The sequence below is a fragment of the Calypte anna genome, chromosome 13 (assembly GCF_003957555.1).
Source record: "Calypte anna isolate BGI_N300 chromosome 13, bCalAnn1_v1.p, whole genome shotgun sequence".
Classification (NCBI taxonomy): domain Eukaryota; kingdom Metazoa; phylum Chordata; class Aves; order Apodiformes; family Trochilidae; genus Calypte; species Calypte anna.
The window spans coordinates 13751104-13812711 of record NC_044259.1 but is presented as its reverse complement, the minus strand read 5'-3'; the positions used below and the strand labels follow the sequence as shown (position 1 = coordinate 13812711).

The 61608-nt window shown below is 39.1% G+C and overlaps 2 protein-coding genes across 4 annotated transcripts; one reads left to right on the top strand and one right to left on the bottom strand.

Annotated features, from left to right (window-relative positions):
- Positions 1–1022: 1022 nt before the first annotated feature.
- On the bottom strand, positions 1023–46670 carry FAM13B (family with sequence similarity 13 member B). 3 transcript variants are annotated; one of them, XM_030459470.1, is made up of 25 exons: positions 46362–46637; positions 35595–35761; positions 34432–34622; positions 33765–33977; positions 31294–31471; positions 30558–30702; positions 28261–28418; positions 21793–21834; positions 21094–21249; positions 19051–19186; positions 18796–18819; positions 17530–17594; positions 16686–16740; positions 16156–16303; positions 13563–13628; positions 12270–12480; positions 10389–10518; positions 9796–9877; positions 9332–9561; positions 8890–8973; positions 7643–7738; positions 5348–5431; positions 5086–5252; positions 4567–4668; positions 1023–3354 (listed from the first exon to the last, which is right to left on the bottom strand). In XM_030459470.1, the coding sequence occupies exons 3-25, from the start codon at positions 34586–34588 to the stop codon at positions 3231–3233; spliced, it is 2853 nt and encodes a 950-aa protein (XP_030315330.1). In that variant the 5' UTR covers positions 34589–34622; positions 35595–35761; positions 46362–46637; the 3' UTR covers positions 1023–3230. The 3 variants fall into 3 exon arrangements, with proteins under 3 accessions (XP_030315330.1, XP_030315331.1, XP_030315332.1); XM_030459471.1 differs by lacking the exon at positions 13563–13628 and having other exon boundaries at positions 46362–46670; XM_030459472.1 differs by lacking the exon at positions 7643–7738 and having other exon boundaries at positions 46362–46521.
- On the top strand, positions 46582–59410 carry LOC103539128 (thymosin beta 4 X-linked). The gene is made up of 3 exons (XM_030459473.1): positions 46582–46649; positions 58230–58337; positions 59304–59410. Exons 2-3 carry the CDS (start codon positions 58238–58240, stop codon positions 59339–59341), a joined length of 138 nt encoding a protein of 45 aa, XP_030315333.1. The 5' UTR covers positions 46582–46649; positions 58230–58237; the 3' UTR covers positions 59342–59410.
- The last annotated feature ends 2198 nt before the right edge of the window (positions 59411–61608 follow it).

Sequence of the window (61608 nt, the reverse complement as noted above, 5' to 3'; positions counted from 1 at the left end):
CTGCTCCTCTGGGGTGTGGGAAACCCTCTTTATAGCCTGCCTCACTTCTCCCCACAAGCTCTTTGCCCTGTGGTCACACAATGGCTCAAGCAAATCTGTTTAAAGACGTGAAGCTTGGATTTCTGTTTCCACAGAACTGGTTATGTATCAAGTCTTGTCCTACTATCACTGAGCTTTTACTGGAGGCTGCCTTCTTTCCCCTCTTCATCACTTGCTCCCTCAGCTTCCTAGGTTTTTTTCTTCTTCCCATTTACCTTCACTGCCACACATCCACAAGCAGAGTCTTCACCTTCAGGAGCTCTTCTGTCCCCTGCTGCCAAGCCTTAGGCTGAGGAAAGGTGGATTTACACAAAATACCACAGAAGAGTAAGCTGTAAAGAACTCACTTGAATTTCATGAGATCTTACATCAATACATTATGGACAGAAAACCTACTTGGTCTAGAGAAAGAGCATCCTCTTGTGTTTAAGTGTGTGCAGTAACAGTGCTCTGGCCACAAGCACAGCAGTAACTGCTGCAATGCGGATTTAGAGGCTGAGAGATCATCATGGATACATAGACACAAACATGGCTCAGCAGCTGAGGGTGTGTTCATTGGCAGTGAATTAATTAGCCAGGTAAGGAGCTGTATCAGCTGCCTGCCCCATCTACTCCCCAAGTTGCTCCTGTTGGAGCAGGAATGAGTAGGGCTCAGTCTGCTCCTACAGCATCACCCAGCAGGCTGGCACCCTGGCAGGAACAGATGCCCACCTGGCACCATAAGCCAAGTTGTCACTTTTGGAGCTGATTTGGTCACTTTCCTGCTGTCCCCACTGAGCAGCACAGTTTTAAACAGGTAAAATAAGGCTTAAGTTGCTGCAGCTTCAGCAAGGGCTGTCTCAGCACCTGCTGGCAGGCTGTGGAATTCAGCCCTGCCTCAGCAACACCCTGAAACTACAAATACACCCAGGAATATGGGAAGACTCAGCATTTGCTTTTAAGAGATAGAAGTGGAGGAGAAAGCATGATGAGAAACAAAGATGTATGACAATAAAGGTTAAGGTACTTTTATTATAAAAGTCTATACAATGAGCACCAGACATAGCAATGCATTTATATCTGGCTTAGTTATATATATTTCATATCTATATATCCATACAGATATATAGGTTTTGCTTTTACCAAAGTAAAACTGTTATATCACAAAATGCCTAGATCTACCATTTATTTATTGCTCAACAAAGATGGCACAAAACACACTCAGCATAACTGTTGCCATGCTTATCTACTATACTGAATAAACAGCCAAACACTGCATAACAAACACAAAGCAGCTGTTAATTCTGAATTGGAACCAGTCTGATCACTCACTCACTTATAAAAATATTGGAATCATATAGATTTAAGCATTATAAAGGAGGAATATATTATTTAAAACATTTAAATAGTGCATATTGACATTTTGCATGTGGTATATAAAACACAAACATTCATGTACAACACTATACAGTACACATTAGTTTCAATGTTTGGATACACCCGTGTCTGCAGACTGATAGAAAAGTAACTGAAGTGTACATTGCACAATGAAACTGAATAATTGATAAATGGTCAAGACTAGTTCAACTTTATAATTCTCTAGGGTCCCAGATCATTCTGCAGTAAAATAAAAGGAAAAAAAAAAAAAGAAGGCATACCACCAGTGCTCAATAGTTTTAGTGCTTTTTTTTTTTCTGAATTCCAAAATCACATGCCTATGAGCAAAGTAAAACAAAATAAGAAGTATTCTACAGTACACAGATGTCATCTGAGCACTAAAAATCCTACTTCCAACCTATTTCATATGCTTCATGACAGAACAGCAAGTCTATGAGGTTACGTGCTAGCCGTTTTCTTACGTTGTGAGAAAGTTAATTTTTGGTCTTTCATAAAGCAATGTGAATAATAACTATGTTGACATCAGCCAGTCATCAAAAACATGCAGTGAGAGTAGGTGCATGCAAAACATGGCCACAAGCAAACTGATACACTGAAGGAAAAACAAAACAAAACAAAAGCACCAGTTAAAATTAACAGTTAGATTTTGCCAGATCAAAACCAGCTGCTGATGGCTGTTGCAGAGCATAAAGCTAAATCATCATTCAGCACAGCAGATGTGATACTCAAAATATTATTTAGTTTCAACTCTGAAGCTAAATCATGCAAGGCCCATAAACTGTTTTGCTTACATCATAAAGGTTAGATAACTTTTTTTTTTTTTTATTCTCCAACTGTAAAACAAAATTGTGATAAACAGCAGTAACTTCTCTCCTCACAACTAACAGTTCACCCTGTGGTGCACATTAACTACACTGATTTTAGCCCTTGATACCTTACTTAGCTTGAGTACAGTGCAATTTTAACTGTCCTAAGCCAGCTCTTTTCTGCTGGAGCTACACAAGTCTCAACACCATCAGCAAAGTTCATTATGTTCCTCAAATCTTCCCAAAGTGGAGATGCAGTATCCAATTCAGACAAACCACTGTGTCACCATGAGTTGATAAACAAGAACCAATAAAATAATAAAGTGAACAAAAATAACCCAAGTCCTGTAGGCAGCATGTGATAAAACTTTTCAGTGTTCCAAGTTTTAAAAGACACTAAAGCAAGGTCACTTTCTGGTTTGTCCACTGTCATCTTTATCAAGGAGGAAACGTGACCACTAATGAGCAAAATCCACATATGTTAATTATTACTGTGTAATAGGTGCAATTTAGAATATCAAAAATTAAAGTTGTTCCACAGCAGTCCTCTGAAAGGAATTTCAGTCTGTTTCTAAAATGTTCCAGGAAAAAGAGCTCTATGTTTAATTTGCTGACTTTTTTTCCCATAATAAAAAATAGGCAAGAAGAGTAGTTCAGTGTAGTATTATGGAATTAAGAATTTCTTCAATAATGCAAAAAGTTGGTAGTAACAAAAGTCTCAAAGTTCTTGCATGCTAAAGAAAAACAACTATGGTTTGGACAAGATGGATGCATCTGTAATATAAAACTTTGATGGAAACTGTGTTTGCTAAAGTTGGATAGAGCAGTCTCAAACTTAGAAATTTTACTCTCTCTAGACAGGACCTACTCACCCTTCAGACATGTTATAGTGGCACCACAATAAAGTGCACAAACTGGATTCTTTCAACAGTGCATGACAAATGAGCACAAGCACCCAACCAGTACAGTGGAAACATCACGTTATTCAATGGGTTGGAGGAATATAATTTAAATTGATTTCGAAGAATCTTGTTTGCTGATAAGGACTTCTAACAGCCTAAGTTTGGCTTTAATTTTCTTGTACTCTCTGTACTCATCAAGCATTGGAACTCGATCTTCTTTTTGTACATTCCTGTAAAAAGGACAACAAAGTTTCAAGAAAATTCTCCATACTGCAGCAAGCCAAATTCAAGAGCATCAGTGTGCAGTTATCTTAGGGCCTAATAAAAACATCTTTGGCAGCTGACTCACAAATAACAGACATTTTTATATTTCTGTTCATTGTAGTTAAAATTACCATTGCCTAGAAAACTGAATAGAAAACCCACAAGAATTTATTCAGCACGACTTGGTGCAGCATTGTTATAAACTGTTCTCTTAAGTTCTTCTCAAGATTTTATCAACAGGGTATGAAGACTTCAATTTCAGATCCTGTGTATACATTACAGAAAAACACAAATTTATATTGGTCTACATTCTCACTGTATGTAGACTGACCCACAAATTGATAGAAGAAAATTATTATTCTTTATTTATATAAGAATTATTATTCTTTATTTATTTATTTAAGAAGAACGATCCAATTAATCTAATCCATCTCACTTACTTAAAAATAAGTGACTTGCTATTGAGTCAAAAAGAGTTATGTCCCAAATTCAGCTAAGTTCATGATGAAGCAATGTTACTTAAATTGGTGTGACCAATGGTCCAGAGGTTTATAGTTAAGGAGAAATACAATAAAAAGTACATTTAAGTGAGAACATCTGCCAGTCAAGAAAGTGACCGACCTCTTAAGAGTGTTGTTACTTTCCTTCATGAGGTGATACACTTTGAAGAACCTCCTACACAATGGGTAGCAGTTCAATCACATTAATAGCATATATTCAAATATTAAGTCTAAAGGATCTGAACAATACAGGGAATAACAGAAGTTATCTATCCTATTATTGGTAAAGCAAATATCCACTGTCAGGACCAGCCCACTGGAACAAAGGCTTAAAAGGCAAACTTCCCTGCTCTGTGTAAGAGGGGTAATCTGAAGAGCTTTTTAATATAAAAATTACTTTTTGTATTTAAAAGGAAAATGGAAAATTATGTATTTTATTATACTTCTTCCATTTTCATTACTATGCTTTACAGACTGCAACAGAGGAAACTAAACTTTGGGGCAATCTTCTCCTGCTGTTAAAAATACATAAGAATGTTACCTCCTTCATGAGATTATTCATAGCAGAGATTAGAACAGATCAGATTGCATTTGGCAACATTCATGCAGAAAGTTGAAAAAAAATACTTGGCTACAAAATGAGGTTGCTGACCAGAATCTGGTTTTGTGTAAACAAACCTTCCATTCTGCTGATAAAACTCCTCTTCAAATTCTCGTAATGTTTTACGTAGCTTCTTTTTTTCAGCTCTGGCTTTCCACAATTGCTCCAATAATTCAGGCCTAAAAATTTCAAATGAAAGAAAAACACTGTTAGCCATACAATAAAATTTAAATTCTCCAAAGTATAGTCAAAAACAACTGAGCTAGCTGCACTAATGATGTGTCTTGCTCCTAAGGAACATGCTAGCTGTCTGACAGTGAAATATTGAGAACAAACTAGTAGTTATTAAAAGGGTTTAAATATTCTGCTGTGTGCAGAGCTTAAGGAAGGCTGGATAGGATTCAAAGGATACTAAGTAATCCACTGAATACAGAAAGATCTTAAGACATGTCAGAGGAAAGAACACTCATTCAAGCCAACGACTTCCTGAGAAGTGAACACATCTCCCTTCCACCCCACATCATCTAGTTGGTACCAGAAATATGAGACAACTGCAACTTCTATTAGTGATTTAGTCACTTCTTATTTTTACATACATAGAAGCAGCACGTGTGCTTGACAGCCTAAGGTCCCGGGTCAGTTTCTCTTGACCATCTTCAACATCAGACTCATCAACTGGGCTTAAAACAGACTGCGTTTGGACAGCAGCTTTTAAGATATCATTCAGGTCTGCAGACAAACCATCACTTTCCTCCTCTTCTTCCTGTAAGTCAAAACAGAAATTCAAAACACATGAAATATTTCAGGTCCCTATTACAAGTACTGGGAAGTATTTGTTTTAAAGTGCACTGTACACACCTTAATTTCTTCAAAAAAATGGGCAGTTTCACCTTCAATAATGGGCTGTAACATCTGCCCCCGTCTCTTGGTTGATGGTGACCCCTGCAAAAATGTAAGTTTGCTTCATTACATGCAACATTAAACACTGCTGGAATTTTGTTCAAGTTACTTACTACCTAAAGGTGTTTCTTCTCCTAGAAAAATAAAAGACCACAAGCATTCTCTACAGAGCAAAATAAAACCCCACAAAACCTAAAAAGCTCATGTGCTCAAAGTAAACCTGACACATTACATGTTGTAGCATTTAATTTATGTACAAATACTCTTCTTCAGACTGAAGAGAAGAAGCACTCACTCCCTCCATGTTTTGAATAAAATTCATGAAGTGCAAGGGTATATCTGAATTCAATATTTACTCTTGCTCCTCCCAAACCCAATCACAGGGAAACTATAAAGCTATGCAAGGCCAGATCTGTTTTTTACCTTCTGCCAGACATAAATTGGGAATAATACTGCCAGTTTCTTTTTCTAGGCTGCTCTGAAGCTCAGCAATTAGAAGTGCTAGTTACCTACTGCCACCTCAGTGCCAAGAACCTTTGAACTTCAGCCTAAACAGGTGCCAGGGTGCTGGGCAGGAGCTGCTGCTGGCTGCCTGTGGCACACATGGAATTACACCCTGCTCATCTGTTACCCCTAGAGCACATAAGCAATTGCAACAGATGGACACGTTGAACAGGAACAAGGTGGAACATGAAAGCCACACAGACAACAACCTGTCAAAAATCTTTGGTTTATTCTAAGTAAATAGCTTCCTGCTTCTTTGGACATTTCCATACAGGCTTCACAGTATTTGAAAAGTACACCATGATGCTGTCAGATCTCATGGAAGCAACTGCCACATAAACCAAAAAACAGTTCTTGCAATACCTGGCCCTGAGTATGTCCTACCTTGAAGCTACCACTGAACAATACTTGGTAATTAGAGAGCTCCACTTATCTATCTTACAGGTTTCAAAAGCAAAAGCCTGTGAAAAATATTTTACAGGTGTTGCCTACAGCACAAATTAGAAATTTAATTTAAAATCCTTTTGGATAAGAGAGCAACTACAATATATTCATAAGGCTACTTATTATTCAGAGAATACTTTGGGTTAGAAGTGACATTTAAGGGTCATCAAGTCCAAACCCCCTGCAATGAGCAGTGACATCTTCAACTAGATCAGGTTGCTCAGAGCCCCATCCAACATCTCAGCTGAAGAGTTGTGGTTTTGAGGTAAGAGATGGGATAAATATTAGTTAGGACACCACCAATAACCAGTGACTCACAGTCATGAAGAAATGCTTAGGTGTACAGGAGCAACCTGTGCCCCTGAAGTTCAAAAAGGGATATTGAAGCCTTCAAGCTGCCCTTAGACTGAAATTACTGCAATGTAATTTTTTTTTCCTATAAAAGCAGCTACCCAAAAATAAATGTGCAAGAAAGGAATGAACTTGAACTGGTTCTTTCATCTCAACATACTTCAGCTTAAAGGGGACAGCAGAGGAGAGCCAGAGGCAATGTAGACAGACAATTAAGTTGCTGCTGAATAAGCTACTGCCCAGCTATATAAATCTGGTAGAGAACTCTCTGCACATAAAGAGATTATCTCACATCAGCTATAAAGCCTCTTCTTTAAAAAAGGGTCAAATAGTTACTATCATTCAAACAGTTTTACAGGCATAAACATGTTTACACTCATCTCCTCACACAGTATGAAAACTTTTCTTCCTCATCTCTTACCAGCCCAGAGAAGAAAGAACAGAAAGCACTACATGTTAGAGGGAAAAGAAGTGAAAATACAATGAAAAAGCACAGATGTTGTACAGATGTTGCAGAGACGTGTCACAGTGGGGAAGCATGAAGGAATGGAACAGTTCTTAGGGCCACTCTATCACTCATGCCTCTGGTGACAGTAACCTGCAGCACAGGAGAGGCAAGATTCACTGCAAGAGGTGTTGCTATTCTTGGGAGGACTAAAAGTACAGTATGTACTGTGGATCCATACCTAGCACAGGGACCTGGGAACAGCAAGTCAGAACCTCTTATTTACTTCCACAGGGAACCATTTACTTCCTAAGAGCCTTCAAGGTCACAGACAAGCTTTGAACTCCTTTGTTTTCAGCAGTAAATCAAATGCCTCAAGTCTGATGACAACACCACCTCATACATTGCATAAGAAAGATGTCTTTCCTGGAACACTTTCACTAGCTTTTCTAAAGGCACCCTAGCAGTTCAACAGTGGAAAAAATAGAAATAGCATGTGTTTTACTCACAAGAATAGGAGTAATGCTTGCTCTAGTTAACATTTGTTTTACAAGTCTGTATCTGTCATAAAGTGGCTTCACAATATGTCTTTCTTCTCTAGTAACCTAAAGGCAGAGAAACCACAGAATTAATTATACCAGTCACTCAATAAAATACAAGCACACACAAAGTGGTATGCTTCTCATGCCAGGCCACATACATTCCAATTAGGAACATAAAACTAGTTTAAATTGTGTGTAAGAAGTTTTGCAGACAAAGGAAAATATGAGGGTGCTTTTTGCTCTCTCTTTTCTCACTTTAACTCCCCATATTTTTCAGGAAGTTGTTAGAAGAGCTTCACTAGAAGCAAACTCTCTACCTTTAAAGGCCTATGGAAAAGAGGGGAAAAAAGGGACCAAGAACTGGAGGAAGAAACTGTCTCTAGCAATGATGATGATTCTACAGAAATGATGGGGGGGGGGAAAAAGATGAAACTGTAAAGAGATTTTATCTGATATTTGACTTACACTCAATTCTTGACAACTGTGTGTACTAACATAATGAATCCTAAACTCCACCATGAACAGTTACTGGCATTTTCTCTTGAAGGGGATTGTAGAACCAGTGCCAGTGTTTCCAAGACCTTGGCTTTCAGAATGAAAGGCTTGGTCAGATTTATATGTCAGTGCTGCTTATAAAGTTAGTGTGCCAAGTCCAGAAGGCAAATCAAACAGCAACTGCAAAGATCTCATGACTGGACTAGTGATGCTGATTCACTGTCCAAGAATGAAGAACTTTAGGTGTACTAGTTGCTAGTCTTTTTCTCTAAATTCCCTGTTTCCAATGCCACAGACTTGGGATGGAAAAAAAAATCTTTTCATTTTTGTTTTTGTGAAATCCAGAATAACATTTCAGGCCTTCAAAATTCAAAAGCCAGAGTTTATTTTAAGATTCTCTTTGTTACCTCTCTTTTCATTATGATTGTTATTTTACTTGATTTATTAAACTGTTCTCATTTCAACCCCTGACTTTTCTGACTTTTACCCTTCTGGTTCTCTTCCCCCATTCCCTCTGCAGGTAAAACTGAGTGAGCAGCTTTCTGGTTCTTAGTTGCCAGCTGGGCTTAAACTACAATACCATTGAGATAACTGTTTTGAAGAAGAAAAAAACCAAACAAATACACACCAGCATTAAATTCTGGTGGGTACTACTGCACAACAGTTACTGTTGTCTATGCAAACATTAATTAAGTTTGATGAAGTAAACCAAGCATTACCGGACGTCCATGTTGGCTTTCATAATACAGGAGGCTTTTCTGGAGAGATGTTTTCTCTTCTACCAAATGGTCTTTTGTCATTTTCTGCAAGAAGAATAATTGACATCCAACACAAGTCACTTCAACAGTTTTTCTGTTATCTGCTATACAGATGCCTTAGCCAAACTTAGCTTGGTTAATACCACACATCCCACCTTCAGCTGTTAATAAAGCTGTCCAATATTGTCAGCACATACTTGTAAGCATTTTAATAAAGAGTGAGCAAGGAAAATGTGGTTCATCTTGGTAATTTCCCCACAGAGTCTGAAATATGAGAGCTTAGTAAAGTGCTGCTAGACAGAGGCATCACTTTGTCAATAAAGTGTTATCTGAAATGTCTGACAGTGCTCTATTTCCCTCTATTATTCTCCTAAAACCAACCTATATTTAACCTTATGCTTACTTTTATATCTTCTGGCAAACACCTCTCAACTCGTTTTTCCTTTAATCTTTTCAAAATTAATTCAAGTGTAGCTTCCTTGGTGGGCTTCTTCTCCTTCTGCACAACCCGCATCTCATCTCCATTTTCTTCCTCCTCTTGGTCAAGAGAGGAACCAAAGCTTTTGGGAAGAGTGTTACTACGTGGACGTGTTTGAGGCATGAATTCCCCATCTGAGCTCTTCTGCTTTGCATCTGAAATAAGAAAAATTACTCAATTCAAACATTTAAAATAAATAACACATTCCTTTATTTGCAGCTAAAACCATAACAATCTGCATAAGCAAAGTTTCTCTTCTAATGAACTAAGAAAAAAAAAAAAAAGCTACAAAAATAATTTTGATTTTTGAATAGTTCAGAATCTAGAAACATTTTTACTGTCCTGTGGTAATTTGTGTCTGTAGAGAAACAAACTGTAGCATCCCTTACCTTTGATTTGCTTTCTCAATTTGGTAAGCTCAGTCATCCATTTTAAAACTTTTGGATTGGCTGCAATATCACTATAGGAGGGCTGAAAAGTAATACAAAACAAACTACATTTTACAAAAAGCAACCTAGAGATTGTTTATAAATATTTCTTTCAAGATTTGGTAATATTTATTATAGCAAATGTACTGAGGAACATGAATGCTCCTCTTAGCAGCAGATCAGATCTCACTGCTAATACAATGCACAATGCTTGTGAAAAAAACAAACCTTGAAACAAAGCAGCAGAAGTTGAGCCAGAGAGTGGTTAAGATAATTCTATCTTTCAATGTGCCTCATCTGACATCCCCTGCAGTCTCACTGCATTAATGTCATTGCCCTTCTCTGAGCTCAGGCCTTTAGGTCTGTTTGCTAGTGCTGCTGTTTACTGTTGTAGGCAACAGCGTGCAACAAAACTTTCATCATTTGTGATCCCACAGTGTCACAGTTTAATGCCCAAACCAGGACACACAGTCAGTCATTCAGTGATGCAATACACAAAATAACTTAGCTCTACCATGCATTTATCCTGAGCAAAGGCAGAAGTGGTAACTTACCTTACTGTTTTTCTCTTTTTCAAATTGTTCCTCAAATTGCTTTATTTTTTTCTGTAATTTCTTGACAAGCTGATAAGGTGTCTTGTCTTCCCTTTTGTCATCTTTTGAGCTAAAGGATGCTCTTCGTGTTCTGCATTAAAAACATTTATATGTCATTTAATTGAACAAGTGCAAGCAACTTGTAAATTTGAGTAACAGATCACCAGTTTCAATTTTTTTTTCTCCAGTTCATAATCAATTCTTTTCAGGTTTTCAGTTAGAGCTATTCACTTACTAAATCAAAAGATTTTGATCTGCTGACTTCAAAATGTGATGGTTTTTTCCTCTCTAATTTCAGTAATACTCCTAACTGAAAAAACAGCATTTGAAATGCAAGTGTAATAAACTAATATACTGTTCATTACATTGCTATTAGAACTGCTCAGATTTTTCTGGTGTCCAGGCTACTTATTGAAGTTACTGGATACTCAGTACTTCTTGAAATACTGGGCACACAATAAAGCCCAATTAGAAGCAACCACTGAACAATCTTTGATAATAAGATAGTTCCCCTTACCTGTGTTAGGCAAGTTATTAGATACTGATGTAAAAAACATCTACAATATCTAATCTGAAGGCCTTACTAAGGTATTTCTAGAAGATGAGATTCTGGGTTTGAATAGTATTTTGCAGTTGTTCAGCTCCTTGTTATTTGCTGCTTCTGAAAAGCCTTCTGATTTAATGAGAATTTTCTGGTACACAGGGTGCCTGAACAATCTCCTAGCAGAGTCAGGGACGTCTACATAGTTCAAGTTATTAGAAATACTAATCTAATAATCTACTAGTACAAATCCTTATTAGTTTCAGGATGAGAACATCCTGCAATCAGTACTATTGCAATCAGTACTTCACTGCAGGTCAGTCTTCTGCATCATTTTAATAGTTCTTACCAACTATCTTCTACAGCTAACTAGAGAAAACCTGGGCAAGCATCTTTTTCAATCCACTTTATGGATTCTCAGACAGAGAATTGAAGACTCTAAACTTCATTTTTCCTGTTTGAGATTTTTCTCATTTTTATGGGATTATTTCTACCTAAAAAGCACAGTCATTCTTAAATTCTCTTTCATAATAACAGCAGTACCCTGTACAGGACATGGGTTATTTACAGTTTTAGAGTCACGCTCCCCAGGTGTCACACTTGGAGCTTGTTTATTTACACCTCTCCTTTCATACACAGGTTTGATGGGCTCACTCCTCTGAATCTGCAGTAGCAGAGCTGTATTAGGAGCCCTAATGAAGGCCTTCCACAGTCCAGATGAAGAACTTTGCCAACCTGCACACTTCAGTTGCAATGGTTTGTATAAACTGGCTCTCTGTACTGGAAATGATTAACATGGCACACAAAACAAATGCAAAATCGTGCAACATGAAAAGAGAAATTCATGCTACTGGAGATAAATAAAAGCAAACCAAACCCAAAAAACAAACAACCAAACTTTCATTAAAATCCCAGACCAGCAGTCCAGTAAAAACTGGTAAACACAGGATATAAATACCATCTTCAGCCCAGGAAGTGCCAAGTACAGCAGGTTGTCAGAAGCCCTCATCAAATGCCAGGGAAATCTGTGCAAGCTTGCCCTATTTTTATCCTCTCTCCCTCAACATCTGCCAGTGGTCACTTTGAGAGTCAGTATCACCCCAGGTGAACCTCTGCTCTGACTCACTATGGCAGCTTCTAGATGAACATCCAAATGTCCACATAGTGGTACACTTGACCTTGGTCTTCAATCACTTCATATCATGAAAACCCATAAAGTTGCTGTATTCAACAGCTGTGTTTTCATACTGACAGCTATCACTCCCATCCTAACAGCCACCTAATTGCATTCAGATACATACCTAAGGAAAGAAAGTGCTTTGGATGAAGAATCCAATGTTTCTGGATCATGTAAGAAACGTTGGCTTTGCCCAAAATCCAAACTCCGATGTGACAATATGGGATGACAGTCCTCTTCCAAGGGATGGTTAGTCATCCTTCCAGCCTGTGGGGAAAGCTGAGCTTCTCCAGATTCACTGTCCTCCTGCCAAGATTTGAAAGCAGGAAATGGATCTAGAAGATAAAAAAGGGAAGCAAAATGGTACTTTTCTGTTAACAGAATTCTAAACTGGAGGCAAAAGGCAACAAAAATGGGTACTCAATGCTTAGTCTTGTATGCTATAAAGGATGTGGTGTCGTACACAAAGTGAATAAAAACATTGAAATACATCAGAGCTACAAATTCTGTCATGTAACAATTGAAAGAAAAAGGTACTGAAATGAGGTATGCACACTAGGATCCCTTTTTCAAAGTGTCTCTTGGGAGTATGCATTTCTGAACAGTTCAACAGTGTAAAAGAGCCTATTTACTTATCAGAAATCCAAAGTTGGAAGAATATATTTATTGGCTGTTGCAATATTTTGCTGTGGAAATTAATTTTTATACCTTAAGCATGTACTCTGAAAGACTGTCCTCTTGGTTTTGAAGAAGGTAAGCTTGACAATACCTCTTTAGGTACAATGCCCATTTGCTAAAGTCTTTATAAAGGAGTGTTGTTGGGTTTTTAAATTTAAATCCATCTTGACACCACTGAGAAAAAGAGATTTCTTAATTTGTGGAAGCTGATTTTCTTAAGGCAGGAGATTCCAAAACAATCATTTTTAAAAAATCCTTGTAAAAGCTTAGTTGCTTACATCCCTTAAAATTCTCAGGTATGATTTCCTTGCTGTCTAACAAAAAGCTGATATTGCCTTTAAAGCACTTAAATTTAAAAACCCACCCCCCTTTTCTTTTCAGACAGTTGCCTGGATTTTCCAGTTCAAATCAGAAATTTGAAAACTGGGTTCAAAGTGTGCAGAACAACAATAAAACCCACAAAGTAATCTTCAAAAAAGCAACCCTTGTACCTGCTTTCCATTGTACATTCACTAAGTCTTATTGGGATTTTTCGTTTCGTTTTTAAGCTGTGATCTTGCCTGTTTACACAGGACAAGATACAAGAAGAGGGCCTTTTAGGAAAAAAGCAAACAAAAAAAAAAAACTGCAGATCAGAACACTCCCAAGATATAAGGGACAGCAGGTGAAGGGTTAGTTAGAAAGCAAACCATAAACTATCAAAAGGCAGATAACTGAACGTATGGCGAACCATACTTACCCTCCCCTTCTCTCTGCAGATGCATTGTTTTGAAATCAATGAGGGGAAAAGTGATAGGGCATGGCGCTAATAAAATGAAAAAGAATGGCAAAAATACTAAGGTGAACACACAGCACAGTCAGAACAAACTATACATAACATGTAAAGCAGGAAGATAACAGTATCAGGGAAAAATATCCCATTTTTTGGGCCAGGTCCTGAGCACTCTCAGCTTCCAAAGAATTTCAATGGCAGGTAAGGATGCTCAGTCCTTAGCAAATTGGAACTTTTTACTGAAAAGATTTACAAGGAACTGATATAGGAATAGTAAAGACTTATTTTAGTTTAATAAGAGTCTCATGCATCCTCACGTTAACAAAAGACAGGTACTAAATATGTTTTTGCTCACAGCTTGTAAATAATAGAGATGGTGGTGATTTCCAAAAAGCAGGGGAAATGAAGAAAAAATACTCAGAAATACAGATTAACTGATCTGTATTTTTGCCTTAAGACAGCAAGCATTTGATGTGCCTTTTCAAGAACTCTGCTGGTTACAGGCCTTGAAGTTTTCTATTACATAGGCTTTAATAACCCAAATCTTATAAATTGCTTTGGAAATGTATTTATTTCTTTACAATGCAAATCTCCTTTGGTGGAAAGGTACAAGGCCTTGCAGTGCCTTGAATGGCTAAGATCACAATAACCATTCTAAACAGGACTGGAAAATAGCCAAAATTAAAATACTTCTCAGTGAAACAACACTTCTTGCAACATATCATCATTTCACTACCAAAAAGCTTGTAATATGCATTTACACAAAGATATGCTACTTTTGTTTTACAGTAAGGGTCATAAAATTATTGAGGTAAGTAAAACCAAAGCAACTTTTACAAGCAGATTTAAGGAAATAATGAAAATGGAAGCCACAAACCTCTGAGAATACTTATTAAATCAGAATAACAGAAATAGAGGATGCAACAAAATGCAATGTGCAAGGAAGCAATTAATGTAAATAAAACACTGAGAACATAAGCAGGTTTTTTTATTATTTGCTTGTTTGCTAATCTTTAGACAAAGTTATTAACTTGGGACACAAGAATGAGAACCTGGACTCGGTGTCTTCAGATGCCTGCAAATCAATGTCCTTAGGACATGATTTACTCTGAATGTACAGTTGCTAGGGCTCAAGAATGTCAACCAGCAAATAATTCACAAATCCAAGTAAGCCAATCAAGAGTTTCAAACCTCATCACATGTAAAAGGGTTTAAAAGGGTGGATTAATGCAGGCAACTCATTTGGAAAACAGAGACACTGGTGACAAATTAACAGTAAATTATCACCTTTTGAGCTTCAGAACAATGCTTTATGTGCTAACATGCTACAGCTATAAGCTGCACTGTTAATTCCATACATCCCAGGTACATTTCACTAATTTTAGTATTTACAACACAGCATCCAGAAGTTAAGAGCAATCATTCTTTGTTACCAGCATCTGACAAACATCTAACCATGCCACAAGCATTCCAAAGGGTAGCTGTCACTGAACAGCCTGTTCACCCCTGCCTACTAAAATCTTTACTGCATCTATCAAGTTGTATTTGCAGGATTTTAAAATTGGAAACAAGTGGACTGTGGCCATTGAGTTGTCAGTGACAGTTCACAGTATTCTAGCAAACTGTATCACTTGCATTTTTTAACGTGTGATGATTCAGAATATCAACACTAGGCAGAGGAAAAAGGATATAAGAACACATAAAAAGATAAGTACTTTGAAAAGAAGATACTGATAAGAGGGGTTTCCTCTGGTTACAAAGGGGTTATGCTATTAGAAAACTGAAATAGTCTCACAGTTATTACCAGACAATTTAGCAATAAAAGTCAATCGAGTCACAAGCTTATGGGCTGGCTAAACCTGGAAGGCCATGAAGAATAGGATTACAAATATAACAAACCCTGTCTCAGAGAGAATTGTGTTTTAAACATTTTGCTGTTCCTAAAATCCGAACAATGGAGGGAGAATGGGTACAGAAATAATATCCACCTGCTGCTGTTAACTTTTATTTGAAAATCTAAAGCCATTTCAAGTAGTCTAACAACATGGAAACCAACATGTGACATTCCTGATGTTTAAAACAAGACAACTAATAGGTTTTTCAAAATAATTGAAATATAAATTGTTGTGTTTAGTAGCTTAAATAAAATAAAACAACAAAACAAAACCACATGAATATTAACTATGTCATCATCATATATGTAATCAGAGAAAAGTGCTTTCAAGGCCTCACATGGGAGACTCAAGAGTTGTGGGAATTGTAAGCCACTTAAAAAAGAAGACAAAACACAAGCCTCTGCTATAAAACAGGCTTTTCTGCTTTCTTTAGTTGCTCCTTTGACTATTTTTTTCTTTACAGCTTTTAAAGGCCCTTATTTAAATTGCAGATATTTCTGAAATAAGATGGGACCTACATCATGACTTGGTCAACCTTACCATGTGTGTAGGAACATTTTATTCCTATTGAACTAAAAAAGAAGTTGTTAGCTGCCTCTACTTTGTTCAGTGTTCTACTCATCATTACTAACTAACTATATTGTGAGCTGAAGGGTGAAAATTACCTTCCCATTTGTCTCCATCAGATACATTCTTCAGATCTAGTCGTGGTACTTGGACACTCAGAGCTTCCTCAGTAACATTAACGCTGCCATCTTCTGACACCTCTGAATCAGTATTTGCATTCAGATCACAAGTCTTGCTACTTGAATCCTGTATTTAAATAACATAACAGGCCATGTTTATTATTATTATTTAGCAACTGGAAATCAGGTACCTCATCAGTGCTGGTTACAGCACTTCTGGAAATTTTATGTGGAAAAAAAACAAACAAAAAAACCCCAAAACATTATTCTTTCCTAACTCAATTATTTGCATTACAAAGCATTCCTTACACAAGATGTGTAACTTTGGTCTGCTGCCAAAAGCTCCTCTGAAGCTGAGAGGATGAGCTCTGAGAGGTTTTGCAAACCTTGCAGCAGGCCAACCAACACAGCATTTTAAAAGATAAATGTATTGGTTTTCTTTGTATCTGTACTGCATGTGAATTTCTAAGATGCTGTGTATCTGTATACAAATGAAATTATAACCTTACCAGAAATATCTCTGAAGATATTTTATCATTGCCACCAAGCAATATACTATTTTGCCTAAAAAGAAGAAACAGATGTAATTATTTTAAAGATAAAATCTTAATGGCCAGTAAATACCACACCTTCCCCCCTTTCTTCTTGCATACTCTAGTCCAGTTTTAGCAGATATGTAATGGATTTCTTTAAAGTGATAATTAAAATTCTGGGGAGCAAAAGTTACATTTATGGGGGGCTTTTCCCCTCCTCTTTGTTCTCCATACCAAATTTCAAGCTGAAGCATGTAAACAACTCCACTTAAATCAAGTTAAGCAAAAAACCAGCTCAGATCTTTTATTCTCAAATGACAAGTAAATATTTTAAAACTCAAACTGAAATTTCAATCAATGCTGAACTTGAACTGCAAATTAACTTAGAAGTCTCCTGCTTAGTCATTATTAGCAGCATTAATTCTTCAGTCCTTCAAAGCAATATAATATGTCAAAATATTTTCAAAGAAAATAACTTCTTCTATTTATATTGCCTAGAACATAGGATTGTTCATGAAAAATCAAGCCCAAAACAGTATATATTATATAGGATTATATTGTATTTATTTTGTTACATTGTATTGTATTTGTTTGTATTTATTATATTGTATTTTTTTCCTCTTTCAAGTGCATGCATCTTTATATCATGAGCACAAAAGGTAACTCCATCTTCTGTTTTCACATGTGGAAAGTTTTATGTTTCACCTCCCTTATGCTATACTGCATTTCACAAATCACCAGTTTGATAGTTTTACTTTTCAGAACTCAAGTTACACATTCTGCCATGTAGACTTAAAGAAAGCAAACCAACAATACATACCTTTCACTATTTTCTCCATCAACATCTACATCTTTATCACATGGTTTCAATAATACGTCTGCAGTCTGTTGGTAAAAAATATTTAGGAATATTTAGGAAATATTTAGAAAAATATTTAGGAGTATTTGGGAATAGCATTCTCAGCTGGAAACATTTCTGTAATCATCACTAACCACAAAAACCCCTCAAAACTAAAAGTACAGTTTTTTGTGTGGGGGTGGAATTTGTACTTTTTAACCATGCAGTATTTTTACACTTAAAGTAAAGGCAGTAACCAGGTGTTCTAATAATTGGAAGACAAAATTACTTTCCAACTTCAGGAAAACAATTTTTTTTTTAAATTTCTTTCAACTATTAACACCAACAGTTCTACTGCAAGTTGTTAATCATAGCACAAAGTCTGAAGCAACTAAAATTATGGCAGTAAGTATACCCTAGTCCTGAAAATAACTAGTTGCATGTAGACTTATGCTCAGCATATATGAAATGAAACAAGTCTGACAGACTTGCTAAAAGAAGCTACTAATCCCTGTTACTAAATAAAGCAGCAAGAGAACGGGAAAGGGATGAAGAAATGCTGGCATGTCAATGACACCATCTCACAAAATGAGTTCAGATGAATATACAGCACCATTTTGTTCACTAAAAGTTGGCACAAGACTTGACTACTTTAAGCATTTATGCCACAGCTGAGTACTTGATTCTTAAAAGTTTCTCATTTGGGAGCATATAAGAAATTTGAAATATAAAATATGTTAGAATTAGAGATTACATCTGGTTTCAGACTTAAGGTTCTCCTAAACACCTGTGTATAAAATAAAGGTACCTGGAGAGTTCAAACAATGACTGGTATTACACTGCTGACAGTAGTACCCTTATCAGACAAAACTCCATTATCCTGTTTATATTATTTCAGTCCTCAACTAACAAATTGCAACTCGAGGAAACAATTTTTAATTACAGTGCATTTGTCATGCTCTGAGAGATAATTTCCACCCCGGAGATGAGCTGTGCAAGTTTTGCATAGCCACACTTATTGTAGTTGAGGAAACAGCTGCTCCTGTTTCCATTTCAGACCCAGAGGAGAGCTCACATGCACATATTTCCTCTCCTACAACCCTAAATGCCCTTCTCAAACTCCTTTCACACAGGAGGGCTGTTGTGGGCTATGCTACAATCACAGATTCAAATCTGCTCCACAGGAAGCATTTTACTAACACAGATGCTATTCTAAGTGGTGCTCTGCTTGCTGACACACTGACTTACCTGAGCAGAAGGAAGGGCTGGTACCTGTGAAAGATCAACAGAAAAACATTAGTCAGAGCCCAAACAAGTTGTACCCAACTACACAGATTTTTTTCTGTGCATCTCTACAAACTGCACAGCAGAGAATTAACTGCACAGAGCAACAACAACGTGTAAGGCTGCATCAGAGCTATTTGGAAAACTTGGATCTCTAAACCACGTTGGTATCATCACAGCAATTCATGATTATCATAGGCAGGAGGCTCTTCCTCTCACCTGAACGCTTTCTTCTTCCTCAGTTACAGTATCATGTTTTATAAGTTCACTGTCTAAATCAGTGCAAACCAATACTTCAGAGCAGCCTCCTGTGTTCTCACTGTTACCAGTGTCATTATCTTCAATAACATCATTCCTACAAAGATGAACAGAAAGATATCAGCAACCCAGTTCTACCATTACAAGAAGAAAACAAAACAAAACAAACAAAACCCTACACTTTTTTTCCTTAAAGAGTATCAAACACCAGGCTTTTTTCAAGAAAATTATTCTGACCAAAGATACTGGTAATATCTACAATTTCAACCACCAGTAGACAAATTTAATTGTTTATGTAGTTTATATAGAATTCTGAGGTTTTCCACAACAGTATGTGATTGATATATTAAGATGCATTTACTGGATTCTTTCATTAATGACCAGACATACATCCCCCACTTACTATGATGACCTAAAGAACAGAAGTGCCAAAAGCCAGAATAAAAGCCACTGGAAGTACCACGACTCAGTGAAGTGGCTACATGACTCTCAATATAGAAGCCAGTTAGTTTGGAGCTACTACCACTAATCTGCCTCCTCCAATGACAAAAATCCCATTATTTCTATCATTTAATCTTCTTAGAATGCAACTCAAGGCTTGCAAGAGTACAGCCAGATTAAAGCTTATACCATGTTTATGTCCATATATTCTTTAGATACCAGCATCCCTGTTACCACATAATTCTGTAATTCATTACAAGCTTTTGACTTTCTTGCTTTCCTCCTCTTCACTCACAAAGAATTCCAAACTATTTTTCAAGATACTCCTCCTTCTATCAGATACACAAATACTAAAGAGGATGGATCAGAATTTAACATTTTAACTCTCTTAACTCCAACAACTATTTTAAGTTAGTTGTAAGAAATTCATCCTGGATCACTGCAATTTTTAGTTATTCAATTAATATCTGCCTCATGCACAGTCTGTTGGAGTCACTATTTTAAAAGACCCAGATAACCTCTTTCAAGAACACTATCATGTATCCTCTCTTATGGTTAATCCACAGTGGAATGATGATGAGAAACATCTGAAATAGTCACTGTGCCAGAGTATATCAGTTTCAAACCTACAGTGACAGTACTTCCAGCCTCTGCTTCTGTGAAGTCAGACAGCTTTTACAGCACTGACGCTGTGAGTGAAGGAACTCAGCTACAAGAGCTCTTTCAGGTGACTACCCACTTAGAAATTACTTCAGTCTCTAACATTAAAACTCAGTTTTAATTTATCATTACCAGCAATGATTGCTACTTCTGTGATGAGCTGCTAACTTCTGTGCAATCTCTTGTCACAGATAAAACTCCTTAAAATAGTAAAGATTAAAAAATTTAGAAAACAGCATTCAAGTCTCTGAATACTTCATGTGTTACAGACTGAAGAACAAAGGAATTCAGGTACTCAAGTTCTATTTAACCACACATTTTTGGAGTCTGGGTGTTACTCATGAGCTTCTCAATGCTCCCATCACTGGACTCATAACACAGCAAGATTTATAGTAAAAGAAACCATTGATCCAATGAAGCTGAAACTGTGTAAATAGACCCACAGTGCTCATTTTATCCATTTTTAGCTGTTTTGTTGATACTGGCAGACAGAGCATTAAAATAGCTATACTGATAAGGAAAGATAGGGTAAAGAAAATGAAACAGCACCTACAATATCCTTCATATGGTAAAACTGTGTTGTAACTAACATCAATGAGATAACAATGAAAGCGCTGGGCTAAGTTTAAGTTCTTGTGCTACTTGCACAGAATTCAGCAGTGATGGAGTTATACTTCACAACATTTTCAGCTGTAAGGTAGATTTAAAATATTTCATCCAGGAGCTGTTGATTGCTGACAACTGAAGAAGCCAATTTGGTTTAAAATATGTGATAAGTTAAAATTAGTAACAGAAATCACAACTTTTGCTCTGGGTTGAGGTGAGGGATTGGGATTAGTTTGCTTTGGAAGAGTTAAGATATGAGATCTTATGGAATTCATTACAGATACAACAAAATCTTACTGGTTGTTAGATCCTTCCTCATCCCCACTGGGAGTTTTTTCTTCATTGTTACAGCCCAGTCTGTGTTGCTGTATATGTTTCAGATCATTATCTAAGCTGCTCTGCAGGTCAAAAAGGTGCTGTTCCACAGCTGCTCTTATTGTTCTTTCTAAAATACTAAAAACAAAGACAGAAAATGCACAATAAGAACTCTTCTTTTGCATTGATCAACCATGCAGAAAGACTGGGATAACAAAACTTACACATGACAGAGACCCTAAGCCTACTTGATGGAAGACACAGGAGATACCCGAAGACAAAACAGACACTGTTGAGTGTTTCTTAGGCAGCACATACAAAATAAGAAATTAGACTTATAAATTTTTTCCTGTAAATATCTTAAAATATATTATCCCATTTTTAACTCTGGAGCTCTGGGTTTACTTTTCCTCCACATCATAATTTTAAAGTCAAACACAAAGTGTTCTGGAATTGAGATACTATCATACTGTGTTCTCATGCTCCTGCAGTCAACAACACTGACACACATCAGGTTTTTCCTGCATTACTGTTAAATGCCATAAGTGACAAACTTCACACTAGAATATGTTTGCTTGTAACTGTAATCAATAAATCTCCTGCATTTCTGCTTCCTGAAAGAAGACAGTTTCTACACATGTTCTAGTACCAGCACAATTCAAATATTTTCATTATACTTACTCTGCAGAAGCTGGCAAGATACTTATGGGAGAGATATGAGCACTGCAACAGAGAAGAAATAAGTTACTGTAATGCAAAAACTTAATCACACCAAATAACTCTTGAAGTCAAGGGAAAGCCACTTAGAAAAGACTTTAAAGCTGCATATAAATAGTAAAAGTAGAATAAATTTACAGCAAAAAAAATTACAGCAAAAGTCCATTTGCAGGCCCCTTGCTAGATAGATGAAGAAATCTTATAGGATCCCATCATAAGCCAGAAAGTTACAGATTTCCATCTCTCAGGAGCACTACTCAGTAGATAAGGAAGCCCAAGGTGCTCAGATGTACAGCCTTTCCCATGGGAAATACTTACCACTTGTCTCCAAAGACTTCCTGACACCGTGCTTAAGAATGCAGATTTTACCCTTGCTGCCTAAGGCAAATTCCAAATTACACTGCTTTCTTCCCCAGCTGCAATTCAGAGAGGTTCTTCCCTGCCTGTCAGACTGCTGTGTGATATTACCCTGCAGTGTTCAACAGATCCACAACATTCTCCATGAACAGCTACTTCTCAAGTGCAAGGCAGGTACCCTCAGAGGTTTTGAGACCTGAGCTAACTATTTGCAAAGCAGTTGGAAATCTCCTAGCACAAGCCACTTCCACCCTGGGAGGTAGAAGGGTGGGAATCAGTGTAACTAAAAGAGCCACATTTAAGTAAATTAACTTGTGTGTCCTCTCTGTTTTGCATTATTACCAAAATTCTGTAACTGTAAATGGAATACTTCATTTTTAGACAAAGTACATATGCCTAGAATGAAATAAATGAAGAAAACTATTGTAAGCAGCAGTGAGCTGCAACTTATATCTTATTCAGGAAATAATTATATTAACCTCATTTCAACTAGGAGGGAGGAAGAACTTTTATTCCTATTAGATATAACTAAGCTCAGAAAGCTCAAAAACATTTTGGTCTACTCTTTAACATGCAACAATGCTGCTGAAAGCCCAAGTTGATTTAAATACTATTTTTATGAATTCATGTATCTAGCCCCAAAATACAAGTGGCCTTGCTACTCCACTGGAGAACCAAACAGGTACCACCTCTGCCAGACCTCTGGCCAAAACCAGTATTTCCTGACAGTCTCTCTGCTTACACAAGAGTAGTTATAATGCAGCAAGGAATATCTTGGTTAGACCTGCTCAAGTTTATTAGTAGTTACACCACCAGAGAGATAAGATAATTGGACCACCTCAAGCAGACTTTTTATTTTCTTCCTCTAAGCAGATAAAACACAAGCAATAAAGGACTTCCATTAAACACTAGCTGATAAGGAAAGTGGTTACAGTATTTATTTAAAATAACTATGCCCTTTTGCTTTGGACAGCTGGTACTGGGCAACAGCAAAGTGCAGTGTATTTAAATGCCACCATGTAACAACTGAACAGGTACGTGCCCACAGAAATTTAATTTCTTTATTTTTATTTTGAATCAAGATCATAAAATGATTTGTGGACTTGTCTGCCTATGTGAAAAAACAAAGTAGACCTACTCCAAATGGTTTGACTAACAGATGGCTCTAAACCACTACTTCAAAACAGGCATTGCTACACAGCTTTGGAAAACCAAAACACCTGGTTGTAGAAGCCAGATCTTGTAGCCACTAAATTCTAAGCTGCTGAATCAAACAGCTGTGTGTTAATACACCAGCATTTCAGTTTTTTATTTCAAACAAAGAAATGGTAAGAAAAAGTTCTCACCTTGAAATATTTACATTCCATTGATATTTTTGTGCACAGAAGTTCAAGCAAGTTTTCTGATAAACACATTTTGTTTTGACAATACTTGAAATAAAACAAATGGAGACAAGAAGCTGCAAATAAGTGCAGCTTTGTGGATAAAACAGATGTACAAGAATCTAAGCAAAAAACCCAGCAAGATTTCAAAACACAAAAATGTAGCTTTAAGTATCTGATCTCTGATTTTCAGTCAGCTCTACAAAAGGTGCATTATAATAAGTCTGCTTACACTATAAAATACTAATTCATAACTGTATACATTAAAATTAATTTACTCTTAAAACACAGTCACTCCTAGGACAAACAGGGGGGAAGGGCAATTGAAGCACAGAACACTGCAACACTCAACTGTAAAAGCAAAAATCAGTCAAGGGCACAAGTACAAACACTATCTATAAAAAAGTGTGATGACCTCGAATCTTTTTATTCTACCCCTTGAGACCATGAAGAACTGTGTCAAGAGTGGAGAGAATCAAATTTATCTCCAAAGAATCCAAAAGATTTCAGACAGATCCAAAACAAAATTTTCCATCCTACTGAGTAACCTTCAGCTCCCATAGTATCGTTCACCAGTGCTTTATATTAAACACCTTTAGATGCTTTGGGGTTACTCAGCAAAAACTGTGTATAAATCAGCAGTATTGCAAAGCCTGAAGAATCCTCTTACCATGTAAAGAATACCTTATGTCTTGGACTAATCACTTTAGCAACAAAGTACTTATTGGAAGAAATGTGCCAAATAGCTCTTAGCTGAAAACACTTTACAACTTCCAAACCAATGTACCAGAGCTCAAGGAGACTTTCTAAAAGCTGTAATTTATCCTCCTGCCCAGAGCCTTCACGCAGCATGACACAGCAAGAACACAGAAAGGTAAACATCTTCCATAATGCTCACTCACTCCTGAGAAACCCCTTAGCACTGTCTCCCTATACTCATAAAAAGTCTGAGTAAAAACATAACTTAAATTAGAAAAATACATGAAGGAGCAATAAAACATTTCTAAGTTTTTCTTCATAATTTACTGACTGTACACAGATTCATATTAAACAAAATCACTTCTGACATTTCACCATATCCCCCAAACACATTTCATCTCACACAATTTTCAAGTTAGAGAGTCTTATTTACAATCCTATCAAAGCAATATTTTCCTTTCATATAATTACCTGTGCAGCAAAACTTTGTAGGCCATTCTGATTATTTTTGCTATCCCAAATGAGCACTTCATGTAAAAATGCTTCATTGGAAAAATAACAAAGCGTGCTGCAGGCTGCTGGTTATGCATAGTGCTTGCTGGAATTCAAAGGCTGCTTGTCAGACAGTACTTCTGGAGTGCTGCACTAAACCCTGCAGTCTAAATAGAAATAGACTGCAACATGAGGTCACTCCTGACAATAAGCTGCCCAATCAACACTTGAAAGCTCTCCTAACATGTTGATCACAGATTTTCTAGGACAGATGTAGGGACAAGTATCTGGATGTCAAAGGGAGCACTAAAACAGTAATATATTTCCTAGCAATTCAGGCAGTTGTTGCACTTGATCAGCCTTACCAGAAATGCATTTTGTCTTGCTTGAACATTACTGTCTCTCTCCCAACTAATCAGAGCCAAGGGTTAACAATAATATCAAACAAGCAGCAAGGTGCTTGCCCTTGACATTAACATAGACAAACTGAACTGTTTACAGGACTTAATACTTGTCAAAGCTCATATTTTTCACACATATAATTTTGAAAAGCCCAAAGAACGTATCAAGAGTTGTTTTTTTTTTAATAGGCTTTTAACAGACAATATGTAAGGTGAATTGGAAAAAGTGAAGCAAGAACTGCTTGCCAAAGCACAGTGATGAAAAATTTGGAATAATGACAGAGAAGGATTCCAAAGTGATTATTTCAACAGCATATCTTAAAAGTCAGCTGCAATGCTGAGTCAGTGAAGCTTTCTCAGAAAGTCAGGACACAAAACCTTAAGAGCCCTGATGGAAAGGTTTCTGATGATGGAGAATGTGATGTTTCCTTTACACAGACCATGTCAACTTGTATTCAACAAATGCTCCCTGATTCACTAACAGGCTTAAAGATCACTCAACAGCTTATTTTAGCTACTATTTTCAAGCAGTTACTAAATCAAACTGCATTAATGATTATCTGCATTCTCACCAGATCTCTCCTTAACTCCAAGTCAAATTAATACCATGCAGTGCATCATATGTTTCAAAAAGAACAACCAGAAGCAGCAAAGAAAAAGGTAATCAACAAAATAATAAATAGTCTTTAATGTGCAGAACATTCAACCTCAACATTCTTTTCCTTCTCTTCACAAAGAATTCAAAATATACAAATATTTTGATCCTAAAATCAGACAGCAAGGAGGCAACAAAACCCCAGGTTAAGGAACTGCAAGAATCATGTTTAAGATGTACTTCAAAATGTACTTCTCATCTTTCCTTTATAAGCTGCTGCAGGCCCTGTCTAAAGCCAAACATCTCAATAAACTTGCATTAAAAGACTATTAAATGCATACTATGAAAGCCTTTACATTTGGAAAAATATTTCTAGTATTTATAGTGTTTAAAAGTTTAATAAAGAATACTTTCTAACTCTTTGTAATAATTTTTTCCAAATATTCCCTGCAGTTGTGCTGGTTTTACAGTCCAAATTCCCTTTCTTCTTCTACAGGATTTACAGGCTTCCTTATCCATCCCCACAAATTACGTAAAATGCCAACTGTAATTAAAGCCTATTAATTTTTAATTAACCCTAAACATTGAGTAAAAATGTTTTTCTCTTCAGGCTATCAAATTTAAACTCTGAAACATGTTGAGTTTGTCACTACTGCTGCGATTACACATTCCACAAGGAACTAAATACCTGTGAATATTTAAATTGCTTTAAAACTTGAAGAAGCAACAGTGTTGTAGAAGTTCCAGTTGCAGCAACTTTTTAAATTTAGCACAAAACTAAAATTAAACAGCTCTATTACTGACAAGGCTAATTAACTATTAAAATAATATAAATTAAAACCAATACAGAACAGAATTATGTTTCTCTAATTAGTCTATATTTTACAAATTCTCACAATGAAATAGAAGGAAGAAAGAAGTGGGCAACCAAGCAGCTGAACAGATTTCAACTCAAAAGCCACGTTCTTGACACCACTCAGTCTTAAGCAGTCACTTGTGATTTCCCCTGCATTTCTCTGCTTTTAGTCATGCTTAAAGATTCTTCCTTACCTCTGCCTACAAGTTCTTACATGCAATGCCCATACCTCACACATGCTGCAGAGCTATGTCAACTGTAACACAAGTAAAGCAGCCTTACAGTTATAACTTGTGTACTTACAAGCAAGTAAAACAAACCTGTGTACTACAAGCAAATGACAGTAAACTCTGAAATGGAAACACCATTTTAAGTTAATGCAGATCTTTTATGAGGATTACTCTTTATTAGAAGCTGACTCCCACTTCAATATTACAATTTGCAACTTCTAAATTTGTTCACAGCTCTCTGCCAGCAAAGCCCATCCAAACCGAGTCCAGCTCTTAAGCAGATCAACAACATCCCTCAAGCTTCAGCAGCCATTACACCTCTTCAGACCATGACAGATGTTGGCATTCTAGGCATTTTTCTAGTAAGTTTTTCTAAAAAGCTGTTAACAAATTAAATCGCACCAATGCAGGTAAGGTGTCAGTCATACCACTCCTACATTGATATAACGAAGACACATCAGCTTCTGAGATAAACTTAGTTGGCAGAGTTTAACTAAAGAAGGATCTTCAGGTGTTTTACACATGTATTAAGTCAATCTGCACAGCCACAGGGTACCAGAGCCTTCTCTTCAAGTCAAATCAAGGGGACTTTCTGGACCCTCCAATCAAGTTTATTTTGCAAGGAATCCATTCTACAAAGTCTCACATATAACCTTACAAAATGCCACCTTTGAAGTGCTCCACATTTCTTCCTCCTCCTAGAGGCATTTTTAGAATATCTAAATTTCAACCTAAAAATCATTAATGGTCATTATTACCCTACTTACTCTCCCCACTGCACTTTTGGGCATACACAGTTCCCCTCAGTGGTGCTTTCTCTCTGTAGCATATTTTCAGAAAGTAATCACACCAACAGTCTTCGTAACAATTGTTTATAAAATATATTCTTAAGTACTCAGCTGAGAAAGTACTGTCCTCATTTAACACCAGACCAAACTGAGCATTTAAAGAATAACATAGCAAACAAATTTTCATGGGTTTAGAAACAAATTAGGGTCATGCAAGGACAAGTAGATGCTCATGAGCATGTGACACAAAGGAGTCCTAGGACTTCCCCATGAAAGGGAGTGGTGAAAAGATGGCACAGAATGGGTTTGCATCTACCAATAGTCAGACACTTTTCCTATTTCTGCTGCAAAATTTACTGTTTAAATAACACTTTACAGTTACACTGGAAATGCCCTTATCCCCTTTCTCTCCACAAATCACTATAGTTAATCCAGTCTGAGTTCTACAGGCATTTCTCTTGTGAATTTGGGAACAGTTATTTTATTTTATATTTAACAAGAGCTGCACAGACTTGTAAAGCTTGTTTGTAGATGCCACTACTTGCATAAAAAGTCTGACAGCTTCTTTCTTTCAGACAGAACAGACTATACTCCAAACTTTAAATCCAAACCCCAGGGCAGAAACAAGTTACCTTGTTGATGCTGTAACATTCCTGGGATCTGAGAGACTCCCTGTCATATCTAGATGCACCACAGCTGGCCTTTCAGCAGGTTTCTCTGTTCCATCTTCTGGAAGTTCTTCAGACTGCTCAAGCTTTACATCTTCCTCCTCTTCCAAGAGATCATTTATCTAATAAAAAGATTTATTCACAATTAATGACTTGAAAAGTTCTTTAAAATAGGTGCAAGGAATTAAAAGAGCATGAGAGGCATAAAACCAAAATACTCTCACGTTTTTTATTTTTAAAAAAAACACATTACTCTTCTTTGGAAGACAATATATTCCACAGCATTAAAAAGCAACATAGCCCCTTTGGATTTAAAAAAACAAAAAACAAAAAAGCAGCACTTTGGATGCAATAAAGGAACACAAGCAGAATCCAGAAGTATCAAAATCCTGGCCACACAGACATCACAAGGCACAGAACCAAGGCAAGAAGTGCTTGCTTTGATTTGCAAAGCCCCTCTGTGATTGATTACTGATCTCCCCAGCTTGCAGACCCAAAAAATATAGTGGTAGCAGCTGTCTCAAGAAAACAATACCTGCCACATAAGTATAAAGCAAAACCACTGATCTGAGAAAAACTGAACATTTGGAAGTTTAAAATTACACAGAAGGCAGAGAGGAGGTGTTTATTTTTAAAAGGTATATGATGTGTTATATAGCACTATATGCGGGGTAAGAATGTTTTTATCCCCAATTTTCCCCTCTAATTGCAAGGGAATGGGCCAGTGAACCAAGGACAAGCCCACACACACACACAGCCAGATGCCAGCAGGGCTGCACCCAGAGAAGCCCTTAGGCACTCCAAATGCACCCAACTGGGAGGGAGCAAGACCCAAGAGAAGTGCACTGTTGACATCTGGTGGAGACACCATGAAATTAAAGAAATGTCCCATCAGGCCTTGAACTTAGGGAAAAAACAAAAATAACATCAAAACCACAAACCACATAGACTGTTATGCTTGGGAAACCCTTTTGATAAAATGGCTAGTGTCCCAGAGGCAAGTCAGTCTCAAAGCATGAGAGCACACATCAACTAACAACACTTCCCAACCTCAGATGACAGTCCTCAGCCTCTGGTTGCAGAAGCTACAGCCCAGCTTCACTTAACAACCTCCAGCATACAGCAGGGCTGTATCAGTTCTCAGCACCAGCCAGACTGCAAGCAAGGAGGTGCTAAAAGCTGCAGCACGTTGCTAGAAGAGCCAGCAGAGAAGCTGCTCAATCCAGATCTTGCTGCCCACACTTAGCAGACCAGCACAACAGATAAGGTGCTTACTGCAGGGAAGAGGAAGCAACCACCTGCCCCAGGACTTGCCTGACCTGTCTTGCTAGAGCTGGGACAGCTAGCCTTTAAAAGTTATACATTCCTTGTTACCTCCCTTAGCAATTGCTGGTTATTTACTCTTTTTTCCACTTTAAAGAAAATATAGCATTTCTTAAGACAGCTAAACATAAGAAAACTCAGGCTGTAGCTTTCCTTACTTCTGAGGAAATGAACCTGGCTTTTATACAAAGGTATTCCTTTGCATTACCACTTATATACCACAACTAGTTAGTATTAAAAATAGTTGCCCAAAAAAAAAAAGGTTGTAACATTTTCATTTCCTTAGCAACTCTCCATCTCTACTCATCCCAGTGTGGCAAGGTATTTCCCTTCAACAAGTTCTTGTGAGGAAAGACAGAAGAGTCATAATAGATACTATTACAGGGATAGGTGAATCTAGCAATCACAGAATCCCAGAATAGTTTAGGTTGGAAGGAACATTAAAGATCATTTAGTTTCAACATTCCTGCCATGAGCAGGTTCACCTCTCACTAGACAGGTTGCTCCATGCCCCATCCAACTTGGCCTTGAACACTTCCAGGAAAGGGACAGAATAACTTTGGACAAGCTCTTCCAGTGACTCACTCACCCATAGTAAAGAAATTATTCCTAACATCTAACCTAAGTAACTGTGTGGTTCTGCTTTCACTGCCATTCCTAAAAAGACAATTTAAAAGATACACTATTTATATAATGTAACAGCAGCTGTGTTGGGCTGTTTTTTCAGTTCTTACTTAGGTTCCCACATAGCACAGCTGTACTTACTACAAGGCAACAATTTCACAAGCATGTCTACATTAAGAAAAATGCATTGATTTTGTCAGTTTGAACAAAAAACCCAAAAATACTAAAGAAAACTGTATTTCAACATCTTTCATAAATATAAATGTGCATAACAAATACCGGTGATAATATGCTGCCACTTGGAGTGTTCTTACCTGCTCAGTTATTGAGCTTAAATCATTAGTAGATGAAAAATCTTCCTCTTCATTTTCAAAGAATTCATAGTAGTTCTCTAGAAGTCCAGCCATTATTCTGCTAACTATTTCTTGTTCTTTCAGATCCTCCACATCTGTGTAAATGCTGAAGATTTCAACACAGTTTTAGTTCAAAAATCTAAAAAAAAATAAAATCTTTCCACAAAGAACTCCTGTGAATGACTTCTATGACTAAGGACTACACTTCCCACAATTATCCCTAATGCATTCTGAACACAGAAATTTCAGCATACACTGCATTATAACACTTTACACCAGTTTACATTTTAAAGTGATGAAGTAACAACTATTTAGTCAATTAACATTTCATGAGGCCTATTTGAAATTGAAGTACTTTCCCACAGAAAGGAAACCCAGGTGTGTTTATAATTTAAAAGCTCTCTCACTTTATGCAGTAATCTCACACACTATCTCTAACAAATCTGAACCTCAGCATATGTACAGCACTGCAACATCAAGTGGTTTCTAGTGCCATAGCTCATATACAAGCAGTTGTCTAGACCTAAGCAAAACTCTAAGACAAAATCAAGGTGAGGGACAAGAGAAATAAAGATACTGCCCAAAATACATTGTGTACTTGCTGTTGCTGCTCATGGACTAGGAAAGATTTCAGACTACAGACATACACTGTCAAATTCACATTAAAACACTGTATGAACTATTATAAATAACTTACTGAAAAACATCCGGGCCAAAGACTGCAGCTAAAGAACTTGCTGACCAAATTTCTTCATGATGTGATGCTACATTAGCTAAAAATTTACACAGAAACTTTAACAAACTGTAATTAACAGGTGGAAGCTGCTGCAAGAGGAACCTCAACTTTCTTCCAAATTCATCTTCGTTATTATAATCTGAAAAATGTAATAAAAATATTTTAATCACATAAATAAACCACTTGCTTTTTCACATTTGATATTTATCAACTTTTTGACTCTGACAAGGATTACTTTCTTCTGAAGTATAATAAGTTTAGTCAGACCACAGCCTAAAAATGTCAGAATTTGACTTGAATTTATTTGGTCCAAGATTCTTGTACCAAATTTCTCCATCGAAAAAGGCAAAAAACAACCCCACCCCAAAACCTGCAGTGTGCAACACACATATACGAAGAGCATTTATAGTGGTAGCTCTTCATAACAATATTTCTGTCCTACCATCTCATCCTCTCAGTTTTTCTCTGTTCCATTACTCTTTTTCAATTATTTCAGAGGTTTGGAGGAGTGATCAAGAGGCAGAAGAACATAAAAAAACCTTCCCCAGTCTTCATTCCATAGCACAGTACCATAAGATTACTTTCTTAATGATAAATTGAACTGCAGATTTTATTTCTTCTATGAAGCAGAAATTGATAACCTCAATCAATGGTTTCTACCATATTCTCTTCTGCAATTCCTATCAGTAATTTTCAGCTTGCAGGTCTCTGATTACATAGGGCCAGCTCCTCCATATTCTTTTATCTTACCACTGTTATAAAACAATTGCTTTGCAGAAGAGCTCTACAGACAGCAACAGCTCTAGAGATGGCAAGCTAACATAAAAGCAAGTGAAATTCTCCCCAGCTCAGATGAGTTACCCACTTTGTCACTTTTTCATATAAAACATCCCATTCTCACCACTCTGCTTCCTTTTGTAATACTGAACTCATGAATACAAGCAATCTCAGTGCAATCATCCTAACACACATTTAACCTGAAGCTTGCTGATTCAGTTTCATACATGAAAAAGTGTCACCACAGAACTTACTCATTCTCACACTACAGCTAACTAGATCCTTTATCAAAGTATCTCCCCACAAATCTCATTTGTTACATAATCAACCCTATAGGCAGCACAGTTCAAAGAGTTTACAGTTGTTTGCACCTAACAGAGATTCCCTATAAAGGAAACGTTAGGAAAACAAAACAGGAGAAAAATTAACATCAATAAACCTCCCCTTCTTTTCCAGATATTTCAAAACCCTCCTCACACCAGTTAAAATGGAAAAAGGATGTTTGAAAATTATGAGCAGTCACTCTGCCTCCCTAGATGGAAGAGCTGAGACATCCAGTTTTTAATATCCAGTGAAAGAAGCAAGTAAATTCCCTGTTGTAATTATGCATAGCAACAACAACAACAAACATAGACAGTGCAGGGCTTCACTTGTACAAAGTCTACACCTACAGTAGCTGAATACAGGTGACCAGGCACAGAAAAGTAGCTCTCTCAACACAGTAACACAATAAGGTGAAAATTTAGTTTTTCCTCCAGAAATGTGAACACAACAGCAAGACAAGCTAGAAAAATGCTTTCACAAAGCAGACCTTGAAAAAAAAAAAAAAAACAAAACAATCTGTCTTAAAATTTAGGTTCTAAACAACAGCCAGAGACCTCAAGTAAGAACCTTCTTATCTGCAGCTGAAGTTCTCTGACAGTAAACCATGAATATACAGGGACATATGGCCTAGCACACTGAGGTCAAACTCACACTTCAATTACTAAAATCACTTCCCTTTGAGGAACCATCAGCAGGCCTGCACAGAATGAGCCCCAGAAGTTGTATTATCTGCCACATCTTGCTGTATAAACAACTTGTTTGGAGAACTAAGCTTAACCTAAGGACACTGAAGGTCTGCTCAAGAGTTGATGTTGTTATTCTTGTCACTAACAGAGATCTGTCTATCAGACAGTCAAAATATCAAAAGCCAAAACCTGAGTAGAGGAAACCAACACTCTAATTCTAGCATGAAGAGTTTGTGGTTTTATTTCCTTGATAGAGGTACCCTTAAGACTTTGTGAAATCACTTTACTAGATTTTTAAAGAGTAAAAGAAAGACAATAAACTGCTAGTTCAAGTCAATTTTACAAAAGGGAACGAAGTGTGGACTGCTAAAGAACAGCTCTTTTTCCCAAGACAACCCATATGTAAAGCTTTCCACAACCATCTTCTCAAAGATGGAAAACATCCAATTTTCACATCATATTTTAAAAGTCATAAAAGGGAACTGCATTGGTACACCAAGTGAGTGTACCTAAATCCCATATCCAGTTCTGATAAATAATATTGCAAACCCAGGAAACTTAGTGCCAATATAAATCTCAACATAATGCTAGTTTTACCTCTTAAAATAAGAAAATCAAAACGCAGCACCAAAAAATAATTATTACCTTGAGAAAGTTGCATCAAATGTATGTGCAAACTGCCAGGGATAACTGGCTCTGGAAGTTCTTGAAGAAAAAATCTAAGAAGGCTAATAGCTGAGGGTACATCTGCTTCTTTAACCAGGTCCACATCTTCTCCGTTATCGTATCGCTGCCGAAGCCACTCCACTGTCTCAGCATTCCCATTGACTTGAAAAAGTCCTTCTTGTTCCAGACCTCCTTGGTAAGAAAGAGGTTGCAAAAATAAACTTTTAGACCTAGCATGGATAAATGCATCAGAAAATACTGATAATCAGATATGTTAACTTCATGTGCTGAATTAAAGACTTTCAATGGAAGACAACAGTTTTGTAAGTTCCCCAAAAAACATTCTTATGCCAGCTAACATTAAATAATAGAGTAAATGTCAGCAGCACCTAAAACACACTACTTCCTATGAAGTATTCTACTAAACAGACAGTATCCTACTAAACAGTATCCTACAGCTATTTTTGATAGCTAGAAATAAGTGAAAAACATGAGTAAAGAAATGGGCATCAAGAAAAAAATGAGCCCAAATCACATTCAATTAAAGTAACTTAAAAAAACCCAAATACTATTAAAAACCCACAACCTATTAAGTAAGAATAACAGCTAAATATATTATTTGAAGTTACAGCAAGACAATACATACCATGTTCCTCAATATAGTCCACAACATGGCGGACTATGAATGGAACCTCATTGTCTGGTTGCCCTTCTTGCTGCAGCTCATCAAGTGGAATTCCAAATATTTTGTTAGCAAGAACAGAGTTGCAGTTACTCAAGGAAGGAGAGGAGCTCTTCCTCATATCTTTTTCCAGCCAAAAATCAAAGCTGTCTTTTCTGTCAAATAAGAGGAAATAAAACCAAAAATCACACCAGTATACACCATAGACAGTATCAATCTGTGATATAACATGTTTTAAGTACCTAATCAAATACTCTCTGGTCTCTCTAATCAGTTCACCAATTTAAGAGTTCTGTAATAACTGCAAATGCAGCTAATCAGATAAATTACTATTACTGAGATGTTCTCTTCAATTCTAAATAAAGGACCAACAAGAATATACACAGCAGCAAAGCAATTCCGAAAATTCTAGTTACACTGTTGCTTAAGTTCAAAAGGACTTTGGGAGAGCTAAATTCTTCACTACATTTTCTGACAGAATGTATCAGTCAGGCTTTGGAATTCCAGCACAAAAACTTCTCCAGAACAAATGAAATTAGCAGATCATATAAAGCCAAACCCATACATTTCAGTTACGTTAAATGATCAAGTATTTTGTGATACATGACTGCACTGCAATCAAGTTCCAATGTATTTCTTATTTTCTGGTCTACACAGTAAAGCTTTCAACACCTGCATCAAATTAAACAAAAACAAAACTAGTTTCTAGTTGCTCAGGGATACAATACTTCCGATCATGCAGAAGCTCAAGCTTTACTTGCAAGTCTTTGCTTGACACAGGATCTAGACAGATAACAAAGGTATTACACCAAAGGCAGTGTAAGTGACTCATTAAACTGTTATCCTGTCAAAACCACAATATTTCTTCTAGCAAAGAAAAAACTGTCTTTTCAAAATAAATTAGAAAAAGAAAACATATTTGCTTAAATGCAAGCAGGCACTTCCACAGAGGATGGCACATAGAAGATGAATAGTTAGTCAAAGCACTGCAGTCAAAATTAATACTCTGTTATCCAAATGGATTAGAGAAAATTCTAATAGATTAGAAATACTGTAACTCCCTTGGTGTTTTTTGTTTTTTAGGGGTTTTTTTGCTGAGTATGAGTAAGTTAGTTTAAGAAACTTACCTCAGAGTACTTAAACAGCCGAGTTTGAAAAACGTTTTATGCGCCAGCTGCCCTCACTGACCAAGCATTCTTTTGTCATTTATGGTTGTTTAAGATTATGGCAAAAGATCAGCCTGTAGTTCCTCATTGAAGAATAGCAGAACTCGATCAGTACTTCAGCAGTTAATCTGAAAATAAGGAAAAATTTTGTTAGACCATATAGTTTTCAACAGGTTTAAAGTCAATCACAAGTTTAAACATCACATTTAAGGAATTTTCATTGTTAAAGCAAGGTTACACAGAAGTGTTTCATAGTTCCTACCATACTAAAACATTTAATGATTATAAAAATATTTAGAAGGATCTCAGGCACACTAACTTTAAATGGCACAGCAAAAACCAGCAAAGTCCTACCTAAGAAACATAAAGTCAATCAATTTTCAGTGGGTTTCTAGAAAAGTCGATTACATGTCCAAGCTGCCAGTTCAGAGTTCAAGTGATCATCTGAGCTGGTTATAAGAAGCAACTCCTCCCAAATCAGAGTCCCTAGAACCACCCAAGTTAAAGTAGTGAACACAAGTGGACAAACTTTGTGTTTCATAATTTGAAATCAACACAAGAATTCAGCTGAAACACTTCAGAAAAGGCCCTCTGTGCCCCCTTTCTTCTACTGCACATCAGAACAAAACAACTTCATCCTCCTTTCCAAGTTCTGACAACCTCATGCTCCCACTTGAGCACCAAGTGCCAGTCCCTTCATTAGCCTGTGACACCAAGAATCAAGTCCCTCCAACAGCCTGCATAAGGAACATTTTCCTGCTCCCAAACCTCCCCAAACTGCACTTGTGTTAAGGGAGCCATAAGCTCTACACAAGACTGCTTCACCCTCCTCAAAATTTTCCTGCTCTGAGGCCTAGAGGAAAAAAATATTTCAGGTTCACAGGTGTTTAAATCTTTGCCTATCAACATAAGCAATACTGACCAATACTCTTTCTTGTTCCAGTCATCTGTCTCTGCATATTGTTTTGTATTACAAACAGGTTGTAAATCTGTTAATGTGGACCTTAAAAGTGGATCCTGGTCTGAGATTTTTTTTTTAACCAGTTACAGTATAATCTGTCATTGTGTAATCTTAGTTACTAAAAGATGCTGCCAGATTTCAGTGAAGCAGTTGCAATTCATGACACTCCTATAACTTAAAAAGTCACTACCCAGCCATTTTTTTATTAGTAGTATTTTGGTATATTAAGGGACAGTCAAAATATTCTCATCGTGCAAGTAGATTTCAGTCAGTCCCAATATATCATGCAATTTTTCAAACATTACAATGGATGCAGTCTGTTTTCAAGTTCTACAAAAGGTAATCTATCCACAATGAACCAAACTCATGTTAGCCAGCTGCAGGGCTAAGGGAAGCTGGGGAAAAAAAAAAAAGCAAAGATGTTTGCTGGATCTGCCACAAAGCTTCAGGCTGCCAGGCTAAAATAAACAAACAAACCTTCAAAACAAACATCACCTAATAAAAAAACAAATTAGAAGCAACCACTTCTTTATAGTTCAGCACCAAATGAACAATCCTGAGGTCCAGCTTTCTTAGCAAAGATAAATTTGCACTTAGTTTGACAACATGAAAGCAAAGCCATTGTTACCAGGTGCTGAAGACAAACAGGCTACCTGAACATCTGAACATAAATTCCATATAGGAGACAAAAATAAATAAATTTTAAAAAGATACTAACTTGTATTTAACTAGCTTGGCAGTGTAGCAATGAAGCTGAAACAGTCTTGTTGTTTCATTGTTAGAGCAAAACCGGATTTACAACCCAAGCTTATACTTTAAACAAAATTGTATGTGACTTATCACCAGGAAGAATTCATGAAAGCCAATTTTTCACCCTCTCTGATACACATGTTCTTATCTACACACAATTCAATGTATCCTTATACACATCACTTCCTTTTCAGAGCAATGAAGCCTCTTGCCTTTCAGTACAGGCTTTGGTGTTACCTTCATGGGTTTTGATATGAATATAACATTTACCAAGTCCAGAAAAAGACAGAAACTTCTAAAAGTTATCTGAACCCCTCTGAATTTTATTTCATGTTATTTCCAACACTGTAAAACTAAGGTTACACTCAAAACCTGTTAATAATTAAATATTATATCTCCACTTTTTACAGTGACCAACAGCTTTCCCACTTCCCATCTACTAACACAGGACATACACAACTTCCATGGAGATACATGTGAAAACTTGGACAAGATACATAAACTTCACACTTATTCTAGAGTATTTTAGAAATGCTAATAAATACTGTGGGTTTTTTATTTATTTAGGTTTTTTTTATTTATTTCAGCCACGATCAAACATCTCAAAGAACAGGAGCTGATCCATTCAGTCAACATTTTCTACTTTTGCTCATATTATCCTGACCCTTTTGACCCCTCCCAATTTCTCTTGTGAAGCAGATAGATTGCAAAACTGATTAAAAACAAAACATTCTGTTTTATGATAAAATATTCTTGTTTCATCTTTCTCAATTTACCACCCCTTGTTACTTCAAGCACTTACAAAGCTACCATAGTGCTCTATAACACCTAACTACAGAAAACTAAACAGACAAAAATATCCCTTATAATGATCATGTGTTATACCACAATTTTACAAAAGACTTAAAAAAACCCAAAATATAATATGTCCTATGCAGCATCTTGAGCCCAAGCATGTTAAATAAGGGTACACCACTGTGCTTCATTCTGTATTGTACATTTCAGTGCTCTCATATCTTATTTATAAAGCAAAACCTGTTGGGGGGTAGTGGTGGTGGTACTTGAGGTGTGGGGTGTTTTTTTTAAGCAAGGAAAGTATTTGACAGAGTCTGATGGAAAAACAGTACCAGGAGTTTCATTTTGCCATCATAATAGTATTGACTTATCTTGGCAGCTAGAGAATTCACACCCACATACGAAATGCCACTAAAGAAAACACAGAATACATGGCTAACTTAATATTTGAGAAACACCATGAAAAAGTTTAGACCTAAATTTAGTTCAGCTTTTACATTACTGGCTGAACTACAAATATATGGATGTCATTTTAAATTAACATCCTCAGGGTTCCACCATCTTTCCTTAAAACAAAAGAATGAAACAACATGAAGTAAAAATAAAATAAACAAAAAAGGCTACAAACTGAAACCATGCCACAAGAACGAAAACATTAATTCTGCAAGTAGAATTTCTGTCACAAGTCTCAACTATTTAAAAAATTTATTTGCTTGTTTTATCTTGTAAGAAATTCATATCCTCTGTGTAGCCAAAACCAAAGCTAACAGTGACTGCCTGTCTGCTCTGCTTTTATATATTATTTTGTGGAATCAGCAGATACCACCACTGACTTTTTTTTAACATATGATAAGTAAAAACTAAATGTAAGATGTTAAGATGGAAAAAAGAAGTGTTATAGGGCAAGAAAATCACTTGTCAAGAAACACTTCTCAAGGTCAGAGTGTCTTGTCCAGTCCACAGTGGTGTTACCCTGTGAGCCCCCCACATGTCTGCACACAGGGTCCTACCCAACACATACACATCTTCCAGTACAAAGAGGAGCAATCCTTCTTGGATTGACAGGAAGCTGAACATGAGCCAGCAGTGTGCCCAGGTGGCCAAGAAGGCCAATGGCATCCTGGGCTGGCTCAGGAACAGTGTGGCCAGCAGGTCCAAGGAAGTGATTCTGCCCCTGTGCTCAGCCCTGGTGAGGCCACACCTTGAGTCCTGTGTCCAGTTCTGGGCCCCTCAGCTCAGGAAGGATATTGAGGTCCTGGAGCAGGTCCAAAGGAGGCAACTGGGCTGGTGAAGGGACTCGAACACAGATCCTATGAGGAGAGGCTGAGGGAGCTGAGGCTGTTCAGCCTAAAGAAGAGGAGGCTCAGGGGAGACCTCATCACTCTCTACAACTCCCTGAAAGGAGGTTGGAGCCAGGGGGGGGTTGGTCTCTTTTCCCAGATGACTTTCAACAAGACAAGAGGGCAGGGTCTCAAGTTGTGCCATGGGAGGTTTAGGTTGGAGATTGGAAAGAATTTCTTTATGGAGAGGGTGATCAGCCATTGGAATGGGCTGCCCAGGGAAGTAGTGGATTCTCCATCCCTGGAGATATTTCAAAAGAGACTGGATGTGGCACTCAGTGCCATGGTCTAGCAACCGCAACGGTGGTTCAAGGGTTGGACTCGATGATCTCTGAGGTCCCTTCCAACCCAGCCAATTCTATGATTCTATGATTCTTTTCTGCAATACAAGCAGGTCTGCTTGCAAGCAAAATACCACAAAAACATTGAGTTGTCTCAAATTTTTTGATAAAAGTAATGTATTATGCTATTATATGACTTATAATTAGACAAAATCTTTTATATCCTTCTGGATGCATACAGTAAACACACTATACTTAGAAATCCAAATAAAGCTAAGTTTGAAATGTTCAAAGTTCCAAGAGACTTTCAAAACAATGGCCTAAACTTATGACACAGATTCCAACTCGGAATCACAGGAACTTTCCTCATGTAATGACATCATCTGGAGCTGGATGCCAGGTGGGAGCAGGAGCAAAGCGTGCCTGGGAAATGGTTGTGTACCAGCTTGCTGTAGAACACACAGCCCCACTTGGCAACTGCTCTACTACACACCATGTAACTTACATTTTTTTAAAAAGGGCAACCAGCACTCTTCTCTTAGCTCCAAACATCATGATGATAACAACTGACACTAACTTATTATTTTTATGCCATTTTTAGACTTGAATTACTATCAATATGCCCAATGGATGAAGTGCTCCTGGGCAGAAGAGCTTTTGCTCACCTGACTTTCAGTTTTTCTTCAGATAACAAGGCCATCTTTTCAATTTTGACTGATTTTCTATAAGTTGGGGTAGGGGACATAGCTTGGAGGAGAAAACAAAGCCAAACAACCCAAAACCTGAAAAAAAAGCCCAGCCCAAACTTTAGGCAAACAAGCAGAATACTACCACAACCTCAGGACACAGAAAAGGATAAATGATACTTGTATCAAGATTACAGTTAAAAGCATGAAGAGATGTGCAAGTGCTTTGAATACAAAGAGACATAGAATATCTTCCATGTAGAAAGAATAATCAATTTTAAAGCTACCTTTATGTACTTAGTAGTATAATTCAGTGGTCAAATTATGTAAATAAAGACATTTTAAAACAGCAAGATTACCTCAAAATAGATTTTTAAAGCAAGATGTCCTCTTTTTGACTGTCAGTGAAATCAATTATAGAAAGGCATTTTAGTCAGATGTCTGCATTGGCAAATCAGACAACTGGGCTCAGTTATTTTAATTTCTTAAGAATACATTCCCCATAAAGGCATAACTATAGAATCTAACTTGCAGTGTTGACAGAAACCATGTTAGAATAAGTCTTTTCAAGCAGAAGCAAATTTTCAGCTCCCTTGATTCCTTAGTACTGTTATTAACTCTTTGTTGATGTTTGATTTCTGAATAAATAGGAATCAAAAGGAAACAAGCTTGTTGCAGTTTTGCACACTATCACAAAGGGAGTCAGCAGAAGCATGTAATGCCAGCTCTTTAATTAATAAGCTCACTACTTGCATGGATCTGTGTTCACATGTGTACTCCCTCTCTCACACAGACACCAGACCTCAGCTCCAGCTGAAATTCTCCATCTCACCCCTCCTGAGATAGCTCCAGAAAAAATTCAACTGACAAAACTGTGGTTATTCTGAGAAAGCAAATAAAAACCCAAGAAAAAGACAACATCAAATTTAGCAGAATGCAACAGTAATGTAATTTTTGTTTCCAGGAAATGCAGTGGCAAGCTTTCTAATTTATAAATTAGAACAATTTGAGTTAAGCTTTTTATGTCCTTACCACGGAAGAAAGCAACAAAAAACCCTCATAAAGGCTCCTCTGAAAAAGTTATTGCTAAAACTGGTAGAATTTTTAATTTATTTTTAAAATTCACATGCCAAGAAACAACAGCATTTAGTAGCAGTTGGTTTTCAGTCATTAAAGTTTAGTCTACAATTTCAGCTGACAAAACCAGGCTACACTCTGAAAAAGCCCATCACCAAACACAGATCTCCACAAGAGGCATACCCAATGTCCAGAAAAGTGGCCATGCTTTAGTTAGACTAAGTGCAAAATTTAGGAAAAAAACCTACAAAGCTTCAAATTTTAAGAAGCAAACTGAGCACTTAGCATCTGTACTGCAAAAACATTAATAAAGCCTAAAGTACAGTGACTGTTTCAAGCAACATTCCATAAAATTTTCTATTTTAAAAGTGCAAGTCAAGAGATCACCAAAACTTTAGCCAATTTCCAAGTGTTCTGATATGCAAATATACTATTTTATATTCACTTACTAGATAAAATCCAAGGCTTTTTAACAGCCTGCTACAACTCAGGATCTTTCTACAACCACGTTGCAGCAAGAGGAACTAGAAACCATCAGCAATACCAGAAAAAGTAGATGTTTGCTTGCTGCTTCACACCCACCACTGAACACTGCCAGATTTGCTCTCAGCTGCTGCTGCCAATGCACATGTGCAGAATTATAAAGAAACTTCCTGCTTGCACAGATCCCATCACATTCTCAAAAACAGTAGTTAATAAATAAAAAGCCTTTTGTATCTGGTGCAACAGCCCATTATATTCATCCTACTTGCCTCCCCTCACAGGAAAGCTGTACTCCACCAACCACACACGTATAATTGCCACTACATCAGATAAAACAGAAGTGGAATGAGATTATCAAGTACAGTAAAGTAACAGGAAGAAATTATCAGTAAAACTATGCAACTTCAGAAGTTCACATTATAAAACCAAAGCAGTTGTCAATGCTCTTAAGACAGATTTCGAAGCAGAAGTCAAGCTACCTCAAAGACACACACACAAAAAAACCCCCAAACTATAAATATATAATGTGCTTAATTTATTATACATAAGTTATCCTATTACATACATTTATCATCAGCATGTTTTTCTCCCTCTCAAACAGGTAAGCAGAAAAACACACTGGAACTCAAAACATTAAAAAATGTAATGTCCATTCATTACAGAAACACTGCCTCTATCATAAATGATGACCATGTGCCATGAAAATAAAGGGCAGTCTTAGCATGCCCACTGAAGGAGTAAGATATTCCAATTAAGAGTTCAATTCCATAGCAATGACTCTGTGAATTACAGGGGGAAGGAGAAGAAGAAAAAAAAAAAAAAAAAAGAAAAGATTGTTAATCAGGCCCCCTCCAAAATCAATTCTTGTTGCAACTTGACCACAATCAGATTTGAAGAGATCAGAAACCACAAGGTTGGATATTACATTGCCGACTAAAACTAGGTAACCTGATTTCATTAAAAGAGTGGCAGGACAACAAAAGATTAAATGAAATGTGAAGTTCAGCAAAAAAAAGGGAAAAAAACCCTTTCAACCATACACATTTAAAAAAAAAAGACTATAAAGGAAGAAAGAGGCACATTCATAAGATTCCAGCTCTCATCTTTTCAATTTTGTGCAAGTATTATTACCCTACACAGCTGAGCACAAATTTTAATCCTGAATACACTGCAGGGGACACAGAGGAGAGACATGTGAGTGGAGCAGCTAATAAAACTGGAACCTGGACAATCAAATCAGGGCTCCACCGGATACTCTGTTCTGGTCGAGCAGCTGCCTCACCCAAATGTCCCTACAAGTGCTCAGATACTGAAGAAAATAAAAATAAAAAATAATTAAAAAAAAAATAAATCACAATATCACAAAGCCTCTGCAACCACGGTCTTTGTTACAAGCTGAACACAAACACAACACAGTATCTTAATTTTAAGCTCAAGTTTGTCACATTTTTCTTAATTTAAGACAAATATACAGGATATTTTCACACATTCGCAGGTGAGAGGCTCGAAGAGCAGAATTGTTACTATCACAATAGAACTCTTCATTTCAGTATAAATCAGAATATGGTCCTAGATTCAGCTGCCAAGTATTACCCATTTCTTGTACTGAATGACTCCACCCATATGTTGCAAACATAACAGGTTTCCAGCACCAAAAGCACCTTCTAAACTATGTTTTTTAACAAATGCACTGTATTTTAAGGCTGTAAAAATATGGACAATTCATCTGAATTGACTGAACTTCCACAAGTCTCAACATCTGGCTATGAAGCTGGTATAAAACTACTAAGCCAAATGTGAATTTCCTAAAGCCTTGAGGCAGCCAGTCATTATTCCCAAAGTTTTTACAGTTAAAATTTATAACTTACAGAAAATAATACAGACAGTGGGAGACTCCAAAATGAATTGCCCAATTTTACTAACTTTCCAGAGAGCAACGAGAAACTCTTGCACTCTCTGCCTGAACACATTTTTCACATGAGACATACAGCCTCTGAATTACTGATCCATCTGAGCTTTAAAAACTGCATGTGAAAAATTTGCCTCTTTCAGATCCCTTCAGAGGTTTCAATTAGTCCTTCACTTCTGTATCTCCTTTTCAGATGTTCTGGATAAAGTGTTATTTTTTGGTTCCTAAGTAACAGTCCTCACATCTGAATGATTAATGAATGTATAACTGGTTCTGCAATACAAGAAAAAAAGTTAAAACTTTTACCATCTTTCAACCTTTTTCCAAATACTGAACCACTCAGCAAGATGTTAATCCACACTCAACTCACTGGTTGCTAGATTTTTGGTTTGTATGCTTACAAGGCAGCAAAAAATAATGAAGCATTATGCACATAATTTAAGGACAACTTGAAGGCATTCTCTCATCGACATCACTTCCTCCTCCTTAAGAGCTACAGCACTTTCTTTTAGGGGTGGGGAAGGGAAAAACCAAAACCACCACCAAAAAAACCCCCCCCAAAAAGACTCCAAAAAACCACACCACAACTAAAAAACCCAACCTAAAAAAATCACCTGGGACTTGGCAGGTTTTACTTACTTTCTAATGTGCCCTAGAAAAGGGCATTGCTGCTGAACTATAAACATTAGACCAGAGATCAAAAGACTGAGTATTTTTGAAAAGGACAAAAAAGCTCCAAGAGCCTTCTTACACAGAAAGCTGAGGGTTTCATGAAACTTACTCATGTCAGTTCCAAATACATGGAATATTCCTTCAGCCCCACCTGCTTTTGCAAACATGCTGTTATGTACATTACAAAGAAAAGCTTCACTGCTTGTACAGTTCTCATATTATGAGCCACACATAAATATTAAACTAAGTCTTTTAATGAGGTGTTAGAAAGTCCTCCAATGTTACAAGCAGCACATATAGCACGAGCCCAAACTAAGACTGAGCAGATACTTGCCAAACTCAAAAACTGCAAGCATCAGGAATTAACAGGAGTTCCTCCCAGTGAACTTCTTCGATTTGAACCACGAAACATTTTACTTGATTGGTTTTTCTAAAAAGAGTACTGTAAATTTCCAGTTTGATGCTTTCAAAAAAGAGATATTTGATTCTTTACTGTAATGTCACCAAGAGAAGGGAAGGATTTCTATGGTACCAGACAATATTAAAAAAACAGACAAAGCAGATAAGATTCTAAACACCTTCAAATCTATGCAACAAAGAACATGTGAAGCAATTTACTAGTAATAAGCAGTAAAAAGATACAGGCAGCTGAGTATTTTGGGAGAACAAACTAACTAAATGCTAATCCAGTTCAAGATTTTATTCCAGAATCTCATACTAACTATCCCATCCCTAAGGACAGTCAGGAATATATGGCTGAAAAAAACCCACAACTGTGTAGGTTTTGATTTATGAAGCTTTGGGGTTTTTTTTTTAAGAGTAATTAGCTGGTATTTACTTTCTTCATTCCTTACCTTCCTCCACCAGGACTCCCCGCCTTAAGCCTGAGAGCAGGAACAAATTTTGTACAAATTTAAAAATGCAGCCAGATCAAGGATCTTAAGCGTAAATGAGTTGTGCATTAAAAGTTCAAGCTGCAGCGTTTGATTGCAGGGGTGGGGGTTTTTTGGCTTTTTTTTTTTTTTTTTTTTGAAGCCTAGAAGTACCCTAACATTGGTGCATCTCACGTTAAAGCTAATTTTGGTAGCAAGAAGCATTTGCACTCAAATGTTTAATCCATGAGGAGCTTCCCAGAACAATGGGAACCCAGACTGTCAGATTCCTCAGAAGATACATCTGGTCACAGGCTGGAGCCCTTAAGTCCAGAAACTGCCGTTCCTAACGCTAGTGTTGCCTTAGTATTCACATTTTTAGTGACTTTCTGGAACCAACTTTGTCGACAGGGAGCTGCTAGGCTAGCGCTGACAGAGTGCCAAGTCCCCTCGCAGGGGGGGATGGATAAAGCTGATCCACCGTGGGAGGAGGGAACAGGCTCGGCAGACAATTCTGGTGGCAGAGCCAAGAAATCCCTGCTGGCTGTCAGGGCCGCTTCGAAAGGTCCAAGGGACACAAGTGCAACCTGGGAAAGCGATCGCACACCACTTGACAGCTCCCTCCGAAAGGCTCTAGCAACTTCTGCACACGCAGCCCCGCCGCACGCCCAGCCCTCTGCCACCTCCCCTGCCCTGACGAGGAAGTTCCCGCGCCCTTTTATCAGCGCTGCTCCCAGAAGGTTCCTGAAGCCCTTCCCTGCCCCACAAGCCGCCTCCAACACAGGGGAGCCCGGGCCAGGCCGCAGCAAAGGGGGCGACAGCCCCGCTGCCCCCCCACACCCCCCACCCACCCTCGGCCCGCGCTGCCCCTCACGCCGCGCATGCGCCCCGCAGCCCCTCACCGTTGCCGGGTGACTCGCCCTCCCCGCCGTCCTCAGCAGCAGCAGCAGAAGCAGCAGCAGCAGCAGGTTCCTCCGCCTCTTCCTACCCCGGGGGCCGGCGCGGGCCTCTCCTCGCCTCGCCGCTCTCCTGGCAGGCCTCCTCCTTCAGCCGCCCCTTCCTGCCGCCGCGCTGCCGCCCCGGCCGCCGTCCCTCGCCACAGCCGCTCCGTCGGTCGAGCGCGCCCGGGCGAGCGGGGGGTCCCCAACGGTAGCGGCGGCAACTGGCGGAAGTGACGCGCTGACTGACAGGTGCAATGCGCGCCCCCCCCTCCTCCTCCTCCGCTCCCCTCCCCCGGAGTCACGTGCCGCGGGGAGGGGTCCCCGGTGCCGGCGGGGCGGGGCGGGGGGGGAGCCGGGCACCGGCGGTGGCCGTCGCTCCATCCTTAGAGGCCGGTGGCCACCCCTCCATCGTCACAGGGCGGCGGCCAGGGCAGCCCGCAGGCTCTGAGGTGGGGAGATGCCGCCCGGAGAAGGGGGCCGGGGGCAGCTTAGCGCCGGGTCGATGAGGCTGTTGCCGCCCGTTATAGCCCCGGGCTGCCCGGAGGCTCAGCCACTGCCGCACAAGGAGTGGTGACCCCCCCGATTTACTTTTTTTATTATTTTTCTCTTGTTCTTAACCTTGCTCAGCCCTCCGCCGCCTCGGGCCGTGAGGGTTCAGGGCTGCCCAGAGCCTGAGCGGGGCCATTACCATCACCGGGCTCCTGCTCCATTACATTCATATATTATATATATTATTTTACATATTATACATTCATATATATTCTATTCTACATTATATTAAAATATTTCCTGCAAATTTGCCAAATTAAAGCATCAAGAGTGATCGCTGCCAAACACTTCCCCGAGTGCCAGCGTGCCACAAGTAACGCGGTGCCCTCTGACAGAGAGCTAATGCGTTTTGAAACACAAAATTTAGCACCCTTAAAACTAAGTTAGCATGAGTTAGGAGATGTGAGTTTACACCAAAAGTGTTAAAAGCCCTGCCTGACAGTCTGTAGTTCCCACATGCCACGGTGAAACTATAACAGCTTTTTCTGTCATACGGTGCCAGCAGCCATAGGTGGTGGGTTTAATAAAGTGTCTAAGAAAATTTGGATTTAGTTTGTAAAAATCATCATGGGAAAAGCTTTTCTACCCATGAAAAGCTGACAAAGAATATATGAAAGGGAAGACAAAATTGTAGAAGTTGGATGGATTAATTGAAACTTCCATATTGCTGATAGCTGGGCCGGCTTTGTTCCAGGTTTTCCAACAAGGATTCTGTATTATCTAGAGGCACACTTATAAGACTCATTAAGAGGTTTTACATTTAGAATCCAAAGGAAGGAGAGTCACGATCCCACAGTAAATTACCCTGGTTTTAATCAGATCTAAAACTATATTTTCCAGCTCGATTTGCTGTCATTAGAAGCAGCCACACAAAAGCAACCAAGTGTGTCGGGTCAGGGGAAGTGACCTTTCAGGAGGTCTGTGTTGGCTGTCAGTCTGCTTCCACAGCAGATTTCACCACTTGAGCAGCTAATAACATTTCCTTGCATCAGGATGAGGTTTCTGAATTTGTATTTTGTATACATAGCTGTGTTCTTTCTGATTCATTTAGCCTCATCAACAACAATAAAGATACTGAATCAGAACAAGCTGGCAGTTTTGTTGATGAAACATGGGAGAGCGTGGACTCCAGCTGGCTCTTCAGCAGCACTGTTGGCCAATTGACAGGAATAAAACTGCAAGAAAACTGACAGAGAAAAAAAAAAAAAAGGCAGCAAGAGGAGACAGACAGCAGAGGCAGGCAGGTAGGCAGTGCACAGCACCTGTTCACTGGTTTTCAGCCCAAAACAGTGCCTTCCCTGCTCTGAGCATGCCATTCTGTGCCAGCTTGCCCACACTCCTTTCAGACGCTTCCAGTGTTCCTCAGGAGGGGCAGACGTATGCACTCCCAGGCTGCCATTTTAGTCTTTCCTGCTCACTTTGTGTTACTGCTGCCTGTTTTTGTAAGACTGAGGAGAAGCTGGTGCTTTAGACACTTTTTCTAAGATATTAAAGGAAGAGGTAAGGGAGGCAATGACTTGCGAGGGGCTGCGTGTGTACACCCCCAAGATACAGCTGCTCAAAGGTTCTACCTTACAGATTGTTGCTAAAAATGCCAAGGAGCAATGTGGTAGCTGTTCCCCCCCTTTTTCCACTATCTGAGGGCACAGTTCAACTTTTCTGGTAACATTTTGTAATCCTCCTTCTTACGTGGTAGGCAGACACAGCCCAGATACCTCAGTCCCCAGTATGCCAGGACATATGACAAAGCCCTGCACAGTGACAAGGCCACAGCGTGGGGCTGTACACAAGAAGGACCCATTTCCCAGCTGCTGCACAGCTCCAGGCACTCAGATGTGTCCAGTCAGCATCTGGCTCCTTGGACCAGAGAGCCAGAATGCCATAATATCCCTCTCTCATCAGTAAATCCAGGGCCACACCACAAAGTGCAAGCCATTTGTGTAGCTTGTTGTATTATCTTACAAGTCCAGTTAAATTGGCCAGCCTAAAAGTTCTGCAGAGATTCTGCTGCTAGGTCCTCACAAAGTAACTCAGGAGATTTGAAATTATTACTCACATCATTCCCTCATTTTCAGGAAGAACTATTAATGAGCACAAGTGATTATTAACAGTGTGTGTCACGGAAGGACTGGAGCCATGTTTCCTTCATGGGTCCCCAGTGTCAGTCCTGACCTAGCATTACTTTAAATATTCTCTAAACACTTCAGTTTCCAGTTAAGTCCAGTTCCAGCAACAGCCCTGCATAACTCCTCATCAGAAATTGTAGCAAACTGAAAAACAGCTTTATCCCAACTGTAATTGCTGTTGTACAAGGCTTAGTACAAACAGAGCCAGATTACTCCAAAATTTTAATCAGTTTTGCCATGCCATCCAATACTTTGAAGGCTGATGGACTGCCATGCTCTTCTTTACCTTCATACTGGGTTGTTACCTTGCCAGAAGGAAATAGAAACCTGATGCACAGCATAACAAGACACTCTCTGCTCTGACACTTGTGGATTATATGCCAACAGATTTTCCTTGGCAAGGAAAAAATTATCCATGTGTCAGCACAGTATTTGTCTTTGGTTTTAATTGTCCATCTACAAATTATTTTATAAACTCTCCTGGAGTTGAAATCACTCAGTTTTTGTCTTATTTGTCCTATTAATACATTGCAAAAATATTGACAAGCACGAGTCCTTTAAACACCCAAGAAGAATTAGCAAACAGTAACACTTTCCAGCTACTTGCTCTGTGACATGCTTTCTGTTACTACATGTTTATTCCAGAAACAGACACACATCCCCAAACCAAGTCTTTACTCTGTCTTTTCTAGTATTATAGAATTTTCTAAAAAGCATTTTGTTGCTGAATGCCCAGCACAAAATACTTGGCCATGTTGGATACCATAATTCTCCATGGACCTTCTCAAATCAGGAAGTCTCCAGATGTTCTGATTCATGATGTTCAAAAGGGCACCCAAGAATCAAAGTCCATTTTTAAAGCTTTGCCCAGTGTTAACCTATGAAGCTTCACAACACTCAAGCAAACAAGTGAAATAGTCTATTTTATAAAAACAGAATCTCCAGCACAGAGAAAGCCATTCATCTTTTCAAAGACTGTCTGCCATTACTAGAGACATAAGCAAGGATTTTTTTTAAATGGAATTCAATATCAAAGGCACATGTTCTGTGTAAATGTCAGACATTTTTTACTCATTTCTCTACCAGAGTTCTGTGATTAAAATAAACATTTACAGCATGAGATTTTTTTCCCCTGCATTAGAAGAATTTTGACTCCTATTCTTGGGCTTGGAAGACGAATCTTTAAACTAGAGATCTAGGAATATGGGGCAAATATGGATTTTAAGGCTTGCTCACATTTTAATTGCATGGTTTCAGACTTAACAGGAGATAGTTCTTCCCTTCTTGAAATTCAAGACATTGAAAGGTTAATTCAATCTTCTCAGTTCCATTTCCTTCCTTCTGTTCCCCTTCCCACACTCCCCCTCCCCCATCTGTAGACAGCTTACTTATTTGAATTTTATGCAAGCTAGTGTTCATCCAAAGGGAAAAAAAAACCAAAAAGCCAACATTTAATGTATGCATCATAGAAGGGAAAATTACAATATTGCACACTTTGATTTTTCACTTCCTATTTGCTTTTCTCTGCATTCACTACTTTGGGCTGTGAACAGGTATGAACTCATGCCCTAAAGCTGATTTCCACTGAAAAGTTCACTTGAATTAAAACCTGAATGTCCCCATCCTTGTTGGATTTCTCTTCTCTGCACTCACAAGGATCTATACTTGAGCTGCCATGGTGCTTTTACCTTGGGCTGGGGAAGGGCTATGGTTGAAGTTAGCACAGTTTGTGTGCTGCCAACACAATCACTCTCTGCTGCTCCCATGTTATTTCATGGTGTGGTCACTCACACTCGAAGTATATGAACCCAAGAGGAGCCAGCTGGAGTGTTCAGAGCTCAAGTTAACCCTCTTGTGAAGACACAGCCTTAGTAAGGCTGCAGCTGGTTTCTGCACTTTATATATTTTCCAAAAAAAGCTGTAAAGTCACTGAAAGCATTCTAGTTCTATCAGGTTCTAACAAGAGAACTGTTCACTTTGGATGCTGTGAGAGGAAAAGGTCTTTTTTTTTTTTACATTTTGGAGGAGAAAAATGGCATTTAACATGCTTGCAGCTTTCATTCCAACAGGCAGAAGTTAAAAGATGTGAAACTCATGATTACCACTTTCTTACAGAATTGTTACCTTTTACACAGTGATACCTATGTAGTTTCTTTACTCTGTGTAACAAGCTAATAAAATTGGAAAAAAAAATTTGGAAAAGTAGTATGAAGCCTTTCAAGTAGAAATACATGGAAAGTATTTCCAGTATCCCAAGTAGAAATATTTTGGAAATTACAGAGATCAGCTATGAAAGATACTTGGCTGCCTTGTCTGCTCCTCTGCTACAGCAGCTTTATTTCCTTAAGCAGATAAAAAACTTCAGGGTTTATCTTTTCCCCAAAACAAAACCTACCTAAGCTGCCAGAGGGTCTCAGACTGTTGGAAGTGGAATGATTTGGCAAGCTGAGAAGTGGTGCTTAGGAACCACACCTAGGTATCTACCCCAGCACAACATGGACTGTAAGGACAGACCCACCTATTGTCCTTTATCCTCTGGAGAGAAAGGAAGTCTGAAGTTAGATGCTCCAAGACTGGAAGTCATGCTAAGCTAGTGTGTTTCTGGACCAATATTCATCCCAAACTATCATGTGCTCTGTAGCATAATAACTAATGTGACTAATACATCACATGCTGCTTTCCCCACCCTGTCTATTGGAGAGAAGCACATGCATGGACATTTTATATTATTATTTTTTTCCCTCTAATAATGCATGTATCTGTCACCACATTTTGCTAGAAAAGGCCAGGCCAAAGCCAAATACTTTATGCTGGAAGACACACTTTGGGGTAAGTTCTCAAGAAAGTTCTGTTGCAAGAATCTCCATCTGGTTGAACTTTTAAAAATTCACCCCCATACCGAGAGTTTGATAAGACCGAAGAGGAGGGAAAAAGGAAATTTTCTCTCCCACTAGCTTATGTTTTCTCTTTTTGCTCTTTGCTTCAGTGGGACTCCTAGCAGTGACTGCCTAAACTCCAGAGCTATTTTAAAAACACAGAGCTGGAAAAAGTAACCCAAAAAGGACTGTCTACAACCAGCCTCTCCTCACTCCTCATCCTCGATACACATCTACTCTTATGGTCTCAGGAAGGAAAACAAAACACCTTTGGTAGTGGGAAAACAGAGCAAAAGACCAGTAGGGAGTACTTACACACCAGCAGTGCAGTGCTAGAGCAGACACCCTGCCAAAGGGAGATCATTGCCTTCCTTACACCCCCAGGATTCATTGTCTCTTAGCCTGGGAACCTGTCTCCGTTCCCAAACATGGATATTTTTTTTGGCAGCAAGATGGAACAAAAGACACAAAGGGAACTAAGAAAACCCTTTCAGTGAAGCTGTAGTCTTTTTTTTTTTTTCTCTTCTCCCTAGGGACGAGAAACCTTCTAAGGATAGCTTATAACACACCCAATCCTGCTACCTTTCTCTAAGGTCCTCAGCCCTTACACACATCTAAAGGAATTAGTGTGCTTGCAGATTCCAGCCTGGCTTTTGACCTTGAAAAATGAAAGCCCCACCTTTAGCACCAAAAACACCACAACATTTTGAAAATGAAATCACGGTTACATTTGAGTGGGTGTGTTATTTCAAGACAGCACTAATGTGATTATAAAATCAGTTGTGTGAGCTTATTTGCTCTGCTACAGACACTCCTCGAGCACTTCTTCCTCTAACCAGCTGCTTGCCTTGGGGTGCTTTGTCCCTCTTCATCTCCATATGGAAATAGATGTGGTCTGGTTCCCACTGCTGCACCAAAAAGAAAGAATCCCCCTTCTTGCAGTCACACACCTAGTTTCCATGAAACTTGGCATTTCCAGAGCACCTCTTGTGCCAAACATGAGCACAGCAGCACGGCATCCCTCCAGTCAGTGAAGGCTATGCTATTAAATAAATATATATATATATATGTATATAAGTCCCTGCAGCCCCAGCTCTGGGCAGGCTGGGCTTGTTGCTTCCAAGTGACCATGGCCAAGGGAGAAAGCCAAGTGGCAGCAAGCTCCAAGCCTCCCAGCCTCACTCTTTAGACTCTCCTCTGAATTTCCCTTTGCTGTTGAGCTCCCTTTCAGCATTTCCTCTCACCTATGACTGCATCCTGGTAGCTGGTATTTGTTTTCCTCTGTTTCTCTGTGGGTGTCTGACAGACACTTGGTGCTTGTGCTGCCAGGCACAGTTTATTGCTGCCAGGGGTGGGTGACTCACAGGTATCAGAGGTGTCAGTCCTGGCAGGTTTGACTCAGCCCTTCATCCTTTGGCAGCAGGTTGAAGTAAAACTCAATTTCCATTGTATCCGAGGTGGCTTTTCAGACACAGCCCTACTAGCACAGCTTTACTTACATGGGATCTGTAAAGATCCTGTGGTTTGCTGGCTCTGCTGGCTTGTTGTTTTTTCTCATTTCTGTGTGCTGGGTCATTCAGCTGCCTCTGCACCTCAAAGAACATTGAGGTTCATTGCTACCACAGTTATACCAAGGCCAAGTGACAGCTGTGTTCCCTGTACTGAAGGTGGTGACTCTGAAATAACTGCTTTGCAGCTCAAACAACAGGGATGTCTCAATCCCCAGTAAAAGTGAAAGGCATCTGAGTAAAGTATCACCTACCAGGGCAACTAAGGTGGTGACGGGACTTAAGCAAATATCCTATGAAGAGAGGCTGAGGGAGCTGGGGGTGTTCAGCCTGGACAAGAGGAGGCTCCGAGGAGACCTCATCGCTCTCTACAACTCCCTGAAAGGAGGTTGGAGCCAGGGGGGGTTGGGCTCTTTTCCCAGGCAACTCTCGGCAAGACAAGAGGGCATGGGCTTAAGTTGTGCCGGGGGAGGTTTAGGTTGGATATTAGAAAGAATTTCTTTATGGAGAGGGTGACCAGGCATTGGAATGGGCTGCCCAGGGAAGTAGTGGATTCTCCATATCTGGAGATATTTAAAAAGAGACTGGATGTGGCACTCAGTGCCATGGTCTAGTTACTGCAGCAGTAGTGGATCAAGGGTTGGACTTGATGATCTCTGAGGTCCCTTCCAACCCAGTTGATTCTATGATTCCCTCCCAGCCCCAACACGGTGTGCAGTACCCTCAGGCCAAGCTCCAAACTTACCATATGAAAACTACACACAGCTGTCCTTCCTACCCAGGGTGTAAACACAAGGCTTGAATCCAACATGAGCTGTGTTTGACCACAGCACTGTACTTAAAAGCTACAGAAACCTGACACACTTTATGCAATGGTCAAGATGTTTGTTATGGAGATGGATATCTATTCCTTTCAACCCAGAGTGAGAACATGTAATTTCTTATCACTGGGTTATGTGGACTAACACTGTTGCACTTTTCTCAGAAACCCAGCATCAATTAAAAACATGGTCAACACCACCCTAAAGCCCCAAACAATGAATCCCAAACTGTTTTGACTACTAAGTCTGCCAATAAATCAGGCAATTAAAAAGTTGGTGGTGAAAAGCAAACATGCCCACTCTGTCTTAGCAGGTTTTAAAAAGCCTTTAAAAAGCCTGCTGTGGATGTAAAGGGCCAAGCCCGTAGTGGTACACAGAAAGTCAGAAGCAATATTCTTCTGCTTTGCTGGCCTGAACACTTCATTTACCCCATATGTGAGAGAATTTGTGCCAGTCTAAAAGTTGAAGAGTTTTCCCCCTATAATTGCTCATCACAGTAAGAATTCTAATTGTTACTTGTAAAAGATGGACATATGTTTAAAAAACAAACTCATTAACTACCTAAATCCAGGAATAATTCAGATTGTGTTTTAAAGTCTTTTCTGATCTTCTGTATCTGGTGTCCAGCCTAACAAGAAGAGGTTAACAATCTCTCTTTAAACAGATGCTAAGACTGCTCAGTGCCAAATCTCAGCTACAGATTACACCAAACATTCACCCAGCAGCCGCCTTCCTGCTTATTCCCAGAGGGGTTTGGTCAAAAACATGGCTTTCTATTTTTAACAATTGATTGGAGAAAGAGGATGGAAGCAAGGGAACCGAGTCCTGATGATAAATATGGCTTGTAGGCACACAAATTGATTTTGTATGAACAGTGCAGGTGCAGAGGTAACTGCAAGCCAGCCTGCACAAGTCAACAGAGCTTTTAGCCTAACAAAAATGCAGCTGCATTACTTCCAGCACAATTTTAGGTCCTCAAGCAGGACAGCCAGGTTGGCAGCAAGCTGAGCTCCGTGGGAACCAGATCATCTCCCTGGAGTTCCAGCTGAGCAGAATTACACAGGTGTTTTCACCACTGCAGTACATCACCTTCACCTCAAATACTGCAGGCATGGCTACATAAAAAGTGCTCTTAGAGGAGTGTTTGACACAGTAGGCAGCAACCCTTGCACACTGTGGTGATACAGAAAATGGGAGGGAGAAAGGAAGGAATGACCAAATGGAAAAGAAATATTTTATGAATACCGATGAGAAAAAAATAATCTTTTTTTTTTTCTCTGCATTTGTGTTAATTTAAACATATTTCAGAAGAAAAAGTCCTTAAAGCAAATCGATTTTCTCTATGCATATGCATCAGCCTCAAACCCACCCTTACCCAAGTCTGTTGTACCAACAGGAAGATCCCCAGCACTGTCCTGGGGCTCTCAGAGTGAGACATCTCTGCCTCCCTGAGCTCATTGCCAGGCTTCCTTTACAGTTAGTAGAGAAACCAGGGTACTCCAAGAGCACAATTAATTTTATCCCAACTTAGTTACCTCCCTATTGACTATCACGGAGTCTAGACAAGTAACTCCAATATAGACATCCAAAGTTACACAAGAGGAAACTCCTGCTGGCATCCAGGTGGGATGCACACAACCCTTCCCTCCCAGACTCAAGGGCCTCAAGAAATAATTCCCCAGGTGGTTTTGTGCTGCAAAGATGAATTCATGCCACAGACACAGGGATCTTGCCAGCAGCAGCTCTAGGAGGTGGCTACAGGTAGTGCTCACACTACCTGTGTCTTGCAAATACAGGCAAGAGCTACTAGCTGTTTGAAAGGGTTTTTCCCAAAATTACATCACTCAACATACAATCATAGAATCAGCTGGGTTGGAAGGGACCTCAGAGATCATCAAGTCCAACCCTTGATCCACTACTGCTGCAGTAACTAGACCATGGCATTGAGTGCCACATCCAGTCTCTTTTTAAATATCTCCAGGGATGGAGAATCCACTACTTCCCTGTCTAATGTCCAACCTAAACCTCCCCCGGCACAACTTAAGACCGTGCCCTCTTGTCTTGCTGAGAGCTGCCTGGGAAAAGAGCCCAACCCCCCCCTGGCTCCAACCTCCTTTCAGGGAGTTGTAGAGAGTGATGAGGTCTCCCCTGAGCCTCCTCTTCTCCAGGCTGAACACCCCCAGCTCCCTCAGCCTCTCTTCATAGGATCTGTGTTCGAGTCCCTTCACCAGCCCAGTTGCCTCCTTTGGACCTGCTCCAGCACCTCAATCTCCTTCCTGAGCTGATGGGCCCAGAACTGGACACAGGACTCGAGGTGTGGCCTCACCAGTGCCTACAACACGTTCTTCTTTTGCTCCAGCTCTTGGGGCTGAGCCAGCCCAGCTTGGTCCACCCCATCAGGATGGATTGCAGGGCCACCCACCATCAGCCTGAGGATCCATCAGTGGATTTTAGCTACCAAAAGAGGAGCAACTGAAAGATTCACTGCACTCCCTTTCAGGACACCACCATGGTGCAGCAGCTGTGGGGATCTCAGACTTGGCCCTCAGCTGTGGCAATCATCCTGTGACTGTGCTAGGAGCCCTACTGTGCTTCTGCCAGCCCAGGTGGGTGGGGGACAATCCCCGGGCACGTTGCTGAACACACCTAAAATCTCCCTGGAAAACAATCTGGCAGCTGCAGCCCCTAAATGAACACCAAACCTCACCTTGAACTCCAAACATCAGCACTGTAAAGAAAGGACAAGAAGGGAAACTTAAGTATTATTGTCTTGGTAACCAACAAGAACAAAGAAAAAAAATATTCAAGATGTATTTTGGCATTTTTCCGTGTCAGTTTTCCTATTTATCTCCCTCATATACTTTCTGCAGCAGCAATCTCTCCTTTCCCTGAACGCTGAGCAATCCCAGCACTAAACTAATCAATATTAATAGCAATGGGCTCAGGCAGGGGGAGGAGAGGAGGGATTACCCTGACCTTTTTCAACTCATACTGCCTCAGACGGCCACCAAGCAGCTGAGGAGAGAGCAGCCAGACGGTAATGCCATGTGTTTTTTAGTAGATTTTCTTTTCTTTTATTTTTTTTTTCCTGTGAATGTTTAGTGCTGTTATCTCAGTGCAGATACCAATGAAATCTGATTGTCTTCAGGTAGGAAAAAAGTGATTATATCAGCCATCTCCTGGCCAAACCTCGCCTCGATGGGAAACTCCACCAAAATCCAGGGAATAACACCCAGGCTGGGTTTTAACTTGAATTTCTATTAAAACCAGGAATAGGATTAGGGAAGTTTTGACAGGTGAAGCATTGAATGGTGCTGTGCTGTGTGAATTTCTCTTATAATAGGGTATAATCAACCCCATTGAGCCTGTGGCTGGGATATTAAGTGTGAGAACAAACAAAGGGCTGGGTGAACTGGTCCTCTATTGTTAAGCACAAGTGTCCACAGCAGCTCACCCAGCTACAGGGGTGCTATGGACTCAGGACATGATGCTCAGTATCAGAGATAAATCCTGTTAATTAAAACAAAATCATAATTGAAGGTCTTTGTTCATATTGGATTTGGGGTTATCATTGACTTTCGGGTTAGCAGCATTCCTTAAAATAGAGGTTTATGTCAGGAGGTATTATGGATTACTTGGAATTAAGGCATTGTCTTCTGTTTGCTGAGAGATTCTTGTTTCTGTGAGCAAAATATGATTTTTAGAAATGTACTCTGAGAAACCTAGATAAAATACTACTTACGCTTTGCTTTTTTCACTCTGAAAGAGCCAAGCTTTGGGGTGAGGTCCCAGACTGAGGTGTTAGATTTGTGGAGCTTTTTTTTTTTTTTAATAAACGTTTTTATGGTGTTTTCACATTTTTTCTTTTGAGCAGAAAATGCATTGCAGATGGCTGATATCACAGCACCAGCTAATGAAGTCACGGGTGTGTTTTTCCTTTCTTTGTCAGGACCCATCATGTCCGACAAACCAGATTTTGCAGAAATTGAAACATTTGACAAGACCAAGCTGAAGAAGACAGAAACCAGAGAGAAAAATCCATTGCCCACTAAAGAAAGTAAGTGCTTACAGGGCTATTTTAACTACGAGCAGCAAGGACACAATCTGTGTTGCAGTTCATATGCAAAATGAATACTAATCATAGGATTACAGGCTCAAACTCATCCCTGACTTTAACTGGGGATAATAATAAGACTTAGACTCTGTGCTGGGTTTCCAAGGGTACAAGGAGTTAGAACTGATGGTGCATTTTGTCTGAAAAACCTTTTCTGATGGGACTGCTCTGGCTTCTGCTAAAAACAAGACCAGTTTTTCTGCTAGGTGACAGGATCAAACTGTGATGACCGTACTACCAGCCTCTTCGGAGGCACAGACACCCAGGAGAACCCTTGCACATCCCCAGAAGGTGATGAGGCTCTGGATTTAAAGAGTTAACAGGCAAATGAGCTGCTGCCCCCCACTGGTACCTGCTGTCAGCCCTGGGCAGGAGAGCTCCAGCCACCTTTTCTAATAAGGCAGCAAGAGAAAACCCATCATCCTCTTCCTCTATCAGACAATCTCTTCCTTAGCAAAGCACCCTCAGGCTCCTCTTCTGTACCCATGCTGTGGGCAGGCAGCCCAATGAGGGAGTTCTGATTCACATTCACTCAACTCAGGTGTGAACATGGCATTTTTCTGCATTTGGACCAAATATTGCACGTGGTCTCCTTCAGGAGAGCATCACTAACCCCTTTGGATGTGTCAGTACTGTTAGCCATGGAGATGCACAGGAAACATCAGATACCTCATTTTTCCTCTGTTTTACCATCCCTACTGACACTAAAGGTAGAAGTTTGCACGTCATGAATTGCACCCTACTGGCTACACAGATTTGGGGAATGGGTTGCCACTTCAAAAGTAGCCAAAGAAAGCAAGGGATGACTTCCCATCCCCTGGCTCTTAGAATGACCATAGAAATCTGTATCCTGCAGAGTCTTTATAATGTTTCTTTATGATGGTTTTGTTTTCTCTGTTTTTCTGGCAGCTATCGAACAGGAAAAGCAAAGTGAAAGTACAGCCTGAGCATAAAACTGAAGATGTGACTGTTGCTTCTCCAGTGGGGTTTTGGCTTCCAGTTGGGTTGTTTGGTTTTGTTCCTTCTCACACCATGTCAGTTGCCTATTTATTTTAGTAAATATTTGCCCATTCAATGTTCCCTAGGGAATAAGTTTGGTTTATATTTGTTGAACAAGATAATATGTGTGTGTTTGCATTCTTAAAACTGTAATTTCAAGTTCTGTGTCAACCCCATTACTTGCCAAAAAAAAAAATTGCATAAAAATTGTTTTCCTAAACCTCACAATAAACAGGTTGCTTCTGATCAGCTGTCTTTGAGCCTTGCAGAAAGAAGGTTTACAGCACATATTCTCCCTGGAATCCTTCTCACTTTGGTTGCATTGCCATGGTATCTAGAAAGCCTGCTTCTGTCCACTCCAACAGTAGGTTAGAGCTCTCAGAGGCAAGTATCCATTTAAAAATTCCATGAAAAATTGATGGTTGGGCTGAGGAAAGAATCAAATTAGCATCTCAGGTGGAAGAAGGGCTGCAGCACCCTCTCTGCAGGTTTTTTTTTCTCCCTTTAGCTTGCTGAGATCTGATCAACCTTGCAACAACTGCAGCACACAGAAATTTTGGCCCACCTGAGAGCAAGCACTATAGGAATGGGGGAAGGTGTCAATAGGAGGAAGAAAGAAATTTATGACTACACTGATTTGCTGAGATGATAGAGACCTTCAGCAGCACAAGGGTGTAGGACACAAACCTTCAAACAAGGTTCACTAAATCACTGGTGGTGCAATAACATCCTCACCAGTCTACAAAGAGCTTGGCAAGAATAGAAACTGGTACCAGCTTGGGGGACTCTCAATTACACAGTATCACATTATCTCTGTAATTAATTTCCAATCATATTAGCAAAACATGTGCTTACTCTGGGAAGGTAAACTGCTGTCCCTGGAGCTTGGGTTCAATCCTACTTGTGCTGCAAAATAGGAATAAATCTGTGCTTTGACAGGGTTAGTCTGGGCTAATACCTGTATATGGGAAAGCAGAAACCAGCCTACAGACTTCAGGAAACACAAAGGGATGGTTGGGATGGTGTTCAGAAAGCTCTTGGGGTTGCTTGATATTTGACATTAATGTGACCAGTCAGAATAGCAATTAAATAAGAGCAGCATAGCCACAAAACAGGTGACTTTCAGTGGCACCCCAAATTGAACAGAGGTGGCCAAGAAACCAAGGGAAAGAACAGACATGCAGGAGCAGTGATCTCAGTTAGAACTTTGTTACATCAGGGGTCTTCAAAGGGCCAGGACTGCTATTGCAATCACTACTTATCAGCTCAACATTGCTGCTGTTTTCTTCTCGTGACCAAGTATTTTGCACATTCTGCTCTGAGGACTTCATTCCCCTTGGAACCTGGCTCTAAGGCTGTGTTTTTTCAGGGTCCTCTAGATTTATTAATACCATTTGTTATCTAGGAGCTGTATAATGTGAGAGGTTGAGCAACAAGGAACACAGTGCAATTTTTTTTTTGCATCTCAAGTCCTCCTCTCACCCCTACAGCTTCCAGGTTGAAAAGCCTTTGATATTATTTAAATATCAGTTTTGATGATGGTCTTCATGGAGAAGACATTCAGAGAGAGCACTCAGAGCAACAACACCTACTAGAAACTCATAGAGCTGATCCTCTTCAGCCAGATGACCCATTACTTTTCCACAGGGTGATTTCTGAAGCACCAGCTGCCACTCAGCGGGTGAACCCACAGACCAGACCTTCTCCTCAGTTCTGCCAGGAGACAGTGCTTGGTTCCATGTGATCATCTCCCTCCTTCTCTGCCAATTCAGAGCCACCTGCCAACTCACTCCACACCATATGCTCTAAAACACCAAAAAAAATCTCTTTGGCACAACTGATCCAGTGGCTGGTGTCTGTGCCCCCAGGTTATCCCAGAGGCCCAAGCACAGGGCTCCAGCCCGCACTTTGAGAGCAGAAGGGAAGGAAGGTCTGGCCAAAAGCAAGAAAACAACAGGGGTATGCAATGCAAGATATCAGAACACTGTCTACAGCTCTGGAGATACCAGATTTGTCTAAGCACTTGGCTGGGAGCCACCACTAGTGCCACTGCAGGGCTCACTCTGCCCCCATGAGCCCCCCCCCCTCCTGATTTAACTGCTTGCATTTAATGCCTGACACCATAAATCCAAATTCTCAGTGCTCTTATTCACACATCTCACCCCACTTAAAAGGATACATAGAAAAAAAGCCAAAAACCTCTAGCCACAAAAAG

Excerpts from the sequence above, each read along its gene's own strand:
- FAM13B (XM_030459470.1), bottom strand. The coding sequence starts at position 34,588 with ATGAGGAAGAGCTCCTCTCCTTCCTTGAGTAACTGCAACTCTGTTCTT. Across the intron at positions 16,741-17,529 it reads GATGGAGAAAATAGTGAAAG|GCAAAATAGTATATTGCTTG; the intron begins GTATGTATTGTT and ends TCTTCTTTTTAG. Across the intron at positions 7,739-8,889 it reads AAAGCCAACATGGACGTCCG|GTTACTAGAGAAGAAAGACA; the intron begins GTAATGCTTGGT and ends CTCTGCCTTTAG.
- LOC103539128 (XM_030459473.1), top strand. The coding sequence starts at position 58,238 with ATGTCCGACAAACCAGATTTTGCAGAAATTGAAACATTTGACAAGACC. Across the intron at positions 58,338-59,303 it reads TCCATTGCCCACTAAAGAAA|CTATCGAACAGGAAAAGCAA; the intron begins GTAAGTGCTTAC and ends TTTTTCTGGCAG.